Source organism: Malus domestica, chromosome 15 (genome assembly GCF_042453785.1).
Source record: "Malus domestica chromosome 15, GDT2T_hap1".
NCBI lineage: Eukaryota > Viridiplantae > Streptophyta > Magnoliopsida > Rosales > Rosaceae > Malus > Malus domestica.
The window spans coordinates 19,573,709-19,645,523 of NC_091675.1; the positions used below are offsets into that span (position 1 = coordinate 19,573,709).

The 71,815-nt window shown below is 37.0% G+C and overlaps 6 protein-coding genes and 1 non-coding gene across 9 annotated transcripts in view; 4 read left to right on the top strand and 3 right to left on the bottom strand.

Annotated features, from left to right (window-relative positions):
- The window catches only part of LOC103401053 (la-related protein 1C), a 6,036-nt gene extending 5,081 nt beyond the window's left edge, over positions 1-955 (top strand). The window contains exon 6 of the mRNA XM_008339759.4: positions 1-955. This exon is cut by the window's left edge and continues 203 nt beyond it. Within this exon, the coding sequence (XP_008337981.1) occupies positions 1-58 (58 nt within the window). The 3' untranslated portion in view covers positions 59-955.
- Positions 956-28,727: 27,772 nt separating this feature from the next.
- LOC103401054 (protein FD) lies at positions 28,728-30,574 on the top strand. The gene is made up of 3 exons (XM_070813140.1): positions 28,728-29,574; positions 30,000-30,077; positions 30,184-30,574. The coding sequence occupies exons 1-3, from the start codon at positions 28,867-28,869 to the stop codon at positions 30,250-30,252; spliced, it is 855 nt and encodes a 284-aa protein (XP_070669241.1). The 5' UTR covers positions 28,728-28,866; the 3' UTR covers positions 30,253-30,574.
- A 2,573-nt stretch (positions 30,575-33,147) lies between these two features.
- TRNAE-UUC (transfer RNA glutamic acid (anticodon UUC)) lies at positions 33,148-33,219 on the top strand. The gene has a single exon. It is a non-coding gene; the product is annotated as a tRNA-Glu (tRNA).
- Positions 33,220-35,214: 1,995 nt separating this feature from the next.
- Positions 35,215-36,627, bottom strand: LOC103401055 (uncharacterized). Its single transcript, XM_008339761.4, has 3 exons — positions 36,425-36,627; positions 36,251-36,305; positions 35,215-35,721 (listed from the first exon to the last, which is right to left on the bottom strand). The coding sequence occupies exons 1-3, from the start codon at positions 36,523-36,525 to the stop codon at positions 35,593-35,595; spliced, it is 285 nt and encodes a 94-aa protein (XP_008337983.1). The 5' UTR covers positions 36,526-36,627; the 3' UTR covers positions 35,215-35,592.
- Positions 36,628-37,014: 387 nt separating this feature from the next.
- Positions 37,015-39,046, top strand: LOC103401056 (pentatricopeptide repeat-containing protein At3g51320). The gene has a single exon (XM_008339762.4). It carries the CDS (start codon positions 37,166-37,168, stop codon positions 38,864-38,866), a length of 1,701 nt encoding a protein of 566 aa, XP_008337984.2. The 5' UTR covers positions 37,015-37,165; the 3' UTR covers positions 38,867-39,046.
- A 709-nt stretch (positions 39,047-39,755) lies between these two features.
- On the bottom strand, positions 39,756-42,553 carry LOC103401058 (SKP1-like protein 1A). Its single transcript, XM_008339763.4, has 2 exons — positions 42,028-42,553; positions 39,756-40,187 (listed from the first exon to the last, which is right to left on the bottom strand). The coding sequence occupies exons 1-2, from the start codon at positions 42,322-42,324 to the stop codon at positions 40,014-40,016; spliced, it is 471 nt and encodes a 156-aa protein (XP_008337985.1). The 5' UTR covers positions 42,325-42,553; the 3' UTR covers positions 39,756-40,013.
- Positions 42,554-53,647: 11,094 nt separating this feature from the next.
- On the bottom strand, positions 53,648-59,797 carry LOC103415918 (protein MID1-COMPLEMENTING ACTIVITY 1). 3 transcript variants are annotated; one of them, XM_008354200.4, is made up of 9 exons: positions 59,283-59,797; positions 59,115-59,183; positions 58,282-58,955; positions 57,166-57,566; positions 56,586-56,695; positions 55,741-55,812; positions 54,432-54,538; positions 54,089-54,185; positions 53,648-53,973 (listed from the first exon to the last, which is right to left on the bottom strand). In XM_008354200.4, exons 3-9 carry the CDS (start codon positions 58,687-58,689, stop codon positions 53,921-53,923), a joined length of 1,248 nt encoding a protein of 415 aa, XP_008352422.1. In that variant the 5' UTR covers positions 58,690-58,955; positions 59,115-59,183; positions 59,283-59,797; the 3' UTR covers positions 53,648-53,920. The 3 variants fall into 3 exon arrangements, with proteins under 3 accessions (XP_008352422.1, XP_028950210.1, XP_028950209.1); XM_029094377.2 differs by having other exon boundaries at positions 59,115-59,195; positions 59,283-59,649; XM_029094376.2 differs by having other exon boundaries at positions 59,115-59,203; positions 59,283-59,620.
- Positions 59,798-71,815: the final 12,018 nt, after the last annotated feature.

The following is a 71,815-nucleotide window of genomic DNA, read 5'->3' on the forward strand; positions in this document are numbered from 1 at the left end:
AACAGGTCAATTCGGTGTTCAAGCAGGTGCTGATCGCTCTATTTCAGCAAGAAATTAGAGTATGAGGCATGGATGTGCACTGACGATGCGCACTCGTGGAGAGAAATGAACTTGTGGGAAGAGAGGTTTAAAAGACACGCTGGTGAATATCTAGTTTTCTCTTTCTTTTTTTTCCTTTTTCTTTTTTTTTTTGGAAAATAGTACTGCTGCCTTGGCATGATGAAACGGGCTTTCTCACCTGGCAAATAGAAAGAAACAAAAATCGGGAAAAAGAGAAGCATCTAGGAACAGAAGCAAAAGACTAGTTGGGGAAGGAAAAAAATGCTAAACGTTGACAACTCAAGCTAGTAGCATGAGTTTATTGGGATTGCTGTACTTTTTTGTTTTTTTTGTTTCGGTTTTTTAACTCCTGTTAAATTTTATGTTGGCATGGTTGGCGTTCTTTTGGGGAAATTTTTGCTGTCTTTTCCCCATACTGCCCCCTCAGCTGGTTTTTACAATCTCTGGGGTCAGACAACCTCCATTTTCTGGAGGAGAATATGTGATTTTGAGCGTGATGGATGGATGGATGGATGAAGGTGTTGGGGGTTTGCCTCCGCGTAATGAGGGGAGAGGGTGGCATTTGCCGGATTCCCGCTGGATGGTGCTACAGCAAATTTGGCCTAGTTATCGATGGGAAGAGGATCTCTCTTGATATTTTCTCATATAATTATATATTTAGAATTAAATTGACATAATGTATACGTTTCTATGAATCTTCAGCATTTGAGGATTTAGTGCATAAATAGTTCCTGGTGGAACAAACCGGTGAGTGTTGTCCAGGTCGGATCTGGATTTGGGTTGGTTGTTCATGTTTGTTGCACTTTTGGAGCTCTTGTGGGATCTTTGACCTGCTTTGGATCATTGGATTATATTTTATATTTTTAATTAAATGTACCAGATGGTATTTATTTAATTCCTTTGTAGTCCTTTTTACATTCCGGTTGCTTGAGCTCATGTTTGCTTCTTATCCACCAAAAAAAAAAAATTTGAAAAAGCTTTTTCTATGTTGAAATGATCAAATTTCGGTATGTTGATTATATTTGATCGTTATTTTGTCAAATATGTAATCGACTGTCATCAATGTTTGATTTTTATCATTTCAGCAATTAGAATTTGGTTTCTAATTATTTTTTCAAAGAATTTCAATTTATCTTGGTTCCTGTTTTGGTTAGAGTCCTCTCTCATTGAGTGCATTTCTCACCTTTGTTTTTGAGTGATTCCCATTCCGGTAACTTCTCTGCAACTGCCGGCCATGTCTATGACTAGGATCGGTGGTCCTTCTCTTCCTTTTTGCTTTAGCTTGTGTTTAACCCTACTCTCTCCTATCTCCCGTCCTACACTGCTCTTGTCTTCGGTTTCACCGTCCTTAGCTCCAAACTCCGTCCTCCACTCCCTGATGCCGTTCACCTCCATGTTTTTCATCAATCTGATTCATACCTTTGCCTCCATGCCTCCTCGATCCAACATCAATTTTGCTCTGCATCCACTTCTCTTTACCGCGATTAGTTGCTGGTCTATCGGAAGATGTGTAGAATTCCGACTCAGGAGTTCACACCACCAGCTTCCCGTTTGCCTTTCGGCATTGTGTCTTGCGGAATGTGAATTACCTCATGCTTCTTTGATTTGCGGCTGCAATCTTTGTGGTGGTGCTCAATGGAGAACGATGGAGCCTTATTTTCTTTCATTTCCTTCACTTTTGGGGCGTCGTTTGGTTGGATCTCATGCTGGTTCATATTGGTGGATCTGCGCTGCGTCCGGGGCGGGGGTCGCAAGCTGCTAGGGTTTGTGTTTAGCCTTTTTTTTTTGTTTTGTTTTGGAGATCTTTTGTTTTTTTTTTTTTTTTTACTGTTCTTGTAATTGGGTCTTGTGTACATTTACTTTGTTGGTAATAAAATTTACCTTGACCAAAAAAAAAAGTGATAAGAGGTTTGTTGTGCATAAAGCCTTTGGTGGACAAAAGCACTTTGGGGACAGTTAATCAAATCATCATGATGTTAAAGAAGTTAGCTGCTTTTCATGGTATTTTGTTGGATTGATATATGCACTAATATTTTTCATCTTCGCCGATCTGGATGTAGCTAAGTTAGTTAGAGGAATGTATTTCTCAATTTGCACCCAAGTTTGAATTTTTCTCCCTTCTAATTTATATGGATTCAACCTAAGTTATCCTACTGTTTGTTAAAAAGAAAAACAAAACCAAATTTTGACACCCCAAAAGTTACCATTCACCCCTTAAGAAATGCGGGCCTGGGTATTAAATTTTAGGCAGGACTTTGGGCCCAACGTCCTCAAACTTTAGGCTGGAGACGGTCTATTAGAGTCTGAATAGTTTCTTTCATGGATTGAAAAGACTGGATGAAGGAAGAAGCTTTAAGAGCATAATCATGCCTGCAGTTCTTTTCGCCAGAGATTGTCTTCGATAAAAAGAATTTTAATTGAAAATTTTCTTGTAAGAAATAAATAATTGAGGTTCTACTTTTTGTTTTTGGTAAATAGGTCTATTTGCAACCCAAACGTGAATATTAATAATAAAACAAATCGCAATCTTAATCAAGGGCTGTTTAATTATAATGACGAGAGAACAAGGTAAGAAAAGACAAATTAAATACGGAGTGAACAATTTCTCAACAAATTTGAGTACATCAGTATCTCCAAGAGACTAGCTAAACCATTGCTTATGTCTTTACCCAAAATGCTTGAGATTGTTGCTACAAGAGACTAGCCGAAAGCTTAGCTAAACTAATATTGTCTAAACGTACCAAGAGGCCAAGAGGAGAGACACTTGACCAAAGTTAAAATTTAAAGATACTAAAAACTAACTCATTCTATACCCTCCCTCCCTCCCTCCTTTTAGCCCGCCTTCCCCCTCATTCCATGTTGAAAAACAATATCATATTACGATTAGTTAAAATAGCTAGTCTTGTTGGAGTTCAATACGTAATGCAAAAGCACATTGTTAGTAACAAGTGCAGGGCCTAATAAACTACACAAGTGAAAATAATTCCAGCTTAATATTCAACGAGAAAATTTAAAGTTAGACTGATTATGTGGCATATTCGATTATTCAATATTTATAACCATAATGGTAATCTGATTATATAACTATATTGACATGCTTGGTAGCGGAAATCTACGAAAAAGAGCGATATACTACTGGACTAAGGCTAAGAGTTCTGCTCCCTATGATCCTAACTTATGATGTGTTTCCGTATCCGTAATCAAAATGAAAATGTAGAATTGAATTCCGATTACGAAGTACTCCGGTGTTTACTAAACATTGAGGAATAAAAAAAGCAGTGGACCCCACACAAATTTTGGAATGCAACGCTTTGTATTGGTGGAATTAGATTCCTTAGATGTAGGTGATAGTTCAATTCCAGGTGTTATGGGGAATCTGGAATCCAAATCTTCAACCAATTATACCCTCACTTCATTTTCAAAATTCCAACACTACCCTTCACATTACCAGAGCAGATCCATCCTCTGCTGCCCAGCGCCCTTGTCCAGTGCCACTCCTTCCCTGATCACCGCAACCACCCCAAGCCATCAATCAACCCAATCCAAATCCACTTGCCATTAGATGCCGTGAACTTGAAACAGATAATCTTGAAATCATAATGCAGTGGATTGAGAGAGAGAGATGGTTACGGTACGGTGGCGATGTGGAATAGGTTTCTATGAACAGAAATATAATTCTTTTTGTTTTTTTTTTGTTTTTTGATGAAAGAGAAAATGATAAGATTGATTAGGGTTTCTTTTATTTTTTATTTAATTTTTTTTTCTCTTTTAATAAATAATTTTTTTTTGGGTATTTTAATATGAATCCAAAGTAACAAAAAATTGAATCTATTTCAAAGTTAAAAATCACTAAAAATTATATCTATTTCAAAAATAGACTTATAAAATTAGATCTATTTCAAAACTTCCCTTTTTTTAATTAATTAGTATATAAATAATAATACAATTTATTATTTTTAATAAGGACATTTTAGTAATTGTATTGGATTGTATTCCAATTCCGATGAATTAGTAAATAACTTATACAAATTCAATACTATTTTTACTTTGATTTCAGATAATTTTAGTAAACAATTACAACAAGAATCCAATTCCAACTCCTCATGTTTTAATTACGAATTAATAAAGGAGCCTTTAAAAAAAAAAAGATGATTGGACAATATTTGGTGCACGAGTGCTACACAGTTTTCATGACATTTTTGGGCCGTACTCGATAATATCTTCTGCTTTGCCATAATTAGGTATCAATCACATCTCCAGGACATTTGATTCAAAGTGGAAGACAAAGATGGAAAGAGGAAAGCCGGTCAGGTGCTGGCCCGCGTGTTTATCATAGCACCAACCATGCATTTTTGCACGAAATGGCCATAAAGTTTCCAGTTCCTCCCCCAAAACCCTAAACTCAAAAAGAAGGGCAACGGTTTTCATGGATTTGGTCTGGTAGAATTACAACTGGAAGTTGCCCATAAACAATGAAAAACGAAAGTACATAATCTTCGTTTTTTCCCAGTCCACTGATATGAATTTGGAATTGAAGTTTCTGCCAGTTGAGCTCAAAAGCAGCATCCAAAAACCCGGAGTTAAAAGACTGTTCCTCTTCTACTGCCTATGAGAGTACGTAGTGTAGGCTGAGATGCTGACAAATCAGTCACATTGATATCAACAGGGAATCAGAATATATATCAGAACTTGGGAAAAAAATTTTGTTGCGAAGGGAATACGGATGGTACACCACCTGTTTTTATGTAAATGGTGGAAATTTTTAATTTTTAAGTTATTAACCTTTTAACACATATAACACAACATTTATATAAGGACACATGATGTGCTACTTCGTGTGACGAAAACACTGAAAAATCTCTCCAGAACTTGCTTGAATATATTTATTCATGTATATTTTTCTGAAAAAACTCAAATATGGAACGCCCACTAGTCTCCATCAAATCAAAACCCTAGCAATGAGGTGTCCTTTTTATATTGGTTGTATAACGTAGAAAGTTCTTGGTTTCCTTTTATACATGCAACGCCCACTTTTCAGATCCATCCAGATCTCTCTTACTAAATCCTATGAATTCAGATATCTGGATCTTTAAAATTTGATCCAACGATTACAATAAGAGGCTATTTTAAAATTTATAATAATTATAGCTGTTGAATTAAATTTCAAGAATTCGGATCTCCGGATCCCTAGAATTTGATGGGAAAGATCCCTCGTTTTCTCCATCAAATGAATTGTCATACATATATGGTTAGGGTTTGCATATGCAGGAAATGGTAATGGTACGTGCATATTTCTAGCTAGCTAGGGAAAAAAAGACCATTGAAAGCCGCAGATGTTCAACGTTATACAATTACCAAAACAAAAGAAGAAATAAGTTTTACACATAATAGGATAGGATGAATTAAAGAACAATGCAGGAACTAGTCTTCCGTTTGTTTCTTCCATTGTTGTTGTCATTTACAGTTCAAAATTAGAATGACGAAATTAGATTTGTGTTTCCTGTTTTTTTTAGGTGCCCTACTTAAGTTTGAAATTGACTTATTGGTTAAATTTATTGCTTGGTAGATAGATTTTGTTAATCATTTTTCTTATTAGGATTTAGTTTACTTCCAATTAGAATTAAGATTCTCATTGTTACCAAAGTTTTATGCACTATAAAAAGGAACTTAGGGTTAGTTTATTTTGTGTGTCTCACACATTAGTTTAAAGAGTTTTCTCTCTTATGACTTTGGATGGAGATCACTTTTTGGAATCATGAGTGCGTGGCAAATCCATGACTCATTCGGTTAGCAAGTTAGTGAGTAAATATGTGAGTTTGAGAGTTAGAGAACAATTTGGAAGAATCTCCTATGTTTGTTTTGGATTCTTTATTTGTTTCGTTTAGAGTTTATAATTTGTGGAATTTTGGTTGTGATAGTTAAACACTATTTTTATAACCTCCGTTTGTTTAGTGAAATTATTCGCCGTGCTTCACCCTTGGGTAGGCTTTTATACCGAACCATGTTAAATATCTTATGTTCTTATTTTGAGATTATTGGATTCTTCACTTTTGCCTACGACATAGTTTTTTGTTAGAATTCGCTTCCATTTGCGTATAAAAGCACAACAATTATGTCACCAGTCATCACACGGAAAAATTTTGGGAGTTTCGACACATGAACTAAATAACTTGTTTAGCCACACACACATAATGAGAAGGACGGCGTGTGGGATCCTGATACATGAAAGTCCCGCTTTTTGTGTGTGTGGCAGAATCGGTGACATGATCCACCCGGAGGACATAAGAATTTCTCTATCAACGAGAGAATAGTTGTATACAACCATTTTCCTTTTAGTTTGGTTTTGGTTATGTTGAGGAGAAAGGGAAGGAGAAAAACTCTCGTGATACTAATATCTTATTCTAGTGACACCAACAATGATTATTATGTATCAAATATACTGTATGTTCGTTTTATAGTTATCACGTGATGTCACTGATTGCAAGAGACCATCTTTCAAATCGAAGGGGCCAAAAGTCTGTATAATTGTTTGGAAAACGAGTTTAATGACAAAATCATATCGTAATCGTGACATTACACGTTAACGATACAATACTATTAAAAAACTTGTCACAACGTTTATATTATTTACACGAAATACAATAGTTATGTAATCAATTAAGGTCTTACCCTATGATCTGAGGTACCTTTGGAAGAGGGTGACATAACAAAATAGGATATTTTTTGCAACTTCGGAGTATTTATCTAGTATATAAAATTAAAATCCAAAACATCCTCAGTACTCCGGAGCACTCAATGATAAAAAAAAATTTATAAAAAAAGTAAAAAAAAAACAGAAAACTGAGTGAGTAAACCGAAACGAAGAGCGGTGGGTCGTGAAGATAGGAGAAGGGCTGATTTACATACAGTAAGGTCAGAGTGGCCATAAATAAAAGAGACGTGAAATAGTTTGGGGCAGAGCAAATACTGTGGTGACAGATGTCTACAACTCCAAGACTACACTCTGCAAAGATTCAGATCAATCCCTCAATCTTTCTTCTCTGACCAACTTCGGCATGGGTGGAACATGGTTAAAGTTTTTGTGTTTTTATTTGGTTGGTTGAGATTGTTATTTTCAAAATCCAGTACCTGGTGAACAGTGCATGATCCCATCCTTTAGCACGTCGGTTGTAGATAAGGAAGAAAATATCGATAATATCGGTAATATCGGAAATATCGGTAGTTCGAAAACACGAAAATATCGATGGAAATATCGGGATAATATCGATATAGATAAAAATTACATGGAAACCACGGAAATTGTAAGAAAAACTTGGAAATTTTTATTGAAATTTTGCAGGATGTTTATTTAGTCAATTATCTATTAGTTTATCACAAAAAATTGGAAGGAAATACATTGAATGATGGATTTAACATTATCAAGTTGATTATATAGCAAGCTGACAAACATTGTGAGTATAAAAAATATGTAGTAATTAATGAAAGAAGTCTAAACACACTATAATCATTTATATATAATGAATTAGTACAATATTTTACACTTTATACATTGCATGGTAAGATACATAAGTGACTTAGTACCACATAAAGTTCCTATGAAGTTCAAAATTTTCATTATCTTCATCATCTCTATGTGTAGAGTGAGTGTATTGTGAAGAGTAGTTATCAAATGATAAATCCCCAAAATAGTTTTGCATGTAATTGTTAACATGCCACTCATATGGATCTGAGATTGGTTGACCTTGTCCATAAGCAAAATCATTTGAAGATTGAGTCTCGGATTGTTTCCATGAATCGCTCGATTCCATCCCAATAGGAATGGGATATGAAGGGTAGGGAAATTGTTGGTTATGAGTATTACCATAGTTACTACTTCCCACTCCAACAGAATCCGAAGTTCTAGATAACGAGTCATCTTCTTGACTTGACAAAATCCCCTTGCCTATTTCTCTGCGAGTATAGTTCTTCCCTATGGCATCAATTCCTGGTCCTGCCCGCCTACTGCCATGGTCATCATCCTGTGTTGCATGCGTGAAGTTTGCCTCACCAGTGAAGGGACTCATAAATTCGGGAGGTGGTCCATAATAGTTTCCATATCCACCACCACTACCTCCAGCTCCACTATGTCCTTCATCCTTCCCACCTCCGGTGGTATGTGAGTCTCCTGATCTTGTATTAGAGCTATCATTAGTATCAGCATGATGTTGTGGTTGTGTAGGATTGGAAGAAGGTGGAATTCCAGTGTTTCTTGGTCTTGGGCGAAAAAGTTCTTCCAAAGAGTTAGCGCTGCTAGATCCCACCTCCTCCTCTAATACTCTTTCTACATTTATCCCTTCATTACGTACTTCTTTAGCAACTCTGGGAGCTGGGTTACCTTCATCATCATCTAAATGAAGAGGTCTAATCCATTGAAAAAGTTGGTTACCCTCTGTATCATCATCTTCACCAACAATATCAAACACATCTAGTGGGTCACAACGGTCGACATGATCTATTTCTGCTTCCTTATCTCGAATTTGAAGCTTTATGTTGTAGTAGCAATAAACTAATTTTTCCAAGCTACTATAAGCCAACTTATTTCTTTGCTTTGTGTGTATGAGTACAAATGTGTTCCAATTTTTTTCACAAGCAGATAAGGAAGCTGTTTGTGATAATACTTTGATTGCTAACTTTCTCACAGTTGGTGCATCGATCCCATACATGATCCACCATTCAGCTACAATGAAAAACAATGTTAATAAGCCTAATAACTCCAACAAATTCTATTATAAACTTATAGTGAAATATGTTTATACTCACTAGGAGACATATTTGTTCGAGCATCAACTGATGTTGGTTCTCCAAAAGTTCTTCTTGCATCTTTAAACCATGTTAGCTGAATTCAATAAATCATGTTAGTTTAATCCAACAAAGTAATTATTATAATTTAAGTAATTGTGTACCCCATTTCCAAATTGGCCAACTGCTGGTGATGCAGGGTCTAATTTAGAGTATACATTATGTACAGCACGTATAAGGTTACCATCATCTCCAACACCGGGTCTGTATTGGTATCGGGGATTCAAATAATATGTTGTTCAAAGAAACACATATTCTAATAAGAGAAATAATAATTATGCAACTAAAGAAATGAATTGCAAATTATGACATAATTTATACATGCTGCATGCAAATCGTGGTATAATGTTTTATACCATCGGTCTTCAATTATCTTTATGACCCACCTTGCACCATGTTTTCTTTCCAATTCATCCTTCACTACACGCATCAACTCATATACTGCTCCCATAGTAGGATACACTTCTGTGTCAACGATCCGTAAAACTTTGTAAAGAGGTTCAAACACTTGGTACACATGTTCTGATTGAGTCCAAAAAGCATGATCAAGCACTATACTTTCCACCATACAACCTGTATTTGAGCGGCTCAAATTGTGGTTGGCCCAATCGTCACTAGTGAATAGTTGCTTCAACCCTACTTTCTTCTTAAGTAGGATGTCTAATGCAATATAGTTGGTGGCGAATTGAGTGGTAGCTGGACGAATAATTTCTCCTTTGCAAAATTCACGCATCTTTGCCAACAACCAACCGTGATTGTAAATATAATTTGTGATCGTTCTAACTCTTTTGACCACAGTAGCAACATTCTCTCTCTTCCCTATTGCCTCAAACATGAGATCAATACAATGTGCTGCACATGATGTCCAAAACACATTATGATGCTTCATTAATTTTTTTCCAGCTTTGACAAATGCAAAACCGTTGTCGGTCACGACTTGGACAACATTATGCTCTCCCACCTCCATGATTACATCCCTCAATAATTTGTAAATATACTTGTAGTTCTTTATATGGTCTGAAGCATCAACAGACTTCAAAAAAAATTGTCTTTCCCTTGGAGTATACCATGAAGTTTATGATAGACAATCTGGTCGGGCCGGTCCATCCGTCACACATGATTGTGCAACCATTAGTTTCCCACTTGGACCTCAACTTGTTAACATACTCACCAATGTCTTTATACTCCATATCCAAATATTTGTTTCTTATCTCATAGGGAGTGGGAGGTTGTACTCCAACACCGGCCTGTTGACATCCCACTACCATATTTTTGAAATGATGTGATGATGCCTTCGCAGCAGGGACATTTTCATAGATAAAGAACTTACTAATTAGACGCCCCATTCCCTCCTTCACATTACCTCCAATGAAATAACTCCAAACACTCTTTTGACGTGCTTTGGATGACTTATATAAACTTGGGGCTATTGGTGGTGTTGGTTGTGATTCTCTAAGACTGCCTCCCCGTCTCATTTGTGCACCACCACTTGTCCCGGAACCTTATGCTCTATTAGGAATTTTATGAAGGTGTTCTCTTTCCCATGCTGACTGTTTGGAGGCACGTAATGCTTGTTTCAAACTGCGTCGTTCTTCAGGTCCCATGTCATCATCACATTCGTCCTCATCGTCATCATCATCACTGTCAATCACTTGGCCATAGACTTCTCCCTGTAGCCCAGCTCGAATATTTTTCATTCCCTGTGTTATCTTTTCCTTCTGCTATTTTTTATTTTTTAATAATGTGCTGATGAATGCCTTCACTTATGGGGGGACATTATCGCATCGTTGGACATTTTTTGCTGGATCTAATCCACTAAGATGGTACTTAAGTCGTGTCACTCCGCCACTCTTCATTACCCGACCACAATATTTGCAAATTGTGCCATGTTTGTTTCCGTCTATTGGGTCTCCATGTTCCCAAGCTGGATCACGTTTCGTAGCTCCATTGGACATCGTAAACGTACCTACATTTATTTTTCATGAAAATTAGACAAATATTTTTTGGCCAAAAAATATAATAGTGATAACGGTTATATAAGAGAACCTAAATAATAAAGTTATTCTACAGAAGAATTAAATACGAAGTAAAGAAAATGATTGTAAAAATTTAAGTAATTAAAAAAATAATATGGAATAATAAAACCTAATATTAATGAATAATAATCCAATTTGATAAAAAAATAATCCTAATATAAAACATAGTGATGAATAATAATCTAATTTGATAATAATCCAATTTAATAATAATCCAATTTAATGAATAATCCAATTTGATAATAAAAAAACCTAATATTAATGAATAATAATCCAATTTGATAAAAAAATAATCCTAATATAAAACATAGTGATGAATAATAATCCAATTTGATAATAATCCAATTTAATAATAATCCAATTTAATGAATAATCCAATTTGATAATAAAAAAAACCTAATATTAATGAATAATAATCCAATTTGATAATAATCCAATTTAATAATAATCCAATTTAATGAATAATCCAATTTGATAATAAAAAAAACCTAATATTAATGAATAATAATCCAATTTGATAAAAAAATAATCCTAATATAAGACATAGTGATGAATAATAATCCAATTTGATAATAATCCAATTTAATAATAATCCAATTTAATGAATAGTCCAATTTGATAATAAGCCAATTTAATGAATAATCCAATTTAATGAATAATAATCCAATTTGATAATAATCTAATTTAATGAATAATAATCCAATTTGATAATAAAAAACCTAATATTAATGAATAATAATCCAATTTGATAATAAAACCTAATATTAATAAAATAATAAATAACATTAAACATATTAAAATTATCCTAGGGAATAATTATACAACATTACTTAATTACTTAAAAAAATTAACATGTAATTGTTAACATTACTTAATTACTTACAAAAATTAACATGCAAGTATTAATTACTTAAAAAAATTAACATACGAATCCACACAAATTTATTTGTTGTTGTATAAATTACAATAATATAAATATAAGTTTGTAAACTTACCTTAAATATGGAACCCTTTGTGTTCAAGCTTTGGAATGGATCTTGAATGACTTTGAAAATGGTAAGGGAAATAAAATAATAAATAACATTAAACATATTAAAATTATCCTAGGGAATAATTATACAACATTACTTAATTACTTAAAAAAATTAACATATAATTGTTAACATTACTTAATTACTTACAAAAACTAACATGCAAGTATTAATTACTTAAAAAAATTAACATACGAGTCCACACAAATTTTTTTGTTGTTGTATAAATTACAATAATATAAATATAAGTTTGTAAACTTACTTTAAATATGGAACCCTTTGTGTTCAAGCTCTGGAATGGATCTGGAATGACTTTGAAAGGGGTAGGGGAAGAAGAAAAAACGAAAATGCTCTGAATGGCTTTGATACTCCACCTCTTGAAAGAATATCACAGTGGCAGCTTTGAAAGGGGTAAGGGAAGAAGAAGAAACGAAAATGCTCTGAATGGCTTTGATACTCCACCTTTTGAAAGAATATCGGCACACGGTTTTGAATGAAACCACCATCCATGGTCTGAAAAGAATACAAGTTATAATTGTAAAAGTGGTCTGAAACTGTCAAAATAATTGTAAAAGTTGTCGGGAATCCTGAATGAGTCATGTGTCCTCCTGACAGGAGGAACCCACACACACACACAACGCACGCAACCACACACGCACACAAACATCACACACGCAGACACGACCTCTGTCTCTCTCTCTCTCTCTCTCTATCCTTCTCGATCTCTCTTCTCCCTTCTCCCCCCCACACACACACACAGATCTCTCGATCTCTCTTCTCTCTTCTCCCACACACACACCACGCCCTTCTGCTTCTCCCTCTCCTTTCTCTCTGCATCGAGACCCACATACATTTCTCCTTTCTCTCTGCACCGAGACCCACACACACACCACGGCCTTCTGCTCCTCCCTCTCCTTTCTCTATGCACTGAGACCCACACGCACACCATTGCACCTGCTCCGGCGAGTTCCTTCAATTTCTCCGGTTAGGTAAGCTTTGGGTTTTTCTTTTTATGTTCTAGATCGAAGCTTAGATGTGAAATTGAAGTTCTATCTTGTCTTTTTGCAAGGTTTTTGGGATGAAATCGACTCGGGAATAGGCACACCCATCTTCGGCGAGGCCGTGGGTGTCGACGAACTTTCCGAACACCTCCGGCTGTTTCACGGCAAACGGACGTTATAAAAACGTTCATCTCGTCTTCTATTTCATGTTCATACCTAGATCGGAGTCTAGGGGGTTGTTTTACAGTCGGCCGGAGCTATAGAAGCTCCGGCATTCGTCTCCGACTTGCATAGTTTCGAAATTTCGCGATAATATGGCGAAATTTTGACGAAAACCCCTTGGATACCAGTTAAAATATCGGTTTGGGGAAAAACCGATAATATCGGCGATATATCACCGATATTATCGATATTTTCTTCCATGGTTGTAGATTTAATCTTGGGAAATAAATCTTTTTCCACCTAATTCATTAAATCAATTAGTTTGAATTTTTTAAATTTAATCTAACAGTTAAAATTAGATCATATTTAATGATTGGGCTAAAAGTCAAAATTTTTATTCAGAAAAATTTAGCTTTTAGCCCATAAATAATTTTTCTGCTCTAACCCTTCTGGCCTAAAATTTTAACACGAGATTATTAAAGAATAAATTTAGGTTTTTTTTTCTTAAATTAATTTTTTTAAATAAATATGTAGACTATCATAAATTAATTTTATGAACATTTTAATATAAAAATATTTAAATTCTGATAAATATTGAAAAATAACTACATTTTCCACAAAGTAAGCCTTCAACTTTCACAATCTTTCAATTATGGGCTAACTTTCTATTCTACATCAAAGTGTAGAATAATAGTACAATAATTATTGAAGGCATCTAGATTAATAAAAACTGTGAGATCTCACATCGCTCAAGAGAGTGGATCCTCTATGCCTTATATGTATATTATCATCTCTTCATAGGACGAGGCATTTTGGGAGCTCACTAGCTTCGGTTTCCATCGAAACTCCGAAGTTAAGCGAGTTTGCGTGAAAACAATCACATGATGGGTGATCCACTGAGAAGTTCTCGTGTGAGTTCCCAGAAACAAAACCGTGGGGGCGTGGTCGGGGCCTAAAACAGACAATATCATGTTACGGGAGAGGCAGAGCTCCGGATGTGGTGGAGCTCGGGTCGGGATGTGACAGAAACAATAATTAATAAGACATAAATTTAATAAAGTACATAAACCACATAAACTTAATACAACTGATAATTCATAACACATACATAGGTATTTATAGAGTTTTTGGGTGAATTTTGAGTTTAATAATTTTTTTTAATTATTTTAGCCGTTCGATCTTTTTTTTTTACCATTAGATTTGATTATATTCGATCTCATTCGTTAGATTCAATGTATTTTAAAATAACATATTTTTTTTAAATAAAATTTAAATCTGGACTGTTGGATCAACCAATGGTCTTTAAATGATGGTCGTCAGATGGGGAATAAAGCCATTAGGCTCGGGGGAATTGGCTGACAGGGCCCTGACAGTGGGCCCCCACTTTGTGAAGAGCTGATTTGAAGCAGGCCCGTGAGGCGCGTCTGCAAGTGGGGGAGCCGAGCATGGCCCAATTTCAGGCGAGTCCACACGGATGGGGAGGGTGGATTTGGGTGGGAATTTAGCCCAGCTTTAGCATTTAGCTTTTAGCCCAATGCTTTAGCTTGGGTTGGGTGGTGTTTGGGGGGAAATTTTAGGGGGAATTTGGCAAATAGCCCATGTTTGGAGAGAGTCTTAGTATAACTTTTAAAGAGGCCCCCCTGTTTGTAACTATTAGATCAAATTTCAAGGGTTCAGATTAGTTGATTTGGTGGATTAGGTGTAAGAGATATGGAGAGGATATTTTTTCCATAAACTTGGCATGGTGAACAGCACAATTTCATATATAGGACATATAACCACGATGTCACAGCCCGTCCCGGGATTCTTTATATCGGAGACGTGAAATGACGGAATTACCCTCGACGGGTATTAAGGTATGTGTGTGTGTGACATATTATTTGGATTAACTAAATATATTTCAAGCTTTTGGAAAATTATTAAGTGGGATTAAAAATTGGTTTGTAATTTATGTGGTTAGGGAGTTAGGAAAAAAAAAATGGATGGTGATGGTTTGGGGATGGACCACACACACACACCATTCATTCCCTCTCTCACTCACCCGGTGCCCTCTTTCTCTCCTCCCTCACGGCTCTCTCTCTCTCCTTTCGAATTGTACGGACCAAGCACGAAACCCTCGAATCACCTCGGATCGACGCCATTAAGGGAATTTCAAGCTCACAGTGAGCTTAAGGAAGTCCTCACGAGCTTAGGGGTACGTCGTTGGTAGGATTTGGACGTCGGAGGACGGAGAACGAAACTTTTCAATTTTGGCCGGAACTTTCGAAGCTTTTTCCGGTGAATCCCCGACGAGTTGGGGGTCGAGACAGTTGTTTCGCATATAGGTGACACCTATCCCGAGGACGAGCGCATCCAGGGACGTCACGGGGGTTACGACCCATCGACTTACCAGTGAATGGGCAGTTTTGTTTTCAGTATATACCTATATACTATTGATTTTCCCAAAAATTGAATTTATATGAAAGTATGTTTTCAAATGCCATGCATGCATATTATGAGTTATATGAATTGATATTTGATGCATATATATATGTGAATTGGTGTTGTGGACGCACAGAAAGCATCATGTGAGTTTTATGCTATTTATGTGAATTATTGATGAGGTGAATTGTGTTGAGAGTTCATAATCTGCACCCCTGGTGTTAGTGCTTATAGTATTCACCGCACCGGACGCTCACCTTGGATCCAAGTAGGTGCATGTCGTACAGACCATGAGAGGGTTTACAGATCACTAGAGGTGGTTCCGATTAGTAGGTGACCTTAGATTATGCGCGCAGATGATTGATGAGAGAAACACTAGAGCGTACTTTTACACCTTTCTTATCGTACAGACTACTTTAGGTAGTTCCGATTTATGTGCAGAGTAGTGCGGTACAGGTCACCGTGGTGACTCCGGTTAGGTTGGATATTGAGCTATGGAATTAACCGTACAGGACCAACTGCAGGGTTTCCGGTTGATTCATTATGTCACCTGTTATTTTGATGCATCCATGTTTTGTTATTGGGATTTATGGCATGGCATATTCCTGGATTTGTGATAGATTGGTGATTTGTGACGTATGAGGTTTTATATACTATTATGTTATTTTCTGGGGAAGTATACAGGTTTTACGGTGAGGGGTTAGAAATGTTTTAAATGAAATGTTTTGGAAAACTTTGGTTTTACTGACCCACTCAATTTTGTTTTTGCGCCCCTCTAGGTTCTAGTTAGCAGTTGGTGGCTCACGAGGTTTTCTTCGGCGTTCTGACAGACTTCCTGCATGTAGGACTCACCTGCGGGTGTTGTAATTTAATTATAGTCCTACTTGACTGCACCTAGTATTTATGCTCTGAAATTGTGTACTGCACACTTAAACTCCCTTTAGCATGCTAGTTGGATATTACTGCTAGTAGTTGATTTTTATTCCTTCGTATTTCTCATATCCTTTGCTTCCGCATCGCACTTTTGGTTACGTCACACTCACGTGACGGCCAGCACGCCTTGATTTTAGGATTGGCATGTGTCACACGAACTGATGGTCTAGTGGTAAATGACAGATTACGAGGCTTCCTTCAAACCAAAAACTGCAGGTCTTGGGTTCAAAACTCACTGCTGGTGTGAAAGCTAGACTTGTGGCCAAAGGAAGACTGAAATGCCTCTGTCAGTATTTCCGTCCCCAGGAAAGGATGGATAATCGTGGCTTGCCACCAGTTTTTTCCTTCTTTAAAAAAAATATATATATAGTAAATCATGGTAGGGCTGGGCATGGGCCGGGCCGGGCCAAAATTTAAAGGAACTGGGCCGAGTAAGGGGATATGGAGTTTGGGAACCAAATCTAACCTGGCCTGTTTCAAATTGGCCGGTCAGGACAGGTCCACGGGTCCAATTACTTTTTTTTCTTTTCGGTTTTGGGCATACTGCCAGTGAGTGCGAGTCAGGGGGAGAGATTGATGACAGCGGCGAACGGAGCTGGGACAGTTAGTGCGAGTCGAATGGAGAGATCGAGTTATGAATTAACGGGAAAAAGGAAAACTAAATGAACGCCAAGAATAAAAATACTTAGACTATTTCGCCTTACAAGTCTAGCAAGATCCATGATTTTCCAAAGCTAAACTAAAATCAAAACCAAAACCAATTAAATCTAGAAAATTTAGAAATTATATCCCTAAATTCAATAACCCAGAAATTTCAAAAATCCTAATTCAAAAGTCCTAAATCCCTGAACTCAGAAACCCAGATAATTCAAGTTGAGTCCATAGGTCCAAAAACCCACCATCGCCGGAAAACACGTCTCTCGCTCTATCTTCGTCGATCTGGAGCCCACCGTCATCGATGAGGTTCATTATTGTCATAGCGCCATCATCGTCCATCTTCGATCTTTGCTATCCCTCAAGTGCCTTGGAGCATCCCCGATTTGGAGCCTCGTGTCATCATCGACATCTTCGACGACCAGAATCAGGAGATAAAGACATCGAGTTGGGATTGGGAGAGATGAGCGAGAGAGATAGGGACAAAGGATGAGCTTGATTAGTTGCGCTGCTGCGTGCTGCAAGTTTGAGATTGAGATTCAGTGAGAGAGATAGAGAGTTGTGACTTATGATAGGGTTGGGATTTGGGAATCAACGGTGTTGATTTGAGTGGTATTAAATAAAAGGTGGAAACGGTCCGAGTAGGGGGCTTTGGACCCGCCTTGCCTCGCCCCACTAATTTCATGAACTTGCCTCGCCCCGCCCCGTTTTCTATTTAAATGTTTTGAACCTGCCATGTACTCGCCCCAACTTGCAGACCCAAGGCCCATTTGCCCACCCCTACATAATGGTGCAAGTAATAATTTCTTTTCCTCCCCAAAGAACACTACAAAAGTACAAATCAATATAAATCACATCCCACTAAAACAAAGAAGATTTAAACTTGGCATTGCTTTTCTTCCTGGCATTCACGTGTGTTCTGGTTCTACAGTAGGTTTAATTTACTAACTTGCCGACATATTGTAGCATATTTTTTGAACATCTCCAAAACACTAATTATATTTTTGTTAATTTAACTAGTGTTTGATTCTAAAAACTGTTTTCTAAATATGTTTCATTTGGCATCTTTGACAACACTAAGTATTTTCACTATTTTTAAAATTTTTATTATCGTTTTTCAACCTAGGATAGTGTGGCACAAAAGAGACAATGCAAAGAGTGTGAGTTGTAATATTAACATTTTGTTAAATGCTATTTCCCTTTGACTTAACCTACCTAGCATCTATTCAAAAAGATATTATAGGAAAATAATTTTTGTCTATTTTCTTTTCACAACACATTCCTTTTTTCTTCTAACAATTGAATTGAACAAAGCAAACGTCAAATATGTTGAAAATAAAAAAGGTTGCGCAGAAAACACTTCCCCTGTTTGAACTTGAGGTATAGCTACTCTGACTGAGCAAAATGTTTGTGATGTTTGAGTGAAAATAAATTAAGCAAAATGTTATAACTAATCTCTTGGAGATGCCCTAAGAGAGATGAGATCTATTGTGTCATTGAAAATATGTTCTCTTACACGTGCAACATTGATTTATGTGGTATGCTTTGGTATTTAAGTATAGCAGATTTCAAAGAATGATGAGCTTGTAACTCCAGTAGTTATGAGGAATCACTCTTACATCATAATTTGACATTCATCACCTTAAATACAGCAATTACATGACGAGTTTTGTAATTTAGAGTATATTTTTGGTTATAGGGTGCATTCTCTTGTAAAAAAGGTGACACATTTTTTTAGTATGTAACTATTAAAGCAAGTCCAACAGTTGAACAAAAGGCAGGATAAGGGCAATTATTTGCCCAAAACCCACAAAAAATTGGCTCCAATGTCCCAAAGAAGAGGGGCGATTACTAGGCTCCATTACGCGTTGGCCTGCCTAGCCAATTCACTCCAGGGCTTGAGCCTTCTGCCAATGGGCTATGTCAGAGCAGCTTCCCCGGAGCTGATAGCCTGATGGACTAGCTATCAAACAATGCCAAAACACCCGAGCAAGAAGGTCCAGCCCAAGCTGGCGATTAAGCCCGAGAAGGCTCGAGCTAGAGGCCTATGGGGAGTTGTAAGCCCTAGGGCCCAAAGTGGGTATGATGCAAGGCTAACGTTAGTGTGACGTCAGCTCATCCCCATCAACTTTCTGTTTTTTCTTCCTCCTCACCTTCGATTTGCAGATGTCTCAGGCCTCCACTTTACCATTTTCAGCTTTCAAACCCATTTCTCACAAACCCTAAAACAATCAAATCCAGATACCATCAAACACCCAAACCCACCTGCCACACCCCGATCCTAGAATCAAGGTGTGATGGCCGTCACGTGGGCGTGAGGTAACCAAAAGTGCGACGCGGAAGCAAAAAGGTAAAAGAAATACGAAGGAATAAAAAACCAACTACTAGCAATAATATCTAACTAACATGCTAGGGTGAGTTTAAGTGTGAACACACATATTCAGAGCATAAGTACTAAGTGCAGTCAAGTAGGAACATTACTAAATTACAACACCCGAAGGTGAGTCCTACATTTAAGTAGTTTGTCAGAACGCCGTGGGAATCCTCGTGAGCCACCAACACTGCTAACTAGAACCTGGAGGGGCGCAAAATAAGATTGAGTGGGTCAGTAAAACAAAGCTTTTCAAAAATATTTCATTTAACAACACTTCTAACCCCTCACTGTAAGACCTGTATACTTTCCCAGAAAAATAGTATATATATAACCATATATAACAACAAATAACCCAAATCACAAGTCTTTAACACTTTTCAAGAAATATGCCATGCTATGCTTCAAACATAATAAGGATGCATCAATATAACAGGTGAAATAAGGAATCAACCGGAGACCTTACAGCTATCCTGTACGGTTAATTCTATAGCTCAATATCCAACCCAACCGGAGTCACCACTGTGACCTGTACGGCACTACTCTGCACATAAATCGGAACTACCTGAAGTAGTCTGTATGACAAGAATGGTGTAAGAATACGCTCTAGTGCTTCTCTCATCAACAACTGTATAATAATCTAAAGTTACCTACAAGTCGGAACCACCTCTAATGGTATGTACGACATGTCGGAACCACCTCTAATGATCTGTACGACATGTACCTACTTGGATCCAAGGTGAGCGTGTGGTGCGGGGTGAATAATATAAGCACTAACACCAGGGGTGCATGTTATGAGCTCTCAACACTATTTACATCATCAATAAATCACTTGAAGAACATAAGACTCACCTGATACTCACATGTGCGTCCACAGCACCATTTCACATATATGCATCAAATACTAATTCATATATTTCATATAATATGTATGCATGGCATTTTAAAACATACTTTCATTTGAATTCAATTTCCGGGAAAAGTCAGTAGTATATAGGTATAAACAAAAAATAAATGCCCACTCACTGGTATGTCGAAAGGTCGTAACCCCCGTGACACCCTTGAATGCGCTCGTCCTCGGGATAGGTCTCACCTATATGCGAAACAACTATAAGAATGTTATTTAAAGCACCTAGCCAACAATACGTAATAACTTCTCATATGATGCTCAATTTGGGTATATAAATATACCACAGTGACCTACTCGACGTCACAGACGTCGAGATATTTTTAGAAAAAATTTTCAACGCCACACGCGCCCCCACGGGCTGGGATAGGCACGGTGCTACGCGCCCCTACGTGCGTCATCCCTACCTCCAAACACTGGAAAATCTCGCCGGCGACGGAAAACTGGGCAGACCTATAACTCCCATTTTCTCACTCGATTTCGCACCATTTTCCATGAAATTTTCACCAAAATGTCACAAATCACGAGAAGAAGAAGTGACACACCCCGACCCAAAAATCAAGGCGTGTTGGCCCCCACGTGAGCTTGACGTAACCATAAGTGCAAGCGGAAACGATAAGGTAAGAAATACGAACAAATAAAAGCCAACTTGAAAGCAAATAACATCCAACAATAATGCAAGAGTGTTAAACACACATAAACAGAGCATAGAAGCCTAGATGCAGTCAAGTAGGACTATAATTAAATTACAACACCCGCAGGTGAGTCCTACATTTAGGTAGTCTGTCAGAACGCCATGAAATTCCTCATGAGCCACCAACGCTGCTATCCACAACCTGGAGGGGCGCAAAACCGAAAACGTGAGTGGGCAAAAATAAAGCTTTTCAAAACAACTCATTTATCAACAATTATATCCCCTCGCTGTAAAACCTGTATACTTTCCCAGAAAAATAGTATATAAACATATATATATCGTCAAAAGCTCAAATCACAATCCTTCAACGCTTTTCAGAAAGAATATGCCATACCTTGCCATATGCCAAAATATAATATGAATGCATCAATATAAATCAGGTGAAATAATAAATGAACCGAAGACCCTACAGTGGTCCTGTACAGCTGATTCTATAGCTCAATATCCCATCCAGCCAGAGTCACCAACTGTGACCTGTACGGCACTATGCTGCACATAAGTCGGAACTACCTATAGTAGTCTGTACGACTAAAATGGTGAAATAATACGCTCTAGTGCTTCTCTCATCAATCATCTGTGCACATAATCTAAAGTCACCTACCAGTCGGAACCCCTCTAATAGTCTGTATGACTGGCATGTCTGAACCACGTCTAGTGGTCTGTACGACTAGCATCTACTTGGATCCAAGGCAAGCGTGTGATGCAGGGTGAATAACATAAGCACTAACACCGGGGGTGCAGGTTATGAGCTCTCAACACAATTCACATCATCACTAAATCACATGAACAACATAAACCTCACCTGATACTCACATGTGCGTCTACAACACCATGTCACAGATATGCATCATATACCAATCATATAATTCATATAATTTCTATGCATGGCATTTCAAAACTCACTTCATAACGCATTTCATTTAAATTCGATTTCTGGGAAAATCAATAATATATAGGTATATATAGAAAACAAATGCCCACTCACTGGTAAGTCGATGGGTCGTAACCCCCGCGACGTCCCTGGATGCGCTCGTCCTCGGGATAGGTGTCACTTATATGTGAAACAACTATAAAAACGTTAATTTCTTGCACATAACCAACAATTCGAAATAACTTCTTATACGGTTCAATTTGGGTATATGAATATACCACATCGACCTACTCGACATCACGGACGTCGAGAATTTTTTAGAAATTTTTTTTGATGTGGCACGCGCCCCCACGTGCCGGGAAGGGCACGGGTTCACGCGCCCCCCATGCGCGTCTCCTACCTTGGGCTCGCCAGTCTGGTTTTTTTCGGTGGCCGGAATCTGGGGAATTTTCAAACGCTTTGTTCTCCTTCGATTCTCAACCGTTTTCTTCGTATTTTATATCAATTTGAAGCCCTCAACATGTAGATTCACGATAGACTAGTTTCAAGGTCTAAAATCCACTAGATTTTACTTGAGAAAGCTCGATAATCTGGCCAAATTTGAAAAACTCCGTTCTCAGTCCTCCGACATCCAAATTCTACCAACGAAGTACCCCGAAGCTCGTGAGGATCTCCTTAAGCTCACTGTGAGCTTGAAATTCCTTGAAATGTAATATTTTACGTGTGCATGAACAGTGCACATTTTCGGGGTTAGGGTTTCACGACGATTATGAGGATTTTAAATTCCAAAAATCACATATACGAACTCACAAGCTTACTAGGAGTTCAAATCTTACCTTAGAACCTTCGATCCGTGAAGAAATGGGAGGTTCCTAGCTTGTCCGTACGTGCACAGTGCACGTGAAACAGAAAAATCGAGAAAAGAGAGAGAGAGGCACAGGGAAAGGAGAGGGAAAGAGTGACTGTGTATATGTGTTGTGTGGTCCACCCAAACCATCACCATCCATTTAATTTTTAACTCCCTAACCACAAAATACAATCCAATTTAATCTAACTTAATTATTTTTCCTAAAGTTTAGGAATGAATTTAATCCAATAATATGCCACACACACACATACCTTCATACCCGTCAAGGGTAATTCCATCATTTCACGTCCCCGATATAAAGAATCCCGGGACGAGCTGTGACAAGAAGGCTATACCTTTTAAAACTTCCAAATCCTTCAAAAACTCGTCGGGATAATTTCACCAAAACCGGGCCACCTTCGAACTAGGGCTTCCCAACGTCCAAAACTTCCAAACGAACGTCCCCGAGCTTCGTGGGAACCTCCTTAAGCTCACTGTGAGCTTGGATTGTCCTAAAAACCCACCATTACAAAGTTCGTGAATAGTGATATTAAACGGGGTTACGGTTTCGATGTGATTTCGAGGGTTTCCAGTTCTAAAAGTAGTACTAATCAACTCAGGAGGTTGTAAGGATGAAGGAACACAACAAGCATACAAAGCATTAAGTCGACCTTGAGGTTTCCTACTCAGTGCATCAGCTACCACATTTGCACGACCCGGATGATACTCAATAGTGTAGTCATAATCACTTAGTAACTCCATCCACCTTCGCTGACGAAGATTAAGATCATGCTGAGTAAAAAGATACTGAAGACTCTTATGATCTATGAAACCGTGAGGGAATGGAAAGCCCAAAGCGGACAATGTCGAGCTACGATGGTGAAACGGATCCAAAATGTGGTGGACCCGGGTCAGGATGTGACACCACCACCTTTCCACCCCTGCAAAACCACCCAAAACCGCCTCTATCCGCCATCGACACAACCCATATGAAAAACCCACCAAAATCCCTAAAATTTCCGAACTTTACAAAAACCCAACTGAATTTAGAGGAAAAAATGACAACCCAGCTGAGAAAACAACTAGATCACGCGGAAAGCGAATCAAATTCAACGAACCCTTGAAGTGAAATCAATCAACTCGACGAACCCTTTTGCTATTTTATTTGTTAGTATTGTTGCCTTTCTGATTTTTTTTCTTTTTCTGAAAATTTAGACTAACGGGTTTTTCTTGGTTGACTTGATGGATTAATATTAAAGCTTGAAACTTTCACACTTCCCATTTGAATTATTGTAACAATTGGTAAAAGATCAATTATTTTATTAAAAAAAATACTAATATTTTATTGCCTATTGACATGGCTATTCAGTGCAGGGGTGGAGATGCAAAAGTAGTTACTGTTCACTGGGTGGATTCAATAGTGAATCGCCCTAAGGGGCCTTTGCAACGATGGAGTTGCTCTCATGGCTAACATTAGGCAGCAAATAGAGGGGGGGCCACGTCTAAGCCACCGAGTCGAAAGGCTCATTTCACCTCGCTCTTGGCCGTTGGATTTCCAACGGTCTTCTCATCTAGACCATTGAATTTTCAACCGTAATTTTTTTCAAAAATTATAGGTTGTGTCACGTGCCACAATGGTGCATCTGATTTAAAACAAAATATTAAAAATCAACTGCCAAGATTAATTCAATAGTGAAAAAAATCCAGAAAAAATAAAAAAAACCCAACCATCTTCTTCATTTCTTACCAACAACTCAACATTTATTTGGGAGCTTTCATGAAAAGTGGTTTGTGTTAAGTTTATTTTAACTAAAAAACATGTTATAACTTTATTTAATTAAAAAAAATATATTAATAAAAACCCCTCAAAGTTTAATAAAAATGACAAAAAACTTAAGTTTTAATGAAAATGACACAATTTAAAAAAAAATTAAAAAAAAAAACCTAACACACAAGACCCATGGGTCAATCACAGACACTGTTTATAAAACTGAACACTATTTATAAATCTGAACATTATTTATAAAACTGAACACTATTTATGAAACTGAACGGTACTGCACTATTAATTGATCCAATTTCATAAATAGTGTCTAGTTCTTGGATCTAGTTTCATAAATAGTGTATAGTAATTGATACAGTTTCATAAATAGTGCTTAGTTATTGGTCCACTTTCATAAATAGTGTCTAGTTCTTGGTCATGTTTCATACATAGTGCTTAGTTATTTGTTCAGTTTCATAAATAATGCCTAGTTCTTAGTCATGTTTCATAAATAATGTCTAGTTCTTGGTCCAGTTTAAAAAATTGTTTCCATCTATTGGTTTAGTTTTGGAAATAGTGCCTAATTTTTTGTTTCATTTCATAAATCGTGTCTACTTATTAGAGCAGTTTCATAAATAGTATCTACTTATTGGTCAAGTTTTATAAATAATGTCTAATTCTTGGTTCATTTTCATAAGGTTTGAAACTTAGACCATTTTTTATCCTATAAAAGTACTCATTGTGCCAAAAATGATAAACCCAAAAGTGATTATTTAGATCAAAACCTTGAGAACATTATGTTCTCAATAATTATATTGAAAAAACTGTTTTCAATTACCAAATTAAAATTCTCTCACATATTTTACTTACTTACAATAATTAAATGTAGCTCTCCATCCAATTTTTTTAGGGAAGAGGATCCGGTTCGGATCTCTCCCCTCAAAGGCCCAGGATCAAGTGATCTGGATCGTTGAAATTTAATCTAACGGCTATAAACAAGGGCCCTTTAAAAGTTATAATAATTGTAGTCGTTTGATCAAATTTCAACAGTTTGGATCACTTGATCCTAGGCCTTTGGTGGAAGAGATCCGGACCGCCTTTTTTTAGCTTGGGTGTCATCTTGGAGACATTTTTCCTTGTGCCCGTAACACAAGTGGTACACCATGTGATGTGGGAAATTTTATTTCTGATGTTATTAATTTTTTAACACAAGAATCTCACAACTTGTATAGAGACACATGGTGTACCATCCCTTATTTTGGGCAAATTGAAAAATCTCTCATCATGTTGACTACTATTGCGAAACAAAACCAGAAAAATAAAACTGAAAAATGTAAATCAAATTGATGTCTTTTTCTTATTCTAAAACAAAAAAAAAAAAAAACCTGTAAATGATAGCTGACAACAGGGGGAAATGAGTGTGGAAATAGGTTTCAAAATGCTACTCTTACCATATTTTTGTACGATATTTGTACTACCTCTTTATAGAGATAGAACTCATATGTGTTGGTAGACTTTACTTCTATTAGAAAGATATTACAAATGTGAAATGAAAAATATGATAAAGTATAACTTTACTCTTTGTAACTAGCAATCGTCATTGTCCTTTGTAAACGGATGAACTTTCACAAAAACAATTATTGTTTCGAATAATTAGTAAAGACAAGTTCACTGTCTTGCCCTGATTTCTTAAAACAGATGAACTTGCTCTTAGATTGGAGTTTTTGTTTTTTAGATGAAGGTCCTAGGTTGCAGATAAAAATCATTAATCAAGAAGCTTCTTGACTTTTGACCGAAATAAATTCATGTTTTGTCTAGCAACATAACTGTATATGGTACGAGAACATTACAGTTCAACACATGGCATGCGATTTACGCACAGACTTGAGCTACTCCAACGAATGATCATGGATCACTGAATTTTGTGCATTTATTTCGAGAAATTTCTTCTTTTCCTGATACGAGCAACTTTTTTTTTTAGGAAAGTGATATGAGCAACTTTGGCACACAAAAATTCCACACATAGGAAAATATAACACCATGACTTGGATCTCGGCTTGGACAGACACACAGACACAAATAGAACTACATATGATTGCAGAGAGAGAGAGAGAGAGAGAGAGAGAGTGAGAGAGATGAGGTTTTCCTTCTCCAATAAATGTGAGCAGCAAATGCAGGAAATTATCCCATGAATAAAACAGGTGTCCAATTCTGGTAAGTGGTTACCTCTTTGTAAATAAATGATCACAAGTGAGAAGAAGCAATGCCAAGTGTGAAATGCGTGTGACTCTGTGTGTGAGAGAGAGATATGTGGACATACTCCTTGAATGGTGGCACTCAGGCACTGGCTGTAATGCAGATCCAAAAATCAAACTTTAGATTATTGATATAAAATATCAAACTTTAGATTATTAATATATATATATATATGTATATATACAGAGAACCTTGGATTCCATTTTCTTAAAGAAGATGGGGATTACTGGTTGAGCTCACGCCATCAAATTTTAACAATCTAAATAAATCTAAATCGTTTATTTTTAAAGTTGCATCTTACAAATCAACTTTGTAAAATATTAGTTAAATCGGAGATATTTGAGGTATCTAATTAAGTTTAAAAAAATTAACGAATATTGTGTTCTAATAAATATTGAAATTTCATTGTGACAATTAAAAGACAAATGGTTTCAAGAATCTGGGATTTCTTAGTTTGTTTGATAATTCATACTAAAGATCTAATTAATTAAATGAGGTGTAAAATGTCATACACTCTCAGAACTTCTAACCATAAGTGGTCTAAAATATTTGATTTCTCATCTTATTGAGAGATTCTCATGCGTTATTTGTGAGATGTTCTCATTAGTCTACAACACACGATGCATGCCATAAATTAATTCATTGTGATATCTTCGGTTGTAGATAAATATCTCTCCATCTCACATATGGAAAAATAAAACTCAAACACATAATTACTCATATAGCATAGATGAAATTCACCCAGTAACAAACTCACAAATTTATAAGATACTAGTTTTACATAATCTAGTTGAATATTATAATCACAATAATCACAATCACAATGGTGTATTTTTGGTCGTTCAAGGGAATGTAGACTTTTTTATTTTTTTTTATTTTATACAAGCGATATATTAAGAGAGAAATAAAATTGAACTGGAGACTCTAATGACCGAGAGAGTCAATGATCTTAATCAGCTATAAAGCTAGACTTGTATGTGTGGTGGAACTTATATTAGAAGAGTCTAAGATCATTTCTTGCTATCATATTTTGAGTCTTAGCCCACTCTCTTCTTCTTTAACGTAGATAATATCGTTTGTCAAAAAAAAAAAAAAATCATTTCCCATAAATACATGCTTACCCTTAAAAACATACTTGCCCTATAAATAATGCTTACCCTTAAAATCATGTTTTACCAAGTTGACATTTTTTATTAGGAAAACTAATGAAAATGATTTAAAAATTTTGAGTTTTAACGATAAAGACAAAATAAAGGGTAAAGTAAATAGTATCAGATTTAACTTTTTAGTGTAAAAATATGATATTTCGTTAAAATAAATAGTATTGTGAGTTTTTCGTTAAAACACCATTTTTTATATAGCTATAAGTTGAGAAGGCTGGAGTTTGTACCCTGAACACCACGACCCCCTTTAACTTGTTGAAAAAAGGAAATGAGTGAAAAAAAGGCTCATATCACATACCAAATAAGTCTTTCTTTTGGTTATCCAAAAAAATAAAAATAAATAAATAAGTGTTTCTTTTGATTAGGAGATACCAATTAAGTATCTCACACAAGAAGTTTATCCTTCCCAATAACAAGAGCTCCAAAAGCACCATACTACTGGACTTGGATTCTCTGCCCTCCCATTTCGGTGCCCTCCCCGTGCCCTCCTGTTTTGTGTGGTCACGGTTGATCACGGTTAATCCATACTAACATTTTATATTGTTTTTTATAAAAATAATAAGACAAAAAAAAAAGTAATATAAAATATTGACGTGGCTTAACCGTGACCACACAAATAGGAGGGCACGGAAAGGACACCGAATTGGGAGGGCAGAGAATCCAAGTCCCATACTACTACTAAACACTACCATAGAAGTAGAACTATTGAGTCATTTGACATAAACGTGTACTATCTGGAGGGAAGGGGGAGAGAGAGAGAAACCCATTCCTCACAATTTAAGTCACTTTCCCACTCTTCTCTGAGAAATCTAGAGAGAGATTCAAATTATACATTGACAGTTCCAAACACCTCTCTTCAATGTTGTCATCAACAGGTAGTGACCAGACCAACCACAACACAACCAGTACTTCATCCTGGTCCTCCTCGTCATCCCCATCGCCATTTTCACAACCCTCCTCCTTCCAAACCCCACAAAGAACCATGGAAGAGGTTTGGAAAGACTTCAATCTTGCCTCTCTCACTGATCCCACCACCCAAATCAGATCCTCATCCTCCACCTCACCACTCCTCCAAATTAACCTCCCCAATGGGCCCCACCAGGGCCACCACCACCACCCAAACTTCAGAAATATGACCCTTCAAGACTTCCTTGCCAGACCCTTTGCCCATGACTCACCAGCAGCAGCAGCCGCCTTGGTCTCCGCCGCTGCAAGCCCTCCCTCTCCTCTTGCTCCAGCCGCCCCAACTCTTCTCGGCCTGAACAATCCTGGCTCAGAGTTTCAGCTCTTTTATGCCTCTGACTCCCTCAGGCCTCCGAGCTCCGGCTTCATTGATCATCATCAGGCAAACCATAATAACATTTCTAGCAGTGTTTCTAACTCTTTCAGTGGTTGCCCATTTGAGAGCTTGGCTGCTTCCTCCTTCGGCTTGCCTTCTTTTGGAAAGAGATCATTCACTGAATCTGATAACAGCAATTCCGGTGGAGATCGAAGACATAAGCGTATGATCAAGAACCGAGATTCTGCTGCTCGATCTAGGGCTAGAAAGCAGGAATGTATCTCTCCAGTATTGGTTATTATAAGATATAAGAAAAACAGGAACCATATTTTCTAAATCATATAATGCGACAGTTAATGATAAAATCATTAAAGAATTAATCTAATTATCAACCGTATGTGATATACAAAATTTACTTTTTAACATTTTTCTTCATATAATCCCATTTATCATTTGATTACCCTTATGCTTTGGGTTAGTGTAGTCGTTAGGGTGGATAAAGTCTTTATGTGACAAAACAAGTCTTTGGCTTTTGTTTTTGTTTTGTAAAGTCTTTATGGTTTTGTTTGTTCTTATTTAGTTTTATGAAAATTCTAATATGCTTGGCGTATGTTAGAACATCCATTTCATGGGTTGTAGGTTTTTGTAGTTTTATTATCCTTTTTGAGTCTGGTGCTTTAGTTGGTCGCCTGATTTTTGGTTGGTATGAACAGGCTTACACAAATGAGTTGGAGTTAAAAGTTGCACATTTGATGGAAGAGAATGCAAGACTCAAGGGACAGCTAGAACAGGTGATGAGAACATAAGACCGAGTAAAATTCTACTTATAGAAAAATTAATTATATGTTTTTCTGCGATTTTGACATCTGTTTGTTTGGTGGGAAAATGTATATGCAGTTAATTGCAGCAGCGTCTCAACAACCCAAAAGGCACAATCTTCATCGAACATCAACAGCTCCATTTTGAGAAATCTCAGTGCCTTGCTTTCTGGTTTGAAGGTCTTCCTTTTGAGTTAAGACTTCATAGTAGTAGTTCCAATGTGGGGGGCATCAATGTTTTGCGGTAATATTAAGGTGGTGAGTGCCTTTTCCTTCTGTAGATGTTTTAGGGTTTAGAATATTATAACAATGACTCTCTGTATCTGGGGAAAAATAAGTAATTCCCCAAGATGAAGGTTGTTGCCTCTTATCGTTTTCTTTACTTGTGATTGCAATTTTCTCTCTCTTTATGTACATACAAATTACAGTACAAGTCATCAGAATAAATGAATCTACTTTTAGTGTTCTAATTTGAATTCTTAATATCGAATTTAAGAATAATTGACCATAAATATTTTGTCACTGTGATTAAGAATAAGAGACTTGTAAAATGTAACACAAATAACAGTTTCTGCAAACATATGAAACTCTAGTTTTGTGCGCAAAGAAGAAAGAACCAATGGTGTGTTTACGAATCTGTAATCGGAATGAAAATAAGGAGTCTGATTCCGGATCACTCTTCTGTTTACTGAAATTGAGAGGAATTAATAGTGTATGGGACCTACACGAAAAATGGAATTCAATTCCTAAAAACGGAGGAATTGGACTCCCTCCATGGATGAGGTAATTGAATTCCCGGAGGGTGAGGGAATCAGGAATGCATTTTGCATTCCTAGTATGCCCTCTTATCACTCTGCCATCAAGAGATCGCATACGAGATCGCATCGTCGTCGTTCTGGATCGTCGTCGTTCAGGAGGCGATGGACCAGAGGCTTTGACACCGCCAACACACACCGTCGTTCAGGAGGCGATGGCTCATCGTTGTGCGACGTCGCTTTGACGATGCGACCTTGGCGATGTCGATGCTCGTGTGGTCTTGACGGCTGGGAGTCGTTCTGGGTTTTTTCTTCTACGGGATAAGAAGATGGATGTGGCTTTGTCGCTTTGTTTACAGCTTTTAATTAGATTATAATTTAATTTATACACAATTAATTAATAATGGACATTTTAACTCTTTACTTTGACTAAATAAATAAAAGTAACTAATAAAAATGCATTTAAACATAAATATAGAATAAAATATTTGATTTGGGACAAGGGTATTTTAGTAATCATACTAGTTTATATTCCAATTCTGATGAATTAGTAAACAGCTTTATGGAATTCTATTCCGATTCCAGACAGTTTTAGTAAACAACTTCAACAAGAATCTGATTCTGATTCCACCTTATTTCAATTCTTCCTCAATCCAATTCCTCCTCAATTCAATTCCTCTCAATTTGATTACGGATTAGTAAACGCGCCACAAGTGTTTCTTTTATAGGAAAAAATCCATATTTTCCGTTCTCATAGAAGGAAAGGGATCCTCTCCTAATCCCGTCCTAATCCATCAAGTCCGGTGATTTGGATTTTGAAATTTAATCAAACGGTTACAAACAAGGATTCATTTTAAAAATTATATTAACTTTAGCCGTTATATCAAATTTTAACGATCCGATCCCTAGATTTGGTGGATTAGGAGGAAGGGTTTCGGAGATGATCCCTTTCCCTCGTGGAATTATAGAAGTGATTACATATGGGCCAATTGCTTTTTAAACCTTCCCATCACTTTATCTTGATCAAGCCTATTGAGGAAGTCACTTGTACAAACTCTGGGTTTTGTTTCACTCCGTCTTCTGGTGGCAGCCATTGTTATCTTATGCTGTCGGTTTGTATTTTGGCTTCGGCTTGTCTTGGTTATTGAGTTACTTTGCCAAGCTTGCCATGATCCAATAGGAATATAGGATGACCTGAAAGGAGCATCGTTGACAATGTGGGGCTAACCATTAATGGCAATTAGCAAGTAAAAGGTCTTATTTAAACCCATATATGAGTGCTAAGTAAATAATAATAATATATGTTTTTTGACAATCATTAAAATTAGGGAAGAAAGATTAAGATTCGAAGTTGAGTGTGTGAGGTAGAACACAACTAATTTTACTAAATCCGTCTACTGTAAATAATAATATGTTCGTAAGTTATGTCCTTGTAAAAATCAAATTTGGATTTTGCTTTTCTTATGCATTTGAGAAACCCTAGCCCTTCTGACCAAAAAAGAGAAAACCCTAACCCATATTTTGATCCAAATCTGAGGTTTGAATCTTAGCATGGATTTGTTCACAAGCAAGTGTTTATTTAGTAGCTCAAAATTGTATCATATATGTCCTCTATGGTCTAGCCATGTTTGTATTCCTATCAAGTGTTTATTTAGCATTATTAATTCACGTATTAGAAATTGTATACAAGTGAATAACATATCAAGGACAAAATCCTCGATTCCTCAATCAATAACATACCAAGTGAATAACATATATATGAATTCTAAGTTATAAATATACTTAATCAAATTTGGATTTTGAGTATCTTATGCATTTGAAAAACCCTAACCCATATTGTGACCCAAATCTGAGATTTGAGTACTAGCATGGATTTATTCACAACTAAGTGTTTCTTTAGTAGTCATGTTTTGGGGGGTTCTTTGAATCAAAATATGGTGTTTAGGAGACAATTGTCAACGGTAGATTTTTTTTGTCTCTCAGTTAAAAGTAAAAAGTATAGGTGTGAGTCACACTGTCACGTAGTGTTATCAATTCACGTGTTATAATTTGTTTACAAGTGAATAACATATGAACGACAGAACCCTCGATTTCTCAATTAATAAATACAACATGGATGCATGATGATTAGGTCAAAAATTTTGTCCAAACAGTGGTTAATTAATGTTTGTGGTGTTAATCTACTGAAATGGAGAAAAGAAAAGCTATTGTCTGTTGGCAGGGCATTTGGCAATGCTTGTTGACCAGTATGGTTCATATAAATATAACACTAATACGTTACCATCAAATCCGTTGTCGTCCAGCGGTTAGGATATCTGGCTTTCACCCAGGAGACCCGGGTTCGATTCCCGGCAACGGAACTTTTTTGTCATTATATCCTATATTTTTTTCTGGGCTTTAATTGGGCCGGAACTTCACATAATATTTGTTCCAGAACTTTTCTTGGCCCTGAATGTTTGATTTCTCTTTTTTAAAATGTGATAATCTAAAAAATTATAGTTGCTCTAAATTATGGAGATGGCGATTCGAAATCGGATGCAAGGAAAGCGAGAACGCTTCTTATAAATGTTATTTCATTTTTGTTATGTGCCAGCATGTTGTTGTTGTGGTTGTTTCGTTTTTACAATGCGATATTCTAAATTGTTCTATTATACGGTGATGGAGATTTAAACTGTAATATCTAATATTACGAAGATAAGAATTCGAACTTGCGTACCAGGAAACAAGGACATTGGTCTGACCAAGCAGTGCAAAATGTCGATGATTTGCTTTTGGCTCTGTTTCTTTTTTCTTACAAGGATTTGGTGAAGAAATGAACATTTTATCTAGTGAAAGTCTACATGCTTGAAATCCACATGGACTAGATGGTTCAGTGTTTCTGTTTCGATATCCGCACAATCTTTAGAACCCAGAAATATGAAAAGAAGAAAAATAAAACATAATCTCCTCAGTCAGCAACTCCACCACCTGAGACTTCTCACCTCCTCCCACCGGAAACCGGCACAGCGGGCACGTTGTCTGGCATGCATCGAACCACTTGTCCACACATACCTTGTGAAACTCGTGCAGGCATGGAAGAACTCTCATGTCCTCACCTTCAACCAATCTTGACAAACACACACAACACACCTTATCCTTACTCAAGCTGGATAATGCTTGAGACTCCGCCAAACCCTCTTCCTTTAGTTTTGTCCCGACATCCCATCCGATCGCCTCGTGCAAACACGGGGATTCCTTAACGATCGCCGGGTGCTCTCTTGGACCCAAAAAACTAGAGATCAAGGAGATTGCCCTTTTGAGAACCATTTGGTTTAGTGAAGGATTAGCGTTCGGGGAAGGTGTTTAATAGAGTTTGAGGTTGGAGGGAGTGTGAAAGTGATGGTCCTCAGTTGTTTTGCGTGGGTTGCAAGGGTTGTTATATTAAGGAACGATTTCTAAAGTTCCTTCTCAAAGGCAGTTGCGTTGCACCTAAAGGGACTGTTACTCTTGACCTTTCTTAATTTGATTAATCACAATTAGAGTAATAGTTGGGTTTTTTTTACTTCAAAATTGTTATTCCTTGTCTACTAGTCTATAAGACCTATTATCGTTCACTGATTCACTGTTTGGCTCGTTGCAAGTAAAAATTAAAAAAAAATATCGTTACCAGCAAATTACAATCTAACATATATGCAAAATGAGCTCGTTAAAAACACCCAAAAAAAATAAAAATTTGTACACACATCATGTTGTAAATTATCTGCAAAAAAAGAACACTCCTTTCATTTAAGGAACCAACTATTTTCTTTGAACGAATAGATTGAAACTTCTCACTTTCTGCAACCCATGAGATGCCTGGGTCAAACTACTTGCCGGTAGAAGGTCAATTGATGTCAAGACTTTGTGAAACTTGGATGTGAAAATACACTGTGCATGACATACCATAGGGCACCCAACTCACACCAGACTAGTTGATCAAGCGGTAACTTTTTCGACAAAAACAAGGTCAAGAGTTAAATCTTTACCAATAAACAGATTAAAGCATGATCTGTTTTTGCACAAACCTAGTAGAACGAGGAGAGACTCGAGGAAGCAATAAAGACATTGTAACGACAGTAAGCCTGAAGCAAGAGGTGCAGGTGAGGACCATGAGGTGACATTGAAGATAAACAGCTAACAGTCTGATTGTCCTTCAGAAACCAACACAAGTCTTGATCCTATTTATATTGGTCTGGTAAAATCTAGGCAAAATGCGAGACTGGGAAGGTTCAACGAAAAGCAAAGGTCATCCAAAAACAATCTTAGACAACAGAAAACAACCTTCTCTCCTTTTAACAGACTCAGTGACAGGGAAAAATCCATGCCAGACATCAATGTAAAAGTATACATCCGCAAATGGAAGCGATGCATGAATTTATTCAGCTCAACGTTTATTTTTGAGTGACAACTCAGTATAATTTTCATCTCGGAAGAAATCTCAGAGAACCTCTCTAGAAGAATTCCTCTCAGATAATAAAGCACATAATCATTCAAAAGGCACTGAGTAACAAGCCATACATGAATTATCAGGCAATTCCTCACAAATTGAATAAAGAACACTTGACGATGTGACCTCCCGTCTGCCAACGCATGAACAAATTGGTTCAACAAAAGGCTTAAAAGAGATTAGCAAGAGGAGGCACATACGAGTAAATTTGCAATAAATCCCACAACAGTAACTCTGTGGGACAATACCATAAGTTTCACAATTCGACCTAGTGACTGCCTATTCCATCTGCTTCGTGCTTGTCTGATGATTCTTCAGAATCTTCAGTTTTTATTGTCTCATCCGCCTCGAGTGTCTTGCCATCTGTTGGTACTAAGCTAGGTATCCCATCCTTTATCTATCGAGTAATCAATACAATAAGGAACCATATTAGACGTCAGCTATACAGGCAAAAAACATATGGAGAAGATGGAATTTACACAATGTCCATCATTCATGTTCAGCTTAATACAACCTCAGCTATAGAGGCAAAAACATATAGAGAAGATGAAATTTTTGACAATCATTCATGTTATCCCCCTTCCACACTGAACTCCCGAATCGCTATAACTAACTTTCGTCTCTGTTGGACCAGTAGGTCTCACACTCAGTCAAGTTAAAACCATAAACACTCATCAGTAATCTTAGCTCGAGCCTATCTTCGCGCACCTCCGAGGCCAACACAAAACCTCAATAATATTCAAAAGCCATCACAAATTGTCATACAGATAGTGGGCTAAATCTTATTTTTCACTAATTTCTAATGTTGCATAATTTGAGCTCACACCAAATATACAGCCTTTACACGAGCTGCCCAGAAATTAAAATTCAGAGAAAAATTGAATTAATTGCTGCATATAAATTTAGGATTGGAATTTGGAACTCACAGGAAAGGAAACACCGATTGCATCACTAATTAGGGAATTTGTTTGCTCGCAAAACCTACACACAAAAAAAAAAAACCCAAAAACAAATTAATTTAACCGGTGATGCAATTACCAAAGAAAATTAAACAAATAAATAATCAGAGATTAAAATAATTAAAAGTTAAAGAACAAAACCTTAGAGGTTGCTTAGAAAGTGGGCAGACGAGTATGTCAGCTAGGGTTTTGCTGAGTCCAGACCCAGCATCCTTAAGAAGCTTTATGCTTCCTCTCACCATTTCTTTTCTCTCTCTAACTTTATGTTTGGGGTTTCTCTCTCTCTAGAAAAACACTACGCCTTCTTGCTACGCACCGTTTTATGAAATTGAAGGCACACAATTACTCATAACGGGGCGTTTTGGTCTAATAAAATAAAGAAAACTTTAACGAAATACTCCGAATACTATTCACTTTAATGAAAAATCATTTTTTTATATTAAAATATCAATTATAGTACAATTCACTTATTCTTTTATTTTATTATTTTCGTTAAAACTTAAAATTTTCAAATCATTTTTATTAATTTCCTAAAATAAATCTCGTTGCCTTCGAAAGAAGCGGACTTGGATTGTCTACCCTCCTCATTTCATATTCTTGCCATGCTCTTCTATTTTTATGATCATGATTAAATCACATTAATATTTTATATTCATATTATTTTTTATCTTATTATTTTTATAAAAAAAATTAATATAAAATTTTGATACGCCTTTACAAAATATATTGAATAGGCAGACAATCAAGTCCGAAAGAAGTAGCTCTACGGGGAGGGGAGGTGCTGCACTGCAAGTACAGAGAGGGATCTCAATATGCGTTAATGGCGAAAACCAACTGGACTTCGAATTCGAAACTATTCGTTTGGTACGATATCTCTACTGAATGGCAAGGGTTTGCACCCGTGAACTCTTTCGATTCCGGAGGTCCATTTTCTCACACCTCGCTTCCAACCCATCAAAATTCAATCTTTCCTTGCCATCCTCCCCATTTTCCTCCTCTTCGTTCGAACCCTCTGTCAACCGCTACATATTTTCGCTTCTCGATTCGTGTCAGAGCTTGATCCAGATCACCCAACTCCACGCCCATTTGATCACCCGGGGCCTTTTCGATTCGTTTTGGGCCCGGAAGTTGCTCAATAGCTATTACTATTTCGGCGATTTCGATTATACGATATGGGTTTTCGTTTACATTGATGCTCCTGGTAGATTTTGCGTTAATACAGTTATTAAGGCGTACTCACTGAGTTCGGCGCCGGTCCGAGCTTTGGTGGTGTATTTGGAATGGCTGAGGAATGGGTTTGTTCCCAACAGCTATACTTTCATACCGGTTTTCGGGTCGTGTGCGAAAATGGGTTGTGCTGAATCTGGGAGAACATGCCATGGGCAGGTTGTGAAATATGGGGTGGACTCTGTGCTGCATGTGCAGAACTCATTAATTCATATGTATTGTCGTTGTGGGGAATTAGAGCTTGCCAGGAAGGTGTTTGATGAAATGCCTGAGAGGGACTTGGTGTCTTGGAATGCAATTGTCGATGGGAATGCCAGATTTGGTGATATTGAGGTTGCACGTAGGTTGTTTGATGAAATGCCTGAGAGAAATGTGGTTTCTTGGAATGTTATGCTTGGTGGGTACTGGAAGGGAGGGAAGCCAGAGTGTGCATTGAAGTTGTTTAGGAAAATGGTGGGCATGGGATTGAGGGGGAACGAAACTACCATGGTGAATATGCTTGCGGCTTGTGGTCGGTCTGCTAGACTAAATGAAGGAAGGTCAGTTCATGGATGTCTAATTAGGACATTCTTGGAGTGGAATATATTTCTCAACACAGCTTTGATCGATATGTATTGTAAATGTGAAAGGGTGCAAGTGGCGCGTTTGGTATTTGAGAGCACGGCGTATAGGAATCTGGTTTGTTGGAATGCAATGATTTTGGGGCATTGCATTCATGGAAATCCTGAAGATGGATTTAACCTATATAGAGAAATGGTGGGTAGAACAAAGTCAAGAGATGGAGAAACAATCCATGAGAAGGAGAGTTCGAGGCCAGATGAAGATCGGGAAGGAATTATCCCAGATGAAGTAACTTTTATAGGTGTTCTTTGTGCCTGTGCCCGCTCTGGATTGGTAAGAGAAGCCAGAGATTACTTCAGCCAAATGATCAATGTCTTCCAAGTAAAGCCCAATTTTGCACACTATTGGTGCATGGCTAATGCTTTGGCTAGTGTGGGGCTTAGACAAGAGGCAGAGGGAATAATTAGGAACATGCCGGAGGTTGCTGTGGACTTGGCACCGGAATCCTTGGCATGGGCTAGTCTGCTTGGCTCGTGTCGTTTCCAAGGAGATGCGAAGTTGGGAGAAATTGCAAAGTCTCTCATTGAAAAGGAACCTCAGAACATTGCTTACTATCGGTTGCTGCTGAATGTCTATGCCGTGTCAGGTCAATGGGAGAATGTTACTCAGGTAAACAAGATGATGAAAGAAATGAAGTTGGGAAGAATCCCCGGATGCAATCTTGTGGACTTGAATGAAATTGTTCATGAGCTCAGAGTTGGAAGACATTATCAAGTTGACCTTGTAGACTCCTGACTTCCAACAGCAATGACTCTGTACACACAAACTGAAAGTTGGCATAAAGTTCTGAACATGTCAGAAAATGAAGATGGGTAATGCTCGGGATGTCGGGAGCCAAAGCAGCCGTGATCCTTCCCTGTTTCGACTGAATTTCATGGATTATTTAACAAGGAAATGAGATTACTAAATTTTCTATTTGTGATCAAAGCGTTTGATTTCATAAAGGGTTTTGGCAATTCTTCGTTTGGGTCTCATTGGGTTATACCTTATTTGTACAAAAGCAGCTTTCCAATCTCAAAGAGTACGGGCTTATTTGGGAAGTGCATTTTAAATGACTGAAAACGCTTTTAAAGAAAATGTTTTTGAAACCAATCCTTAGTAAAAATGCAAGTGGATCATTGGAAAAACACTTGAAGTGCTGGTGTTTCTTTTAGGAAGCACTTCAAGTGCTTTTTGAACCCAAAAATATTTTTTTCAAAAACACTTTCGGTAATTTGAAAGGATTTCTCAAACAAGTCCTACATCTCATGAGAGCTTGGTCGTCACAAAGATATAGAAGAAATGTAATACGGGACACAACCAAACATAAAAACCAAAAATCGTTCTAAATTTTTTTCACCTTTGCGATATTGTTTTCTTCTTTCTTTGCCTCGCATTCGTCATCCTTTTTTATGCCTCCCCTTCCCTAATATGTTCTCTCCACATCTCAACCACAAAAAGTGAACTAAAAACTAAAAACAAAGAGGTCGTTAAGTGAGCCCAAATCAAATCTTTGTGAACACTTGTGTCTTTCGGAACAAGGATTCGAAAATTCACAAAAATTCATGAGCAGCACACCAGTTGCGATCAAATGAATATCCCCATTAAGCTAGAAAAGAACACAACTAAGGCACACACACCAAGCTTGATTCAAACCACATGAGAAACCACTTAATGGAAGTAGAATATTGTAATTCAGAAAGAGTAAAACTGACTGGCATTGACAGCAGTAAGAACAACCACCAACACCAGAATCCAACTTTTATCTACAATTCAAGGACTTAACGACTCCGATAAAGCACTTAAAAACACAGAATAATAAAGAAGTCAGCTGATAAACTAAAATACACAATAGGTATGCCAGCTCTTGAAGTTCCCCACTAAAGAGACATCACCGAGAACTTCATTCAAACGCCCACTGGTTCTCACGACGAACTTCCTCCTCTTCCTCCGGGGTGAAGTCGTTCTTGATGTTGAAGGTCTTTCTGATCTCTTCCGGAGTCTTACCCTTGATCATGTCTGCAACCGTCTGGCAAGTCAGGTCCAAAAGGGTCTTGATGTTCAAGTAGTTTGCAGCCTGTCAGTGTCAATACCAATATCACCATATATTAGAAATACATAGTTAATGTCAGTTTCGGCGATCAGCCACCCACAGAAAGAATGAAAACAACCATATCAAATTACTGTAGTTTCTACAAATGATTACGCAATACATTCATAACCAAATTAAACCGACAATAGTATTAGTTTTACTTCTTTCCTCATGTTTTGTTCCCTACTTAGTCTATTAGGGTGCATTTGTTTGGCTTCACTAGCCTTCAATGGACTAGACTGGACTACTCATTAGTGCAGTCCTATGTTTGTTACATAGTGGGACTATGTTTAATGGGATTGAAGAGGACTTGTGTTCACTAACTCTCTCACTTAAGGGTCTTAGCGAGACCCCCCAAATACCATGGAACTGCTAAGATCCTCGTTGTGTTCTTCTTCACATCGCATCCTTCTCTGCTTTCTTCTTCGCATCGCGTCCTACACTCACCAAACTCTGGCAAGATCTCTCTCTCTCTTCGCCCTGAGCCCAAAATCATTAATTAGACCTTAGATTTGACCTTCAATCGAAGAACCCACGAGCTCCGTTTCCAATTCAAGAGAACTCCGGCGCTTTAAGGTTTTCAAATCGAATTTTTGGTCCTGCATATACAAGTGAGCTTGAAGGATTTAATTTTTTTGGGATTTGATTTCCTTACGAAGGATTATAACCATGGAGGGTTTGCAAAAGTTGATTGGGTTTTGTGTTGGGTGCTTTGCAGTCTTACTCTCCTTTTTTTTTTTTACTTTATTTGTTCTATTCTTTATTCAGAACATTTGATGGATTCCGTGAATTCGTTGCGTTTGGTTTGTGAAGGGAGGTTGGATTTGTGAGTTTTCTGGGATACCATTTAGTTCTGATCAAATTGAACGATTTCTAGATTCTACGAATGGAGTGGTTGATCAAATTTTGAATGACTTCAATTAGTTCTGATTTTTCTGGGATACCAAATTGAACGATTTCTGATTTCTTTGGAATTAGGGTTAAGCGTTTGTTGTTGGAAGTTCTGCAATTTCCAAGGTGCAGAGGAGCACCAACAATTTGCGAAGAAGATGCCATTTTTTCCATATTGATATTTTTAATACAAAATGCTTCACTAAGTTAGTCCAGCTTAGTCCCTTAAGCTAGTCCGATCCGAGATAGTCCAGTGCAACAAACGCACCCTTAGGGTCATAGCCAATAGTAGTCTTTTGGTTGCTGTACCATTCCAAATTGCCTATTCTCTAGGGATTCAAGTTATTGTACTTCCGCAGAGGACTAAAAAAAATTCCTGCAAAGAAGCGGTTGCTTCTCTCATAAGAAAAGAGTCCGTATAACCACCAAAGTGGACAATGACATTGCATACGAAACTAGTTAATTCTTCCAAAACTAACACAGCACCGATGTTGCAGAAGGATTCACATTCTCTTATAAGCAAACTTAATCTCAACTTGAACAAGAAAGCAAGACACGTAAACGAAAGGCAAATATTTCAAGGCGAAAATATCACTCTTTATCTCAACTTCAAACATAAGCACAACACAAATTTAAGTATAAACGGAACAAGCATAGTAATTCGATATCAAGATAAGCCATCAGTAACGAAACAACAAAATCAACCAATTTAAATTCACAGAAACCTAGGAATACCCCTAAATCATACCAAACCTTCATAGAAAACCCCTAAATCAGTAACCCTAGGCCCTAAAACAACACAATTGACCCCAATCCCCAAATTAAAAACCCTAACCCAAGCGAATCCCCAAATTCTGAAACCCTAGAATCAAACCAAGCAATCGCGAACAAGAATTAGACCAAAATTCAAGGTTAAATTAGGGTTTTAACATACCAGAATGAGGTCAAAGAGCGTAGCTTGGTCGACCTTGACGAATTCCTGATCCCAGGCCTTGAGATCGTCCTCGGAGATCTTCTCGTCGGGCTTGGCGGCGTCGACGTGCTTCTTGCAGTACTCGATGACCTTGGCCAAAATCTTGCTGGTGACATTGGGCAGAGGAATGCCATTGTCTGCGCAATCGTCCTCGATCATGTGCTTGATGGTCTGCGACTCCAGCGCCACCGCCTCCTCGACCTCGAACGACTCGCCGTCCGAGCTCTTGAGGGTGATCTTCTTCGACGACGACGACATGGTTGGTGACGGTGATGACGATGGTCTCCAAACGACGCCGCTTTAAAAACTCGAAGGGGTTGGAGAGAGATTTGGTTCTGGTTGTAGTGAGAGAATTTGATTTCGCACGGGAAAAAATAATAAAAATGAGGCGTGGAGGGGTGAGAGGTATGTGACGCAATTTATATGGAAAACAATTTTTCAGATCGAATTTACAAATCAAGTGAGGGATCATTAATAAAAAAAAATTAGCATGTTAGTAATAATTTAAGGCTTTTTATATTAGCACTTTACAAAATGTTGAATGTATCCCACATTAAAATTTAATATTAAATAATTTATTTACCCTACTATGCAATGGTAATTTTGACCTTATCAGGTTTTTTTTTTTAATTTCTAAATACACCCAAAATAATTTTTAACGTATTATTTATCTTCTTCAACTATCAAAATCCCTTCGACCTTCCATTGTTGAACAAAACTCTAACAAATGAAACTACAAACATGTTGATTCAGAAAAATTATTTTTGACGAATGAAACACGAAATCGATGTTTCGTAAATTTCACATGAGGTAAGACTTCATATTCCTTATTGTTTTAGTGATTTTGATGACATCGATAATTATTTAATTTTGCTTTTGCTGCATTATTCAAGCTTCTATATTCGTAATCATCTTTTAGGGATCACACGGATTACATGAAGAATTAAATACCTAAAATTACCACCAAATATTAAAAACAGACGATATGAGTTTTAATGGTGGAATTGAAAACAACCCACGTATGCTTTAAATCTCACGCGACATCTTTTATCAAAATTCTAGTCGGCGTTTTTTTGCCCAAATTAAAAAAAATTTATAAGATTTGAGAAATGTGGGGTGTATAGAAAATTTGGGGTGCATGTAGAAAATGTAAAGTGTATATTGAGAATGTGAGGTGTTAAGGTATTATGGGAAAATATGTGGGGTTTATTAAGACAATTTTTCATTGAAAAAACAAATGTGGGGTGTTAATATAATAACCCTGATTTAATCATCGAGAACTTGGCATATAATTTACAAAATATGCTTCAAATATGTAGTCTGCATAGCATTACCTATGTCAAAATTACCCCCAAAAAAAAACACAAAGAAGGGGTAATAGGAAGTTGAACAAAATAAGGCTTATTTTATTAACACCCCACATATTGTTGATTAAACCCCACATACTTAATACACCACACATTTGCTTTTTTAATTAAAATTTATCTTAATACACCCCACATACTTTCTCATAATACCCTTACACCCCCACATTCTCATACACCTAATATTTTCCACATACACCCCACAGCTTTTATACACTCCACATTCTTCAAATCTTATAATACTCAATTTCAATTTTTATAAATTAAATTGACTTAGGATTAAAACCTTAACATTCTCTAAAAAGGGAAGTCTACCATCCAGTCTGTTGAGCCTGAGTTTCATTGGGTCATCATAGCCAATCTTCTTTTCTCTATCTCTTAAGTCTTTTGCTAACAAAAAAGGATTTCTGCTAAAAAATGGCAACTGGGAGGAACCTAACAAAGCAAAAGTAAACCCCAGAAGATGAATAAGAATGGAAAATGTGTTGCTGGGTTGGCCTCCTATGAAATTGGGTAGTATGGAAAGCAAAAGCAGGCTTAAATAATTACTGATGTTGTTGAATAATTAAAACAATGACAAATATGAAATTTTACCTCATGTGAAGCTTCCGAAATATTGATATCGTGTTCCGTTCATTAATTTTTTTTTTCTCAATCAACGTGTTTATAGTTTTAATAGTTAGAATTTTATTCATCAATAGAGTGGAGGTTGAGAGGGGTTTTTATAGTTAAGAAAATAAATAATGTGTTAAAAGTAACTTTGGGTGTATTTAGAAATTTCTTATTTTCTTTAAACCCCATAAGGTCGAAATTGTCATTATATAGTAAGTTACATAAGTCACTTAATATTACATTTTAATGTAAAATGCATTCAACATTTTGTGGAATGCTAATAAAAAAAGCCCAAAATAATTGAACACACAAAAAAAATAGATAGGAAGTGATATATGTTAGGTTTGAATCAAATTTCTAGGCCTATCTTCAATCCCACATAAGAAAGATAAGAAAAAAAATTCTTGAAATTGCCATCACACAAATTGTTTATTTGTCGCACATCGAAACGAGTTATTCTCCAGTCTTGACCGATTTCTAAAGGAGGCTACAATTACTTTATATGTCAAAACTCGACTCATTGACATTTGCTGAATCAACTTTATTATGTTTAATTTTAATATTTATAATTATAATAGTTCAAATTCTTTTAACGATCACTAAAAATACTAACCAACGTTATGATCTAATTATAACTGGCTCATTTACTTAACGCAAATTCTTATTCTTTAGAAAATCTTTATGTCAAAACAATCACTAAAGATAAGATTAAGCTGAAAGAGACTACAATGAGAAGTGGTGCAATATAATAAACCAGAAGTGGGGACGCCTAATGCATGTATGCCGTGCATAAAATGATGAAGAAAAGGAATCCGGATTCTCGTCAGATTTTCTTTGTGAAAATTACGGGGAATTTTCAATCTTGTCCGTTCATCGTACATTATGCGGTCAAACATTATTTTAAATATTTTTATTTAAAATTAAACACAAACATTACTTGACAAAAACTGACCGCATAATGTACGATGAACGAACACGATTCATGAATTCCTAAGATCCTTACCAAAAGAATCCAAAGAGGATCATGTTGGGAAGAAAAATGTTTCTCATGCTACCAAATTGAGCTCAATTATTTGAGTTGTGCAATACGAGAAATTTTTCATTATGACGGGAATACACCACGTGTTTTCATGTAAATAGTGGAAATTTTTATTTTTTTAAGTTATTATTTTTAACACATATCTCACCATTTGTATAATGACACGCAGGGGCGGATCTATTAAGGGACCAGGGTGGTCTCGAGACCACCCGAAGCTCAAAAAAATGGATGTGAGGATCTTCAAGGACCACCCAAGTCTGGGCAGTGATGGAGAAGAACAATAGCCATGGCTGTCGCAAGCTGTGCGTTTCAGGAGGAGGAAGAAGAAAGCCAATTTTTTTTCAAAATGACTTGGCGAAAACAACATCGTTTTGAGCCAGATCATTAAAAAAAGTTTAAAATCTTACTCACGTGAGAACCCTCACACTCACAGCAATAGAACCTTCACTTTACCAAATCTGTAACCCTTCTGCGTTTTTTCTCCTTGTGAAGCTCTGATCTGGACTCTGGAGGCTAGCCGCCGCTGCCCTACCCACTGGTCGTCTTCTTCTTGGTCGAGGAGGTTTGTATTTGTACTCTCTTTGACTCTGTGACTCTCCATTAAATAATTTTGCCAGCCACTGCAGTCTGCTGATAGTGTTAGTATATATATGAATGTGTAGCTATAGGACTGGGCTGGACTCGTTGAGAGGAAAGAGAAGGAATGGAATGAGGGTTTTGGTAATTTCGGAAGTGGAGCAGCAGCAGAGTATGGTAACGATTTGGGGGTCGAGCCGCGAGGCGTCGTTTGGGGAAAACAAGATTTTGAAGCCAGAGATAGCCACATGTAAATTTTGCTTCTTTATTTCTTAGCTCAAATGGGATAGCTTTGTTTTTTCTATTCTTGTTTGATGTTTGCATCTAAATTATTTTTTTAATTTAATTATTTTGATTTTAAATATTGAAGATTAGCTCTATTTTGTCAGTATTTTTTTGCCTAATGTTGATATGAAATTTGATTTTAAATATTGAAGATTAGGTCTGTTTTGAAGATTAGCTCTACTGGTTTTCTTTCAGATTTTTACCCTTGAAAGTTTTTAGCTTTGGCTTTTGGGCCACACTGTCAAAGTCATCTGCTTTTCATGTTTCCTAAATTTTCATCGGCTTCATTGTAAAGCTAATTTATTGCTTTTAGCTTAACTAGACAGTGAAAGAATAAGAAGCTATACTTGAGCAAATATCATATAGATTATATATAATTGTGCATTATCTTTGTAGAGCTAGTTTCAAAATCATGTTTTGGCAAGTTGTGGAAAGTTGGAGTGGTTGGCAAAGGCAGACATGGTTTGATGTTAAATGGGTGGGTAAAGATCGGTGCTTTCTTTCGATATTCGTTTCGTGTTTTTGTGTAATGTGTTGGCTATATGCATTGTGAATTGGAGTGCAACTAGTTTGTGATGCTAAAAGGGTGTGTAAAAATTTGTGCTTTCTTTCGATATTGTTTCCGTGCTTGTTTTCCGAACTTGAGGTGGTAGTGGAATTGCAAGAACTATTTCGTAGAGTGTAGTGAGTTAATCAAGCTGCAGCCTTTGGAAGGCGTAAACTATATATTCTACAATTTGTGCATTTCTCACAAGTGCAAGGCATGTTTTCGTTCACCTATCTAGTCATTGCCTTTGTGTCTGCATTTTTGCCTTTGACATTCATAATATTAGAATCCCACGGGCACGGACCTAATTATAAATTTATAAATGAATCTGATTTCTCGTTTTTCATATAATATTTGTTTAGCTTCATCAATTGATATAGATTTTTTTTTATTAATTGATATGTGTAGAAATTAGAAGTATGGAACGATATTACAAGTAAAAATCATCATCAATTAGTTCGGACAATCATATTCCAAATAGTTCATCTCCAAATAGTTCAATGATATTTTCATCTTGGTTTTTTTTTTTTTTTGGAGCTTTTATATTGGGACCACAACAACAACAACAACAACAAAGCCTTTTCCCACTAAGTGGGGTCAGCTGTATGAATCCTAGAACGCCATTGCGCTCGGTTTTGTGTCATGTCCTCCGTTAGATCCAAGTACTCTAAGTCTTTTCTTAGGGTCTCTTCCAAAGTTTTCCTAGGTCTTCCTCTACCCCTTCGGCCCTGAACCTCTGTCCCGTAGTCACATCTTCGAACCGGAGCGTCAGTAGGCCTTCTTTGCACATGTCTAAACCACCGTAACCGATTTTCTCTCATCTTTCCTTCAATTTCGGCTACTCCTACTTTACCTCGGATATCCTCATTCCTAATCTTATCATTTCTCGTGTGCCCACACATCCAACGAAGCATCATAATCTCCACTACACCCATTTTGTGTACGTGTTGCTGCTTCACCGCCCAACATTCTGTGCTATACAGCATCGCCGGCCTTATTGCCGTCCTATAAAATTTTCCCTTAAGCTTCAGTGGCCTACGACGGTCACACAACACGCCGGATGCACTCTTCCACTTCATCCATCCAGCTTGTATTCTATGGTTGAGATCTCCATCTAATTCTCTGTTCCTTTGCAAGATAGATCCTAGGTAGCGAAAACGGTCGCTCTTTGGTATTTCCTGATCTTAGATCCTCACCCCTAACTCATTTTGGCCTCCATTTGCACTGAACTTGCACTCCATATATTCTATCTTTGATCGGCTTAGGCAAAGACCTTTAGATTCCAACACTTCTCTCCAAAGGTTAAGCTTCGCATTTACCCATTCCTGAGTTTCATCTATCAACAATATATCGTTTGTGAAAAGCATACACCAAGGAATATCATCTTGAATATGTCATGTTAACTCATTCATTACCAACGCAAAAAGGTAAGGACTTAAGGATTGTTGATGCACAAAATCAGTGAGGACTTTGGTACAACAGAAAGTATTAAGTTTGTGATCTTAGGTAGATTGCTCCAGTCATTAAGATAAGTATGTAAATGGATAGAGACAGGAAAGCAAACACAATATGTACGTGGTTCACCCAGATTGGCTACGTCCACGAAGTAGAGGAGTTCTCATTAATTGTGAAGGGTTTACACAAGTACATAGGTTCAAGCTCTCCTTTAGTGAGTACAAGTGAATGATTTAGTACAAATGACATTAGGAAATATTATGGGAGAACGATCTCGTAATCACGAAACTTCTAAGTACCGAAGTGTGGTATCGTCTTCACTTGCCTTATCTGTCTCATAGGTAGATGTGACAACTTCTCTGGAAGTACTCTTCCTCCATCCATGGGTGGTATCTTTAACTGGTGGAGATGCACAAGGTAATGTATCAATTTCACTTGAAGCTTACTTGTAGTTTCAGGCTTGGTCAAGCGCGATACAAACCATGTAGTAGGAGTCCCCCAAGTCGCCGAGCTAAGGGATCTGCTGAAAGAGGTGACAGACAAGGTAAGCAATCAGAGCTCCAAGCAATCAGTCCTAGATCAGAAGTTTGATTTCGAGTTCCGGATGATTGTTCTCATTCTCCCTATCTTGCAGGCAGCATGAAGGATAAAGAGAAGAAAAATGAGAAGAGATGATATGAGATACTTTTGCTTTTGAAAAAGTAACTTTCCACAGGCTTATTCTTGAACTGGGCTGGAGGGTTTTTTGGTTTCCTCTAGAGTATAAGGCCGACTGAAGAATTTAAGGGTCAAAACAAGTCCATCAAATCTAGAGTACATTCGACCCTACTGATATGGGATACTTTTGCTGTTGACAAAGTAGTGGATGTATCGGCACGTGTTATGTTACACTTGCCTCCACATACTTTCTTGTATCCTTCTCACTTGCCCTATCTGTTCTTCAGGCAGATGTGGTATCTTCTCTGGAAGCATAAGATGTTGAAGATGAGTACTCGAAAACAATGCCAAGTAAGTAATCAGGTAAGGGGTTCCAGGCAGTCAGTTCCTGACTAGAAGCTTGATTCCAAGTGCTGACTGATTGCTCTATTTCTCCTTGTCTTGCAGGTAAGAACAAGACCAAAGGAAAAGACAGGGAAAAAGCATGATATGGGATACTCTTGCTTTTAACCCTGATGATATGAGATATTCTTGCTCTGGTGTAGCTTGTTTGCAGAAGTATTATCGGGGGGGGGGGAAAGAAAGCTGAGTATTTCGAGAGGCTTCGTTGGGAGTGCCCTCTCAGATATGAGGAAGGGTTGAGCATTTTGGCAGGTCTGCCTGTCCGTTGAGGATGAAGGTCGACATATATAGAAGTTTCCCTAATAATAAGTAGTAATGCTATTCCTTTACCCTGCTTGGTCATAGCTCGGTAGTGGGAGCTGCCAGCTTCACGTGTTTAAACTCTGTCAGAGCATTCTGAAAAAGTGGTATATGGTATCTAAAAAGCTGATGTTGCGTGTGAAGATTACAGACAAGCTTTATCCAAGGAGATCTGGCTCTCGAAGTTGAGAAAGCAGTGCCTCTTCGGTTTTCGAACAAGCAATCTTGTTGGGGATCTGGCTCTCGAGATTCGGAGAACGGTGCCTCTTCGATTTTTGAGAAAGCAATCCTGCTGGGAGTCTGGCTCTCGAGATTCGGATGGTGGTTCCTCTTCGATTTTGGAGCAAGCAATCTTGTTGGGAGTGTTTTCTCGAATGTGAGTAAAGATTGGGCATGTTTGCTAGTCTACCTTGCCACAGAGCATAAAAGTTAACACACAGGGACTTTCCAATTATCCAGCAGTGGTGTTATTCCTTTACCCTTGTGGGTAATAATATGGTAGCTAGACCTTCAAAATTTATGTGTCTAAACTTTGTTAGTGTTGTTTCTTTGCTATTCTTTTACCCTTCTTGGTCATAGCGATGTAATGGGAGCTGCAAGCTTTACGTGTCTAAACTTTGTCAGAAATCTTTGGCAAAGTTATCTGTGGTACCCATGAGCTGATGTTGCGTGTGGAAAGTGGATGATTGAACAGTAAGATTCACGTGCTTTCTACTTCACCAGAAATCTTCGACAGAATGCCCATAATTTCCGCAAAGCTGAGTGTGCATGTGACAGGTGCTGACAAGGCTGAAAAAGCAGGTGCCTCTTCAATTTCTGAGATCGGCCCTCGTGGTCTCTGAGCAGCCCAGCTTTTGAGAAAACAAGCGCCTCTTCGATTTCTGAGATCGGTCTTCGTGGTCTTTGAGCAGCCCAACTTTTGAGAAAGCAAACGCCTCTTCGATTTCTAAGATCGGCCCTCATGGTCTCTAAGCAGCCCAGCTTTTGAGAAAGCAAACGCCTCTTCAATTTCTGAGCAGGCACCTCTTCAATTTCTGAAGCTCTGTCGAGTGCAGATTTTTATAGAGGCTGGCATTAAGTTCCAAAGCACACTTGAATCTCCACCAGTAGAAGCTCCATTCTTGCACTTCTAAGATCTTGATTTGTCCGACCTCTTCTCTCTTCAACACCTTTGAAAATGTCTGGGCCCTCCGACCGTCATTTTGACTTGAACCTTGTTGAAGAGGTAGCCACGCCTTCTCCAGACAACATATGGCGCCCATCCTTCTTATCCCATACTGGTCCTCTTACCGTTGGGGATTCCGTGATGAAGAATGATATGACCGCTGCGGTGGTGGCCAGGAACCTTCTCACTCCCAAAGATAACAGACTACTTTCCAAACGGTCTGATGAGTTGGCTGTTAAGGATTCTCTGGCTCTCAGTGTTCAGTGTGCAGGTTCTGTGTCTAATATGGCCCAACGCTTATTTGCTCGAACCCGCCAAGTTGAATCATTGGCGGCTAAAGTGATGAGTCTCAAACAGGAGATTAGAGGGCTCAAGCATGAGAATAAACAGTTGCACCAGCTCGCACATGACTATGCTACAAACATGAAGAGGAAGCTTGACCAGATAAAGGAATTTGATGGTCAGATTTTACTTGATCATCAGAGGTTTGTGGGTTTGTTCCAAAGGCATTTATTGCCCTCGTCTTCTGGGGCTGTACCGCGTAATGAAGCTCCAAATGATCAACCTCTGATGCCTCCTCCTTCTAGGGTTATGTCCAGTACTAAGGCTCCAAATGATCCCCCTCTGGTGCCTTCTTTTTCTGGGGCTCTACCGACTGCTAAGACTTCTCCTAAGCAACCTTTGTGAAGGCTCCCTCTTGTTTGTTTACTTTGACTCATGTATATGTACATATTTGTAACTTATCGGAGATATCAATAAATAAGTTTTGCTTCATTTCAACGTATAGTGTTAAATACACCAAAGCCTTCTTCACTAAGTTCTTTGAAATTTTCTTTTGTTGAAGCTTGTAATGACACGTGATATACCACCTCGTGTGCCGATCACATTGAAAAATCTCATGTGCAATACAACTGCTTTTTGTGCAATCATAGGGCCTAGGTGCCTTCGTGCCTAGGGAAAAGTAGGCCTTGGTTGTGACTACAATGTCCAGTAGTATTGAACGCTCCAGATTTTAGTATTTAAATTCAACCATTAAGTTTGGAGATATTCAAAGCTTCGTTACGGCAAGTGGCATTTTACTACAGTAATAGAAAGGAGTTGAGTCATTGCATGACGACATAAGTTTGAATTTTATCGGTGGCGAATCTAACATCTAGTTTAATAAAATCTATCGTTTAACAAAAATGAAAAAAGGGTTTACTTTGCGCAAAAGGTTGATTCCTGTAACGCATTAGTTTAGTATTATTAATCTCTTCCTTTACAACCATCAAAAGATAGTGACTAGTGAGATACAATTTACACAAGGAAGAAAGTTCTCTTGGGTCAAGTTTGATTTCCATCCACTAAACCAAGAGTAGTGTTTGGGTGTAATCGTTTCACTATTTTCTTCTTATCACATAATAAGAGAGAGCAGAATTGTAAACCGGTTGCGCTTAAGATTTTGCCACAAGTGAGAGTAATTGTGTGTGTGTGTGTTTTTTTTTGTATGGCTTAGCAATGAAAGTCATTGTATCAAGACTCAGTAGTATTATAAGTATCAATTTTTTTTGTCAATTTAAGTCATAGAGTTTTATTTAATAACTTTGGTTTCATTTAAAAAAAAAAAAACTAATGAAAAGTTCAATTTTTTTTTAGTTTTAATGAAAAATGACAAATAAAGGTGTAGTCTTATCACATTATATAAGTAACTTGGTATTCGAATGATCTTGCACCCCCAATGTGGAAATAATAATAGTCTTAACTATGATTAACCAATTACGTAATCCTATTTGGTATGACTTATTATCGTATGACATAACATATATGATGGTGATTATGAATATCTCTCAATCAAGCCTGTATAAAAATTGTTAATAACAAGCTTGATTGAGAGATAACTATACAAAAATTGTCACTGCTCTCACAATACACGTCACATTCCAATGCTAAACCCTATTCTCTAGCAAGAGCATTTAGATTGTAGAGAGTAAAAGACAATTCATAATTCTTCACCACCAACCTCTTCTTCGTACTGTAAATATAAGTTCTTTATTTTACATTGATTTGATTCTATTATATTCGTGATTCTAATGTCTTGTTTTTGTCCACACAACGTTATTTCATAGGTAAGGGAAGTCATGATACATGTGTAATTATGTCATGTAAAAACAGGCCATGTGAACCCCAAAATGTATTGACACACTGACCCACATAAGCCTACTTGTGTTCCGCCAAAAGATAGTACCAAATAAAGGCAACTGGCTACGATTCGCATCTAGCATCTCCCCACACACGCCTGCAGTATATTTTCTGAAGAGAATGAAATGGATGGAGTTGTTGTGATACATGGGTCCACAGAGGACGTTTGGGATTGTTGTACTTTAAAAAAAAAAAAAAAAAACTACTTATGCTATGTTTTAAGAATAATCAGTTGTAAAATAAAGTTGATGAGTGTTTGTTTAATTGAATTTTAAAAGTATTGCGCGTATGAAAAGCAGCGCAAAAGCATTTGCTATAATTTAATGTAAAAGTGATATAATTGTATTCAATAACAAATGTACATAGTAGTAGGAGTGGGGGCGATGACAGCAGTGATGGTAATGGTGATGGTGGTTGCGGTGGAGGTGGTGGTGGTGGTGGTGGTGCTAATAGTGGGATGTGTTGGTTGGGGTGGAAAGGTAACAATGGTGGAAGGGCGATGGCAGTGGTGACAATGGTGGAGGTTGTGATTATGGCAGTGGTGGTGACAAAGGTGTAAGGTTAGTATTTGTAGTGGTAGGTTGTAACGTTTACTCTATTATCTAAGGGATAGAATGTGTGTGAAGGGCTAAACAATGTCATTTAAAAAAATTTAATGAAGGTATTACAACAATTGAAAATAATTATTAAAGACTCAACGCTGTTTTTTATTAAAATAACTTTTAAAAGCAACCTACATGATGCTTTTAAAAGTTGTTGTCTAGAACCCATTGCTTTTAAAATAAACAAGATATTTTACTTTTACCAAACATATTTTTAATGCTTAACTTTAAAGTTAAGCAGTTTTTAGTGAAGAAAAAAAAACAATACCAAACGGGGCCTAACAACCTGCAAATGTACACTTCAGCCCCTTGCTGCTTTAAGCAACCACACACATGATGCATGCATGGTGGATCCATCGAACCCCAATTGCTAAAACATAGAAAAAGCTACTATATATATGAAGAAGGAAAAATAAATCAATCATATATAGAAAACTACTTTCCAACGGCAAAAAAGTATCTATGATACAGAATGTGCTGAGTCACAAAGTTTAAAAATAAAAAAAAATAAAAAAATAAAAAAGAGAAAAAGCTAATTTACATGTGGGAAAATTAATGAGGCATAAACTCCCAAAATTAGCTTCCTGTAACCTAGCAACTAGCCATTACCTCTACGTATGGCTTTCGAAGTAGATGAATCTCGAAAAGTCGGAACAGTGCTTTCTTCATCATTCAGGTTTCCATGAACTGTGAGGTTGGGGGGCTTATTTTTGTCTTCACGGCACCTGCAAGTTGGTTTATATCAAACAATTTGCATATCGGTCTAGGATTAGTGATCGGCCTGATGTTAGAGACTGTATACCGTGGTATACATAAGTTTGAAGCATATGGGGCACTTACCATAATGAACCCCACGTATTTCGACTTCTCGCCATTCTTGGACAAGGGCACAGCAGCAACACATGAAATGTGAAAGGAAGTCATCAATAAAGCCTCCCTGCCAAAGAACGGAGGTTTATCACGGTAAATGTTGGTTCTTCATGTTGGATTATGACATATTAGAATGTTGGATTATGAGTGACCAATGGTAATGCATTTTCTATATATAACACGATACACGACAGAGGAGAATTACAGTGCATTCACCTCATGTCTCAATATACCAGAACCTACAAGATCAAACCATGCAGTCGCGAAGATACTATGATTTTACTTCAAGCGAGGAAAATGGGAAAGGAATTACCGAGATATTCAACATCTTGCGAAGTTTCCTTCTAATGCAGCATGTATAGCAACAGCATGACAATACTAGCGAATAAGCCATCAATTCGTTACATGCTTCTGCTGAAGCTGATAATCATCAAAAAGAATTTATGAGTTTCCAAAAGTATAAGAAAGGGCATGTATAGAATGTCAATATCGCCACGGCCAAAAAGAAACGCACCATTGCAACTTAATTTAACCATAGAAAGTGAGGAAATAATGTGAAACATGGGGCATATCTAGAACTAATGGAACAGTCTATGCATGCACTTGACGAGCCATAAAAATACTCCCAAAATCAAATCAACTGAACATTCAAAATCACTGCCCACATAAAAAATAATGCTATCACAACTCATGAGCTGTTACCAGAACGTCATGTAAAATTTCCAAAGGATGGTTCTAGCCCATTTTAATGTCGGTACTCAGTAGCATGAGAAAAATAAAAATTTCTTCAGCTAGTCTCATGCAATCTTTTGTTTAGGCCTTGTTCGAATCATCGATCAGGCGTGAACAACTGGCATTTGTTAAGATATAGCCTAATCAAATAGGCTGTCTATCTTTTTAATGTGCAACTACCCTATCGTTGTTACCTTGATAAAGATTAGCCTGTAAGCACATTATCTCCTTAACTTTTAAGACATGAAGGTAGTCTAAATTTCTGCAGTATTACAATCCAGATTTTACCACAAAATCAACATCAATGTACAATTGTCATTTGTCATTTGTTCTGGGTCCATACCAGATGTCATTTCAACATGGATTTATAAACTATACCAAAGATCGCATGACAAGTCGATCACCTTAAACTCTGAACTGTGAAAGTACAAGACTTGAAACAAATGCCAAAGGACATTCAGATATAGCCTTGAAACAAATGCCAAAGAGCATTCAGATATAGCCTCATCAAATAGGCTGTCAATCTTTCTAATGTGTAACTGCAACCAGCCCATCATTGTTAGCTTGATATAGATTAGCCTGTACGCACATTATCTAACTTTCGGGACATGGTGGCAGTCTAAATTATGTTAGAGCTTTGAACTAAGCGGTTGTGGGTTCAAAGTCTCTCATCCCCCATCACTCAGTTATATTTTAACTGACAGTGAGGCAGAATGGGGCTACACACCTATGTTTTCTGTCTGCCACTCCACATGCATAATGGGGATGCATGTGAGCGGGTGCAAGCTTGATATACATTATTTACCCACTCCTAAGCTTTTGAGGATACATTAAAAGTTTAACATATAAAAACAGATTAACCAGGCTTAGATAATCCAAAGAAAACTTACAAATAGGCCTGTTAGTTGCCACTGAAGCAATTTTTGAAAACGTCCCACAAGGATAGAAGAATGTCTTTATACCTGCAAAGAAAATTATCGCCAAAACTTTAGCATGCACAGCACAATTTTCCCTTTAATCACTTGGTATAGGGGATGATGTAACTCTTATCTGTCTAATGATTGTAATGTTTGACCAACCCAACCTTGATTATATGACATTTATATGAAAGCAATATTATACATATCACAGAACTTAATTTGTGATGCACCCTAGACTCATGAAAAAAACCATATCCGAAATAAAAATCATCTTAACACGTGCATTGCATGTGCATGAGTAGATGGACTGAGAGAATATTGACGCTTGAGTTAACTGGTGTTATTATAAGCAGAGGGAATGGGTTTTGGAAGATTGAACTCAGCCCAGCAGGATAAGCCAACAGGACCAATTTGTAATAAACTCCGAACAACCCCATTTTTAGTCATGTTAATTGAAATTGACATGTCTAAACTACTAATAAAACTATAGTAATATTGAGACTAACAAATATTCTTTAATTAAACTGTAGCCCTAATTTTTTGACATTTCCTTCCTGTTTGGATTGAATGGTACTATTTGATTATAAAATATTAGACCTATCCCTTGCCTTCATTACCTGGGGCAAGTTTCAAGAACAGACGCACAGTATGAGATACACAACAAGAAGAAAAAAAAGGAGCAGTATCTTACTGCTAGATCTTGTCAAGCATACAGAAGCATGTTGAGCATGAAAGCAAAAGTAAAGGCACCCTAATCCATTATAACACTTTGATTATCAATTCCAGTAACCAGACTACAAGAATAAAGAACTTACACAGAAATGGTTCCGAGCAACATCCAAGTAGATCAGTATTCCATTCTTCATGCAGGTGTGAACCTCTAGTTGACAACAAATCATGTCCAGAAGAAACTGAAGACGTGCTTCTGCATATACAAATTGTCACATCAGATATGCAAAAACCCCAAGAAGTAGAGAGATGTGAGTGCACACAGACATGGGAAAATCAGAATCCCTTGCAGAATGATATGCATATCTCTGCTCATCAGACATATCTGACTGACGGAGATCAATCAATGTTGAGAAGCTCCAAGAATGAAACTAGCCTATGCATCACCATTGTTACACTCACCGATTGCAACACTAAATTTTAAATGGCGCTATAACTACATAGAATAAGAGGTCGCACTTGGTGCGATGGCAAGTGCCTTCGCCCATGAGCGGTAGGTCTCGGGTTCGAGACTTGGGAGCAGCCTCTTCATAAATGGGGGTAAGGCTAGCCGACATTCACCTCTCCCAGACCCTGCGTAAAGCGGGAGCCTTGTGCACTGGGTACGACCTTTTTTTTTTATAACTACATAGAATTACAGATGTACAAAACATACAGAAAACTAACCTTGAAGTTTTGCGAGATTCACTTTTTTGATAGCTTTCATTAGATGAATGATCTTTCTCATTATTGGCATCTGACTGACTCCGCTCTACTTTCTTACTACTTTTTTCGGGGGAAGAATTTGCAGCTACGGTTTCTGTCACTTCCAGCAAACGCTGAATTACTTCACATTGACCCACATCATAAGTAGCTTGCGACCGTTGTAGTTCAAGTTGAAGCTTTTCATTTTCCTTTTGGAGTGCCTCATTAAAAGCTAAGTTCGGATAGGAGCAAGAAAGTGTTTTCTTCAGTACTACAGTGTCATGTTTTGAGGGGTCTGGTTTAAGGATCACGTCCTGTACCTTTCTGTCCTCATCGTCCAACGTGTATTCACGTTGATCCATTTCAATGTCTTCCAATCTCTCCTGTAGTGAAGAGCAGAATGAATGAACTTAAATCATGTTAAACCGTTAATAGAAAGGCAGGAACAGCTAAGTACAATCTTAGGCAATTAATTTAGTCTACTTTTACCTATGGGCCAATATGCAGATTACGGTAAATCTGGAGGCAGAGCAAAGTTAAATGGAGTTTACGTGCTTGTTAATGAAGAAAGATAATGGTAATTGTATTTCATAATTACAAATTCTCAGAGCCCAATCCTTGTCATTTTATATATCACTGAAAAACAAAAGTCTTAGTAAATAGAATAAATCATTAACAACGAAAAGCTTCATACAAACTACTTCCGTTTGCTTAATTCTTCCATCAAGTTGCTGATATACCTAGCCTACTCAAAATAAGCCATCTCCATAACTTAAACATCTGATAATATAAGTAAAGGACAAAGTAGAGCAGACATCCTAGCTACTCAAAGTGAGCCGTCTTCGTCCCCTCAACATTAACAATTCCAGGAGAAATTTAACGAAGGTTAGATGCCGCATAATTACCAAAACAAGGACAATCAAACTACAATATCCAATTTCAAGGAAGATCACAAATTCCTCTTGCGACACACACTCATCAATTAGACCACAAAGCAAACGAAGAACCGTAATTATAATAATAATTACTAAACCAATAACAACAACATGAAAAACGAAAAAAAAAACAAACAAACAATAATCCGAAAATTTTCAATACCCTGACTCGAGCGTTGTCCACGAGAGTAATCAGAGGCACAAGTTTCAAGTATCTATCAATTTCGTTCTGAGCCTTTCTGAACTGGTACACAATGTTCCATCCCATTGCAAGCAAATACAGATAGCTCCGGTCTTGGCAGCTATTGACCAAAATGTAAGACCTCCTCAGAGCTTCCTCGAGCTGCTCCAGAGGCTCCCTTGTCTCCGGATACCTCTTAAGCTCCGAGATCTTCAGCTGCTCCAACAAGTTCCCGATCAGCTTCAAATGCTGTGCAAATTGCCTGCAATTCTTCTTGTGCATTCGCGCCGTGTTTGCCGCCTTGACTATCAGTCCAATCAACCTCACAGCGTCTAGGCCCGTCAACTGAGCCACATTTGCAATTTCTCCCAATTGATCCCACGACGCCATTTTCGTCTCTCCGAAAGCACTAAACCTCGACTTTTCAGCTTTTTTGTAAACACTTCACTGGATCACAGATACAGATCTCATTCACTATAATCACTTCAGTTTGACATAAACAAAAACATGAACCAAATTGAAGTTATAAAGCAGCAATTGCTCTGAAAAATTGCCCAAAAATCGAAAATCTCGGCGAAATTTGCAGGATTTTCAGCAACGGAATCGCATTGTGATTGAGATCTTCAGGTTTCGGAGCAATTGAGTGCGCATTTCAACTGCAGAAAAAAAAGACGCAAAAAATCAGATAACGAAATCTCCAATTTTCGCATTTACGCTTATTGACTCGCTTTTTCAACGCTCAAATAAACAAAAGCGACCAAAAATATTAAATAAAAAAACTGCAAAGAAATATAAATGTATCGCCGTCAACTCACTGTTCTTCGCCGCCGTTCTTCAGCTTCCGGTCGGTTTCTGTTTACTAATTTTCAAAAAGGGAAAAGCACCTGCAGCAAAAGCTTTAAAGCTATTCAATCAGATAAATAAGAGAAAAAATGGAAAATGCAAATGCGAGCGAGGACGGAGGCGATGAGCGTTTGTTTCACCTTCTCTCTGCAAACAGGTGGGGGTGTAATTTTGAGCAACTTCGAGGGCTTTTTCTTCGCGTATATATTGCATGAAACGGAAAAGAAACGTCAAAAATCTGCGACGAGGAGAAAAGGGCATGGGATATTGGGCGTTGCAGGCATTGCTTTGCGGGAACGAGCTTCTTCTTCTGTTTCTTCTTTCTTCTCCCCTCCTCTCTCTCTCTCCTCTCTCTCTCTCTCTCTCTCTCTCTCTTATTTCTCTTTCTTCTGGTTCTGTGTGGATTTTGGAAGGTTTTGAGGAGAGAGACAAATAGATAGATAGAAAGAGAGCTCTGATGGAAAACTCCCACTCACGCACTCTCTCTCTCTCTCTCACTGCTTCGGTGTTATTTGTCCGTGCATTGTTTTGAGCAAAGCAAACACTCTCTCTCTCTCTGCTCTCCTCTCTCTTCTCTCTCTCTATCCCAATCGCACACGCCACGCCAGAAGAGGCTGATGAGCTAGGATTTAGTGGCGCTGGTCTTGAAAGACGCATTTGTCCATACTCCGCTATCCATTTTACGAAGCTGCCAAGTGTCAACGACCTCGGCCTAGTGTAACGGCGCTGTTCGCCTGGTGGCGGTTAAATACTTGCGCCAAATTTTCTTTGGAGTTTTTTCTTTCTTTCTTTTTTTATCAAAAAACACAAATGTTAATCTAACATTTGTTACATTTATTAAATTTATAATAATAAAATTGAGAAAAATTAAGATAATAAATACAAGTAAGTCACTTTTTAAGATTACATAAAAGTCACACCAAATGCAGAAGATTTAATATCTATTTACTCATGGAAGTTTAATGATAATTTCACATTGGATTACAAAGTTCATATAATTAGGGGTGATTACAATTCAATTCGGCTATATTTTTTGTTAAAAGGGATGACCTTAAGCATTTCCTTATTTACTTAGTTTGCCATTAAATATTTCCTTATTTACTTATTAGTCAAAAACGAACAAAAATGTAAGTAAATATTCATAAAAGTTTTATCAATGAAAACAAGGTGACAGGCTGGCAGCTGGACGTGGTAGGGGGAATAAATGAAGCTCAACTGACAATGTCATTAAGAAGGGAAAAAGCAGATAGGATCCGGCATGTGAGGATTTTGGGGATTTTTAGATCACATTCGTTCATCGTACATTGTGCGATTAGTTTTTGTTAAGTACTGTTTATATTCAATTTTAAATAAAAATTTATAATGATTTCTGACCGGACAATGCATGATAAACTGATGTGAGAGGATCCTCACAAAAAAGATCCGGCAAGAATAGTGACGGATCCAAGATTTTAAACTGGGGGGTCCTAATAATAAAGGTCAAAAAATTTATAGACAAAAACATTGAAAATTTAAATATAATACATTTCATTCAAAAATCATATGCAAAACAATATTACAAATTATAAAATCATAATTCAAGCGTCCATTACGAGGTTTCATAAGTTATTAGGGAGTACCTAAGTTATTGATTATCTAATATGGACCACTAAATTTAAAACACCGGTCAAATAAAACTCTCCCCAAACTCCCTCTATCTTTCTAACCAAACACACCATTTTTCTCTTTTACTAGTTTCCAAACATCCACTTTCTCTCTCACTAAGAACACAACTGCCATACCTCCACCAACCGCCTCCCTCCCCATTCTCCCGAAGCCATGGCAGCTCCACCCCCAAATTTCACCAACCCATGACATGACAAATCATATCCATCTTACTAACCTTATGTAGGAAATTTCACCCATAAGAAAAATTACTAAGGTGGTTGAAATAATTTGGGGAAACTTGGGCTTATGTACTACCCCGCCAGACGACAAAGAAAGGTTGGAGGAGAAGTGGGTGGCACCGATGGATGAGACCATGGCAGAAGCAAGGAGGAGAGAGGCTGGAAGGGTCCTTATTTTCTTTCTTCTCCGTGCACGGTCATCTTCTCCAAGAAGAAGACAGTCATTGCAACCTGCAACCTACAACCTGAACAGACCTCATACTCGAGTACGAAGGGTCCCCAGAAAATTTCTAGTAGCAATTTAAGATCACTGACGGGTCCTGGGACCTCCAAGGTCCCTATGTGGATCCGTCATTGGGCGAGAATCCTCTTGGGAAAAAGGTCAAAAGCGTCATATAAGTGTTCTCTCGACCATAAACAAGAAAAGGAATATGCTGATTTGTCTTCTAAACTTGTATACATCTATTAGTTATCTCCTTATTTAGCCAATTACCCTCTTGAACTTTTTAATTAGCCAATTTCCTTCTTGAACTTGAATTTTAACTGATTATCCCCTTAACTTTTGTAAATAGTTTCCCCCAACGTTAGATTTTAAAAAATTTCATTCAATTGTTTCTGTGATCAAAATGGATGAAAAATCTGATGAAATTTTTTAAAATCTAACAGTATTGGGAAATTGGCTATTTATAAAAGTATAGAGATTAATTGGCTAAAATTATAATTCATAGCAGAAGTTGACAAATTATAAAAGTTCAAGAGAATAATCAATTAAAATTTAAATTTAAAGAAAAAATTAACAGTTTCATACAAGTTCAACAACAAATCGTCAAATATGCCAATAGGAAACCTCAACATCCATTATGTGGCAACTGCCAAGTGGACCCAATGTATGACGACGACGAAAGATTTTTCAGTATGATCGTCACACAAGATAGTGTTGGAAATTTGAGTAGTTTGAGTATAAATTTCTTTATCCCACATTGGCCATTCTAAAAAAATTTCATTACTTTATAAGGCTTTGTCCTTTATAAAAAGTGATTGGAGTAATAGACCTTGGAGAATAAAATTGGGCTCACATTTGGGGTTGGGCTTTGGGGTGCACTAATTAATATATAATTAATTATAATATATATATATATATAATTAATTATCATACACAATTTATCACAAATTGTTGACATATATCCAACAGATAGTACATCATGTGTCCCTATATAAATTGTGAGTTATGTGTGTTAAAAAATTAATAACTTAAAAATTAAAAAATTTCACCACTTGCATAAAAACACATGATGTACCATCCGTATTCCCTTCATAATTAAAAAATTTTTGACGACGATGACAAACTGCACATGACGCCCGTGCCACGTGTAGGCTCATGCTTTTCCAGCACAACCTCCTCTGTCTCCGAAACCCACGTTAACTCCATCATCTCCAATTATGTTTTTTTTTTTTGGCAAACCAACTCCAATTATGTTTTGGAAAGCAAACAAAACATAGGAAACAATTATTTGTAAATTTTGGAATGCAATATGGCACCTAGGTCAATTCCCAAAAAAATATTCTCTTAGTGTTTTTTTTTTTGGAAGCAATATTCTCTTAGTGTTTGTTCATGAAGTATAAATGCAATCAAGACAGTCTTAAAAGTAAAACTTTCCATAAATTTCTATCACTTCATATTTTTATTATAATGTTTTATCATGTTGGCACGAAAATTAGCATTAAACTATGAAGTAACAGAAAATTTATAAGAGTCTCACTTTGAGAGAATCTATTTTTAGTATTTAAAAATAAAGAGCGTGAGCTCATAATTTTGGAACATAAAACTATCAGACTTTGAAGAAGTAGGATTATCTCCCTTTTTTTTTCACTTCTCTTCCATCCCTTCATATTTGAATGATCATGATTAAGTCACGTCAACATCTTATATTAATTTTTTTATACAGAGAGAAAGACAAAGTGAAAAAGTGTGAAAGGAGGGGAAAGAATCATACTCAAACTTTAAATTATGAGCTTTAAACTAATTAAGGATCGAAAATTTTAACCTGTAATGGGACTTGGAAAGTGATCGAATAACTCGAATATTTGTACTCCAAACTCCAAACCCCAAACCCTTGATCTAAGTCTTGAACTCTACGCTAGAACAACAAATCTAAACCAATACTTCTAGCATTTAGGCCATCTCCAACCGAATGGTCCAGAGGGTCAGAGGGCTCTGGAATTTGGGAGGGCCCCACAAAATCGGGGAGGGCTGGAGGGCTGGCCACTTCCAGCCAGCCCCGGGCTGGCCTTTTTTTTTTTTGAAGTGTTGGATTTCCTGTCAGTTAAAACCGACAGGAATAGTATAGAATATAATGAATTAAAGTTAACAGCTACTGGGATATTTATTAATTAGTATTAGTGTCGGTTATAACCGACACAAATACTAATTTGAATTAAAGCTAACTGCAGCTAGCCGTTGTATTCAAATTTTTTTTTTTTGAATTTAAACCTTTTTTTACTTCTATAAATATGGTGAAGCTCTTTCAATTCTTCACTTCATCTGCAATATTTCCTTCAATACATTTTTCAATATTTCCTTCATCTGCAATGTTTCTTTCAATTTTTCAATAATTTCCTTCAATATTTTTTTTAATAATTTAAATAATAAATTATGTTTGGCCTTATGGCCCTTTGACCCTCGGTTGGAGACGGTTTTTTGTGACAGGCCTAAAACGAGCCCTCTGGCCCTCGGTTGGAGACGGAGGCAAATATGGCAATGTACCGTTCATTAAAATATTAATATCTTAGAGAGTCTTTGAGGGCCAGAGGGCTAAAACGAGCCCTCTAGCCAACCATCGGTTGGAGATGGCCTTATGTTCGACGTTATTATCAGTTGGTATTAAAAAGTTGCAGATATAGCCGTAATTTCATTTTAAAAGAATATTATGCCAAACAACTTAAGAGTATAAGGTTGGTAGAAACCATTGATCAAACTAATAAGGACAAGGATTGTCTGCCCTCCTTGTTCCCGTGCCCTCCCATGCCCTCCTGTTTGTGTGGTTACGGTTAAGGCATGTCAACATTTTATATTAATATTTTTTTTTGCCTTATTATCTCTATAAAAAAACAATATAAAATGTTGATATAATTTAATCATGACCACATAAAACAGGAGGGCAGACAATCATTGTCCAACGAATAAACTATGAGCTCAGACATTCCTAATTAATTGAAAGAAAAGAAAAATAATAATTCGGCTGGCAATGTAATTAGACAAATCAGAGGGAATATGCGGTGGGGACCACAAATAGGAGAAAAGCCTTTGTTGATGTGCTGACTGTTTTTGGACTTTGTTTCTTCATCACTACATTATAAATTTGTTATTTGTAAACTCAACAACTTTTTGTCTAATTAGCTGCCACATTATGGATCACGGGTTGTTATCACGAGTATTATTTTGGAAGTAGAGAAAGATTAAAAAGATTCTTTTAAAATTGGGACTTTTCGTTGATTTTTTGTCACTTTAATTTTTTGCACAATATTTTATATGTTGTGGCGAGATTGATGTTAAACTGTGAGACGGTGAAGAATCGATGAAAAGTTTACATTTCAGAAAGTTTTCTTAGCATTTCTCTTTGGGAGTATAAAATTTGACATACCCAAGGTCTTAGGTTTTGTTCTCTTTTTCCGCTATCGCTTGTAGATAAATGCTAAGGAGATTATCTCAAAAATGAGATTTTTCATGGACTATTAATCACCTTACAGTTTAATGTTAATTCTTATGCCAAGTGACAGTGAATTTATGGAGAGTCTCACTTTTGAGATAGTCTCTTTAGCATTTCTCATCGCTTGTATAAGAAAATGAGCAATGCTAATGAGATTCTCTAAAAAATTGGACTCTTTGTCATCTAATATTTTTTACCAATGTTTTATAATGTTGACACAAGAATTAACATTAAAATGTGAGGTGGGAGAAAATTCTTAAAGAGTACCACTTTTCAAATAGTCCTCTTAGCATTCACGCCACTAGAACTTAGGTTCGACTTTCATACTTAATTATGATTGACATGGTAAGATTTTACCCAATTATCTATATCATTATTGTAAAAAGAAACGTCATTCACTGTTATAATTAAGTGATTTAACGTTCAATTATTTTGAACTGAAATAATTTTCAGTGTTTGAAAAATTGAATAAACTAATGTTTGAACATAATTTTTTTGTTTGTCAAACGATAGATTTTGTTAGATTAGATGTTATATTAAATACAGATAGAGTTTGAATCCATGCTATCATGCAAGAGCTCAACATCTTTTCACCACTGTGGTAAATGACCACTTGCATTTGATCACAATTTGGGATCAAAACATTGTGACAAAAATACTCTTTTTACCTTAAATTGACTTTAATGAAAATTTTAAGGGAGGTTTAACAAAACACTCATGGTACTGTTCACTTTTAACGAAAAACCACATTTATACATTTCCCTGATACTATTCACTATACATTTCAAATGACTTTTCATTAAAAGTGAAGTTTTTTTGGACGTTAAACTTGGAAAGACAATGGCAAAACTCTAGTATTAGAAAATGACTTGCATGATAGGATATATTTTTTCGGTGTCATTCTCTACCAATAAAATAAACATATACGTAAATTATATATATATATATATGTTTATTTTATTAGCACAAGATGCCACGTAATAATGTACTCATGCCATATAAATTATTTTCTTGAGCTTATCTTACACAATTATATTTTCATTGTGGTTTCATTGTGTACATGTGATATGGTGAGCTAAAATTAGGAATTAAAAAGGGAAAGGACCTCTAAAAGCCTTAAGAGTGTGAAGTAGGTAGGTAACTTATTATAATAGTAGCTGACAAATTCAGTGCCAAATGGGTTGGGACCAATACTTCCACTAAAAATACACTTCGGTGCTGCCTTCCATGCTAGAAAAGCATGAAAATAATGTACTATTAACATTAAAGTTGTATTTTTTTAGCAAATTGGTGAGCCTAAAACGAAGTGTCGAATCAAAAGAAGGTGCGAAGGTTTTAGATGTCACAAGTTTACGGGCTGTGGCAGCAAACCATATCAGAAAATGTGTTTTTATTTCGGTGCCTTTTGCCTTTTGGAGTATAAATTTCTGTGAAAAAAACAGTGGAAAAGCTTGGACCCTTTTGAGTGCTGCGAATGTGACCAATTTTTTAGAGTTTTATTTGTGTATTTTTGTCTTATAATTTTGTGGAGGAAGGAGGTTGCCGTTTGCAAAGGCAAATGGAGGTTATAGCTTGCATTGACCTAGTCACTAGTTGTCATTGCCTGTGTGTTTGATCATGTGCAAGTTCAAACATTACCAAACAAATTTGTGAACGAAAACTATATGTTGTGATGATAAAACCTCGACCGGCCAAAAATAAAATAAATATACGCTAAAAAATTAAAGATAATTTTGATTACATGTGAATCATGATATCGAAAATAAACGATTACGTTTAATAAATTACTTTCTAATAAGTTAGCACAATTTAGGTTTCAATAACTTATAATTTTCTATTGATTTCTTTTTCCTATTCAAAGATATTGACATCAAGTTTTGTGACCTCTTCCTTTTGCGTGTATGGCACTCTTTCTTTACATATAATACAATATAGATGATGAATCTATGTACTATCTCATTTAACTTTTCAAATTTACCCAAGAGCATTTCCTCTTTAAATATTGGGGACGAGAGGGTAAAAATCGAAAAAGAAAAAGAAAAGAAGAGAAAGTGAATGAGTTACCCAAGGATGTGACCCATTAGAAAACGAATGATTAGGGTAACATGCCCAAATATAGTTAATAACCTTTCCCTCTCTCCTCTCACATCATAATTCATATATCTCAGTCATCAAATTGTGAGCAAAAACGGAGCCAAAACTTTAAATTTCAGGATGGTTTGTAACATTATTGTGGCGAGAATATGTTAGAATAGAATGAGCAAGGACAGAGCTAGCCTTAGTTAGGGATGGACAAATACCTATTGATTATGGGTAACCGCGATTATCCGCCAATTTAAATTTCACGGTTACAGTTATGGGTAACCGTTTAGATAAATAAACGGTTATGAGTATAACCGTTTACCCGCGAAATTTAAATGGACGGTTATGAGTATTAACCGCGGTTATAAACGGGTAACCATTTACCTATTTATTTTATATATGTAAAATTAACACAAACCATGTTTTCTATCGGACAAAACTTAGATCAATGCTATTGACTATAGTGCATGATTTCTATGACTAATATAGTATAACTTTCCTTAACCACTTTAAATTTCATGGTCCATTATATATATTATGTTAATATTTTACATTCCGAGTTAAATAACCCAAGAATACTGTCTTTTAACATTTTTTGTAACCCAAAAATACTTAGCAAATTTTATATTACCTTCATTGTTAACAATTAAAAATATCGTCTGTAAAATATTATTTCAATTATTGGAATGGTATAAAAACTTAAAAAATTAAAATGCGGAAATGTATGATGAATATACCTATAACGATGTTTAATTGTTAGAAAAAGAAAATTATGGTAAATTTTTCTTTTTTAATTTTCAAGTTGTTAAAAAACCACGTAGACGGGTGAAAAGAGGAGTAAATGGTAAAAAAGAAAGGATAAACGGGTTTAAAAATGATAAATTGGTAAACGGGTACTAAACGGTTACGATTAAATGGATACACGGTTATTGGTATGGTTAACCGTTTATAAATGGTTATGGTTATAACCGTTTAGACAATTACCCAACAGGTAAACGGTTATACGGGTATAAGCATAAACGGTTATGAATAAATAATCACGATTACTCGTCCGCCGTAACCGTTCCCCATCTCTAACCTTAGTTAAACTTTGCAGTGCATTATGACGTTCTTATGGTGGGGACTAATTATTAGTGTTGACAACTTGCACGTAAACAACTCTCCTAGTAAAATGGGATTGCATAGCACTAACTATAGAGAAAGTGATCAACCACCTTTCCATTTATAATTGTCTTTGTGTCACAATTTTCTGGCTGGCTAATCACAACCATTGACAATTACTTGCCCAAAAGAGTCCAATGGCCAATAAACATCATTGAAAGAGCCCTTTGTTGGTGGGTACCTAAAAGCGATAATGTCAATGACTACTCAATTTGTTTGCACTCAATACTCTCTCATTCAATCTAAACCACTTCTTATGGATGGTCCTGTCTCGTAGCCCATGCCCTTTCGTTTTTGTTGTAACATTGTGCTACAAGCTATGTTTATTCATTTTAATTCGTAATAGCTTAATCAATCTCTTTCGTTCTTATAACTTGTTTTTCTGTACACAAAAACAGTTAATTTTAGGACAAAGATTGCTCTTTAAACCTTTGAAAATAACAAATTGAAGCCGATAGGCAACAACGAAAGTGACATCGAAAGTTCAAGATTAAAATATGGTCAAGAATATGCCAATATGTCTATATTTGGAGAGAAATTTTGGTAAAGTTGTCATGTAATCGATATATAAGACAATCCACTACTAAGTTGTTACGTACATTATTGATTAAAATTATATGGGAAAAATCTTAATCAAATATAAAGAGTCATGCATGCTAAAGTAAAGCGTTACACATTCATCTCAGAAATACAATTCATTAACGAGAACCATAACCCTATCATAACCAGTTTAACTCATTCAAGGCCTTTCTTCAAAGCTTTCCTTTATACCACTTAAACAATTATATGCTTTATCGGCCTGTTCAATGTGATGAAGGGGGAAGGTGTTTGGGGTAAAAGCATGCAAGGGGAATTTTGGAACTCCATCATTGCATGCGGCATGCTAACATCCCCTAGACCAACAATTTAATCCAAATCACTTAATTATTCTCGTACGTGGGTCAACTCGTTAATTATTCCACGCACAGAAAATATATCAAGTAATAATCAACGATACAGTAACGCATACTACTAATAGAAAATTCGGGCTAGTTAAACAATGTTAGTGGTATACATGTTTAGTCTTAAATTTGTGTAGATTTCGAATTGTGGAATGCGTTGACACACCCCGATCGGAATCGAGGCATGCTGGTCGTCACATGAGGATGACGTAGGCATGAGCACAGAGCAGAAGTGATAGCGATATGAAAAATGTGAGTAATTAAAAATCAAAACTAACTAATTTACACTAAAATAACCATAAAAGTGTGCATAGGTGTTTAAAGTAGTAATGTAAGTATTCAGAATGTAGGTAACCTAAGTGCAATCTAGCAGGCTAAGTATTAATTATACAAGACGAGAGAAATTCCCACATTTTTTTAAGTCTATCAAAATCGTTGTAGAGTCCTCGTAAGCCACCAACACGAACGTCTAACTAGAATCTGGAGGGGCGTAAAACAGAAAACGTGAGTGGGCAAAAACAAAGCTTTCTAAAACCATTTCTCTTTCCAAAATAATAACCCATCACCATAAAACCTGTATAATTTCCCATAAAATAATAATACATACGTTTATAGAAATCATGCTCGAGAGTAATGAAATCCAGGTATATGCCATGTCAAATATCTCAACAATGAAATAAGTAAGCCAGGTGAAATAAATCAATGTAAAATGATATGTTAGCCGGAGTCACTTAACGTGACCTGTACGGCTGAGCCTATAGCTCATCTACTAATTCCTGCACACAAGTCGGAACCACCTAATATGGTCTGTACGACAGACTGGGTGTAAATAGATACGCTCAAGTGCTACGATCACGTGAAGGCTGTGCGAAATATCACAAGTCACCTACGAGTTGGAACCACCTAATGTGGTATGTACGACAGGCTGGCACCTGCCTTGGATCCAAGGTGAGCGTGTGGTGCGGGAGGTGAATGATCACATGAAGGCTAGGCCCTGGCCTTGGATGGAGCACTAACACCGGGGTGCAGGATAATGAGCACTAAATGCATATGAACATAACCATACACACTGTAATCACTATCATCAATATGTACTCATTGAAGCTTACTTGTGCGTCCGCAGCGTCATGCAATAATATGCATATCTATATTAATGCATATACTAAAGCGTAATGCAATTGACATGACATTTAAAATGTAATTCCATTCAAAATAATTTCTAGGAAAATGTAAAGCATATATACGTATATATAGAAAATCAAAAACCCACTCATTGGTATGTAGCAGGGTCGTAACCCCCAAGTCTCACCTGGCTACGTTCGTCCTCCGGAAAATGTCTCACCTATATATAAAACAACTAATTTAACGTTAATTTTAAGCACATAACCAAAACTGTGTAATAACTTCTGATACGTTGCTCAATTGAGGTGTTTGAATATACCATCATGGTCTAGTCAACACCACGAACATCCCCATATTTTTAGAATAATTTTATGATTTCTTACGCACCCTCACGCGCAGGCATGTGCCTGGCATGTTAGACGGAATCTTTAACACCGATAGAGAATATTTCGTTAAATATACCTGACGCCGTTAGTATATTCCATCAAAGTTGACGGAATATTCTTCTTTCTTCTTGGTGGTTCGCCGGATTCCGGCGCCGATCGCCACTGCGTCGCCGGTTTCTAGAAAAATTTATAACTTAAATATCTCACTCAATTCTCAACCAAAATTCACGAATTTTATATGGATTTGAAGCTCTCAACAAGGAGAACAAATCCTTACCTCTTAGAGGTCCTAAAACCGACAGAACACGGTCGAAAAAATGACTTGGAGTAACCGGCTAAACCTGGAAACCCACGGTCAAGCTTATTCCAACATTCAACCTTAACCAAAACTAGTCTAAAACACTAGAGGAGTTGTGTGAATATCTTTTTGAGTCTCAAAACCACGTAAATCTTCCTTGATCACATCGAAGGAAATTGGACTCCTCGCTGGAGTTCTAGGCTCCGAAGTTCCCGTCGTTTATTCCCTCAACTATGGATATGGATAAACTCGTGGAGTCGCGAGGAAGATGATGATGACCAATTTAGGAATGATCTGTGTCAATTTGGTGGTGGTTGGAACGAAGATCCCTCGGTTGTACGGACAGGGAAGTCTTGAGAACAAGGGTGAGGGAGAAAGGATGGCACGTGTGTGTGGGTGTGAAATTGGTCACAGGTTGGCCATGAATAAAAGAAGTAAAGTCCTGATTGGGCCATGAGGTGTAGGGCTTAACTAAATAGTCCACAAAGAAGATAAAATCAACCCAAACTCCCCTATTCATTCTTAACATTTTCGTTACGAACCTGATTCGGCCCTAATTCGCGTCAGCACTCTAGTAACGACGCGTACGATTTAATTATGTCAGTGAGAAAAATAATTTAAAATTATATATGTACATCCACGTTACTAAGCCTCAAGGGCATTATCGTCACTTTACATACTTAGGGATCAAATATATACAATAAATTGGAAAAGGTCGTTACATGCGTTGTGCCTGATATTATCACTTTTTGTGTCGGATATCCTTTCAGAGACATCCGATAAAATTAAAACAAGAGAAGATATTGTCACCCTCGACCCACCTGACTGGATTCTCGAAACGGCCGGTTAAGATATGAAGCCCAGTTCAGAAAGGCCCACAAAATTTTAAGGAATTTAAACTTGCTAAACTCGGCCGATTTTAGCCCAAACAAATTATGACGTTGAAAAAATTTAACTGTCACCAGGTTACAAATTTACCATTGTTAAAGCTACGGAAAATTTTTGTCCAAAAAAAAAAAATCGTCGGTAAATTTGAACTTTGCATTGACTGCAATGCCCTCTACATCGAAGCAAAGAGAAGCGGGAGTCA

What these genes read in the sequence shown, in the direction of transcription:
- LOC103401054 (XM_070813140.1), top strand. Translation starts at nt 28,867, where the DNA reads ATGTTGTCATCAACAGGTAGTGACCAGACCAACCACAACACAACCAGT. An exon ending in AGCAGGAATGTATCTCTCCA is followed by an intron (nt 29,575 to 29,999) that starts GTATTGGTTATT and finishes TGGTATGAACAG; the next exon opens with GCTTACACAAATGAGTTGGA. An exon ending in TCAAGGGACAGCTAGAACAG is followed by an intron (nt 30,078 to 30,183) that starts GTGATGAGAACA and finishes ATGTATATGCAG; the next exon opens with TTAATTGCAGCAGCGTCTCA.
- LOC103401055 (XM_008339761.4), bottom strand. Translation starts at nt 36,525, where the DNA reads ATGGTGAGAGGAAGCATAAAGCTTCTTAAGGATGCTGGGTCTGGACTC. An exon ending in CTTTCTAAGCAACCTCTAAG is followed by an intron (nt 36,306 to 36,424) that starts GTTTTGTTCTTT and finishes TTTTGTGTGTAG; the next exon opens with GTTTTGCGAGCAAACAAATT. An exon ending in CAATCGGTGTTTCCTTTCCT is followed by an intron (nt 35,722 to 36,250) that starts GTGAGTTCCAAA and finishes ATTACTCGATAG; the next exon opens with ATAAAGGATGGGATACCTAG.
- LOC103401056 (XM_008339762.4), top strand. Translation starts at nt 37,166, where the DNA reads ATGGCAAGGGTTTGCACCCGTGAACTCTTTCGATTCCGGAGGTCCATT.
- LOC103401058 (XM_008339763.4), bottom strand. Translation starts at nt 42,324, where the DNA reads ATGTCGTCGTCGTCGAAGAAGATCACCCTCAAGAGCTCGGACGGCGAG. An exon ending in CGCTCTTTGACCTCATTCTG is followed by an intron (nt 40,188 to 42,027) that starts GTATGTTAAAAC and finishes TGACACTGACAG; the next exon opens with GCTGCAAACTACTTGAACAT.
- LOC103415918 (XM_008354200.4), bottom strand. Translation starts at nt 58,689, where the DNA reads ATGGCGTCGTGGGATCAATTGGGAGAAATTGCAAATGTGGCTCAGTTG. An exon ending in GAATCTCGCAAAACTTCAAG is followed by an intron (nt 56,696 to 57,165) that starts GTTAGTTTTCTG and finishes TTGTATATGCAG; the next exon opens with AAGCACGTCTTCAGTTTCTT. An exon ending in AATACGTGGGGTTCATTATG is followed by an intron (nt 53,974 to 54,088) that starts GTAAGTGCCCCA and finishes ACCAACTTGCAG; the next exon opens with GTGCCGTGAAGACAAAAATA.